Source organism: Carcharodon carcharias, chromosome 5, assembly GCF_017639515.1.
Source record: "Carcharodon carcharias isolate sCarCar2 chromosome 5, sCarCar2.pri, whole genome shotgun sequence".
In the NCBI taxonomy this organism is placed as follows: Eukaryota; Metazoa; Chordata; class Chondrichthyes; order Lamniformes; family Lamnidae; genus Carcharodon; species Carcharodon carcharias.
In genome coordinates this window covers 199,134,899-199,205,833 of record NC_054471.1, presented here as the reverse complement: position 1 = coordinate 199,205,833, position 70,935 = coordinate 199,134,899, and the positions used below count along the sequence as shown (strand labels likewise).

Here is a 70,935-nt window from a genome sequence, read left to right as displayed (position 1 = left end):
TTCTCTGTTATCGCTCTGTTGCTCTCTCTCTCTCTCTCTCTCTCTCTATAATCTCTGGGTTGCACTCTCCCTGTCACTGTAATCTCTGTGTTGCCCTCTCTCTCTGTAATCTCTATGTTACTCTCTCTCTCTCTCTCTCTGGGTTGCCCTCTCTCTCTCAGTAATCTCTGGGTTGCGCTCACTCTCTGTAATCTCTAAATTGCACGCTCCCTGCCTCTATAATCTATGGGTTGCCCTGTCTCTCTGTCTCTGTAATCTCTGGGTTACACACTGTCTCTGTAATCTCTGTGTTGCTCACTCTCTCTCTCTGTAATCTCTGGGTTGCCCTGTCTCTGTCTCTGTAATCTCTGTGTTGCTCGCTCTCTCTCTGTAATCTGTGTTACTCTCTCTCTCTGTAATCTCTGTGTTGCTTGCTCTCTCTCTCTCTGTGTAATCTCTGTGTTGCCCTCTCCCTAAAATCTCTGGGTTGCCCTCTCTCTCTGTCTCTGTAATCTCTGGGTTACACACTGTCTCTGTAATCTCTGTGTAGCCCTCTCTCTCTCTGTAATCTCTGTGTTGCTCTCTCTCCCTCTCTCTCTGTAATCTCCGGGTTGCCCTCTCTCTCTCTCTGGATTGCCCTCTCTCTCTCTGTAATCTCTGTGTTACCCTCTCTCTGGCTCTGTAATCCCTGTGTTGCTCTCTCTCTGTAATCTCTGGGTTACGCTCTCTCTGTCTCTGTAATCTCTCGGTTGCCCTCTCTCTCTCTCTCTGTAATCTCGGGGTTGCCCTCTCTCTCTCTCCCTCTCTCTCTGTTATCTCTGTGTTGCCCTCTCTCTGTCTCTGTAATCCCTGTTTTGCTCTCTCTCAGTAATCTCTGGGTTGCGCTCTCTCTCTGTAATCTCAATGTTGCGCTCTCTCTGCCTCTATAATCTATGGGTTGCCCTGTCTCTCTGTCTCTGTTATCTCTGGGTTACACACTGTCTCTGTAATCTCTGTGTTGCACGCTCTCGCTCTCTCTATAATCTCTGTGTTGCTTGCTCTCTCTCTATGTAATCTCTGGGTTGCCCTGTCTCTGTCTCTGTAATCTCTGTGTTACACACTGTCTCTGTAATCTCTGTGTTGCTCGCGCTCTCTCTCTCTGTACTCTCTGTGTTGCTCGCTCTCTCTCTCTGTAATCTCTGGGTTGCCCTGTCTCTGTCTCGGTAATCTCTGTGTTGCTCGCATTCTCTCTGTAATCTGTGTTGCTCTCTCTCTCTGTAATCTCTGTGCTGCTCACTCTCTCTCTCTGTATTCTCTGTGTTGCCCTCTCCCTATAATCTCTTGGTTGCCCTCTCTCCCTGTCTCTGTAATCTCTGGGTTACACACTGTCTCTGTAATCTCTGTGTTGCCCTCTCTCTCTGTAATCTCTGTGTTGCCCTCTCTCTCTGTAATCTCTGTGTTGCTCGCTCTCTCTCTCTGTAATCTCCGGGTTGCCCTCTCTCTCTCTCTGGATTGCCCTCTCTCTCTCTCTGGATTGCCCTCTCTCTCTCTCTGTAATCTCTGTGTTACCCTCTCTCTGTCTCTGTAATCCCTATGTTGCTCTCTCTCTGTAATTTCTGGGTTGTAATCTCTGTGTTGCTTTCTCTCTCTCTCTCTCTGTAATCTCTGCGTTCCCATCTCTCTCTGTAATATCTATGTTGCGCTCTCTCTGCCTCTGTAATCTCTAGGTTGCCTTCTCTCTGTCTCTGTAATCTAAGGGTTACACTCTGTTTCTATAATCTCTGGGTTACACTCTCTCTGTCTCTGTAATCTCTGGGTTGCCCTCTCTCTCTCTCTGTAATCTCTGGGTTGCCCTCTCTATCTCTCCCTCTCTCTCTGTAATCTCTGTGTTGCCCTCTCTCTGTCTCTGTAATCCCTGTGTTGCTCTCTCTCTGTGATCTCTGGGTTGCTCACTCTCTGTCACTGTAATCTTTGTGTTGCCCTCTCTCTCTGTAATCTCTATGTTGCTCTCTCTCTCTCTCGCTCTCTCTGGGTTGCGTTCTCTCTCTGTAATCTCTATGTTGCACTCTCTCTGTCTCTGTAATCTATGGGTTGCCCTGTCTCTGTAATCTCTGTGTTGCTCGCTCGCTCTCTCTCTGTAATCTGTGTTGCTCTCTCTCTCTGTAATCTCTGGGTGGCTCTCTCCATCTCTCCCTGTAATCTCTGTGTAGCCCTCTCTCTCTGCAATCTCTGTGTTGCCCTCTCTCTCTATAATTTCTGTGTTGCTTGCTCTCTCTCTCTCTGTAATCTCTGTGTTGCTCGCTCTCTCTCTCTGAAATCTCTGTGTTGCCCTTTCACTCTGTCTATGTAATCTCTGTGTTGCTCTCTCTCTCTGTCATTTCTGGGTTGCTCTCACTCTCTCTGTAATCTCTGGGTTGCCCTCTCTCTCTCACTGTCTGTAATCTCTATGTTGCTCACTCTCTCTCTGTAATCTCTGTGTTGCTCTCTCTCTCTCTCTCTGTCTGTAATCTCTGTGTTGCTCTCTCTCTCTCTGTAATCTCTGGGTTGCCCTGTCTCTGTCTCTGTAATCTCTGTGTTGCTCTCGCTCTCTCTCTCTCTCTGTAATCTCTGTGTTGCCCTCTCACACTGTCTCTGTAATCTCTGTGTTGCTCTCTCTCTCTCTATAATTTCTGGGTTGCTTGCTCTCTGTCTCTGTAATCTCTGTATTGCTCGCTCTCTCTCTGTAATCTCTGGGTGGCTCTCTCTCTCTCTGTAATCTCTGGGTGGCTCTTTCACTCTCTCCCTGTAATCTCTGTGTAGCCCTCTCTCTCTGCAATCTCTGTGTTGCCCTCTCTCTCTATAATTTCTGTGTTGCTTGCTCTCTCTCTCTCTGTAATCTCTGTGTTGCTCGCTCTCTCTCTCTGTAATCTCTGTGTTGCCCTTTCACTCTGTCTATGTAATCTCTGTGTTGCTCTCTCTCTCTCTCTGTCATTTCTGGGTTGCTCTCACTCTTTCTGTAATCTCTGGGTTGCCCTCTCTCTCTCTCTGTCTGTAATCTCTATGTTGCTCACTCTCTCTCTGTAATCTCTGTGTTGCTCTCTCTCTCTCTCTCTCTCTGTCTGTAATCTCTGTGTTGCTCTCTCTCTCTCTGTAATCTCTGGGTTGCCCTGTCTCTGTCTCTGTAATCTCTGTGTTGCTCTCGCTCTCTCTCTATCTCTCTCTCTCTCTGTAATCTCTGTGTTGCCCTCTCACACTGTCTCTGTAATCTCTGTGTTGCTCTCTCTCTCTCTATAATTTCTGGGTTGCTTGCTCTCTGTCTCTGTAATCTCTGGGTTGCTCGCTCTCTCTGTAATCTTTGGGTTGCCCTCTCACTCTGTCTCTGTAATCTCTGTGTTGCTCTCTCTCTCTCTGTAATTGCTGGGTTGCTCGCACTCTGTCTCTGTAATCTCGGGGTTACACACTGTCTCTGCAATCTCTGTGTTGCTCACTCTCTCTCTGCAATCTCTGGGTTGCCTTCTCTCTCTCTCTGTCTGTAATCTCTGTGTTGCTCACTCTCTCTCTGTAATCTCTGTGTTGCTCTCTCTCTCTCTGTAATATCTGTGTTTCTCTCTCTCTGTCTGTAATCTCTGTGTTGCTCTCACTCTCTCTGTCATCTCTGTGTTGCCTTCTCTTGCTGTAATCTCTGGGTTGCCCTCTCTCTCTGTCTCTGTAATCTCTGGGTTACACACTCTCTGTAATCTCTGTGTTGCTCGCTCTCTCTCTCTCTGTAATCTCTGTGTTGCTCGCTCTCTCTCTCTGTAATCTCTGGGTTGCCCTGTCTCTGTCTCTGTAATCTCTGTGTTACACTCTCCCTCTGTCTCTGTAATCTCTGGGTTACACACTCTCTGTAATCTCTGTGTTGCTCACTCTCCCTCTGTAATCTCTGGGTTGCCCTCTCTCTGTCTCTATAATCTCTGTGTTACACTCTCCCTCTGTCACTGTAATCTCTGGGTTGACCTCTCTGTCTCTGTAATCTCTGGGTTACGCACTGTCTCTGTAATTTCTGGGTTGCTCTCTCTCTCTGTAATCTCTAGGTTACGCTCTCTCTGTCTCTGTAATCTCTGGGTTGCCCTCTCTCTGTCTCTGTAATCTCTGGGTTACTTTCTCTCTCTATCTCTTATCTCTAGGTTGCCCTCTCTCTGCCTCTGTAATCTCTGGGTTACACTCTGTTTCTGTAATCTCTGGGTTATGCTCTCTCTGTCTCTGTAATCTCTGTGTTGCTCGCTCTCTCTCTCTGTAATCTGTGTTGCTCTCTCTCTCTGTAATCTCTGGGTTGCACTGTCTCTGTCTCTGTAATCTCTGTGTGCTCACTCTCTCTCTCTCTCCGTAATCTCTGTGTTGCTCTCACTCTCTCTGTCATCTCTGTGTTGCCCTCTCTTGCTGTAATCTCTGGGTTGCCCTCTCTCTCTGTCTCTCAAATCTCTGTGTTGCTCACTCTCTCTCTGTAATATCTGGGTTGCCCTCTCACACTGTCTCTGTAATCTCTGTGTTGCTCTCTCTCTCTCTATAATTTCTGGGTTGCTTGCTCTCTGTCTCTGTAATCTCTGGGTTACACACTTTCTCTGCAATCTCTGTGTTGCTCACTCTCTCTCTGTAATCTCTGGGTTGCCCTCTCTCTCTCTGTAATCTCTGTGTTGCTCACTCTCTCTCTGTAATCTCTGTGTTGCTCTCTCTCTCTCTCTGTAATCTCTGTGTTGCTCTCTCTCTCTCTGTCTGTAATCTCTGTGTTGCTCTCACTCTCTCTGTCATCTCTGTGTTGCCCTCTCTTGCTGTAATCTCTGGGTTGCCCTCTCTCTCTGTCTCTGTAATCTCTGGGTTACACACTGTCTCTGTAATCTCTGTGTTGCTCACTCTCTCTCTGTAATCTCTGGGTTGCCCTCTCTCTGTCTCTATAATCTCTGTGTTACACTCTCCCTCTGTCTCTGTAATCTCTAGGTTGACCTCTGTCTCTGTAATCTCTGGGTTACGCACTGTCTCTGTAATTTCTGGGATGCTCTCTCTCTCTCTCTGTAATCTCTAGGTTACGCTCTCTCTGTCTCTGTAATCTCTGGGTTGCCATCTCTCTGTCTCTGTAATCTCTGGGTTACTTTCTCTCTCTATCTCTTATCTCTAGGTTGCCCTCTCTCTGCCTCTGTAATCTCTGGGTTACACTCTGTTTCTGTAATCTCTGTGTTGCTCGCTCTCTCTCTCTCTCTGTAATCTGTGTTGATCTCCCTCTCTGTAATCTCTGGGTTGCACTGTCTCTGTCTCTGTAATCTCTGTGTGCTCACTCTCTCTCTCTCTGTAATCTCTGTGTTGCTCTCACTCTGTGTCTCGGTAATCTCTGGGTTACACACTGTCTTTGTAATCTCTGTGTTGCTCACTCTCTCTCTGTAATCTCTGGGTTGCCCCCTCTCTGTCTCTGTAATCTCTGTGTTACACACTGTCTCTGTAATCTCTGGGTTACTCTCTCTCTCTCTGTAATCGCTGGGTTGCCCTCTCTCTCCGTCTCTGTAATCTCTGGGTTGCCTTATCTCTATCTCTCTCTGTAATCTCTGGGTTACCCTCTCTCTGTCTCTGTAATCTCTGGGTTACGTTCTCTCGCTATCTCTTATCTCTAGGTTGCCCTCTCTCTGTCTCTGTAATCTCTGGGTTACTCTCTCTTTCTGTAATCTCTGGGTTATGATCTCTCTGTCTCTGTAATCTCTGGGTTACCCTCTCTCTCTCTGTGTAATCTCTGGGTTGCCCTCTCTCTCTCTCTCTCTCTCTGTAATCTCTGTGTTGCCCTCTCTTTCTGTAATCTCTGCGTTGCCCTCTCTCTCTGTCTCTGAAATCTCTGGGTTTCTCTCTCTCTCTCTCTCTCTCTCTGTAATCCGTGCATTGACCTCTCTCTCTGTAATCTCTATGTTGCTCTCTCTCTGTCTCTGTAATCTCTGTGTTGCTCGCTCTCTCTCTCTGTAATCTCTATGTTGCTCGCTCACTCTCTGTAATCTCTGTGTTGCCCTCTCTCTCTGTCTCTGTTATCTCTGTGTTGCTCTCTCTCTCTCTCTCGCTGTAATCTCTGGGTTGCCCCCTCTCTCTCTCTGTAATCTCTGTGTTGCTCACTCTCTCTCTCTCTGTAATCTCTGTGTTGCTCTCACTCTCTCTGTCATCTCTGTGTTGCCATCTCTCTCTGTAATCTTTGGGTTGCCCTCTCACTCTGTCTCTGTAATCTCTATGTTGCTCACTCTCTCTCTGTAATCTCTGGGTTACACTCTGTTTCTGTAATCTCCGGGTTATGCTCTCTCTGTCTCTGTAATCTCTGTGTTGATTGCTCTCTCTCTCTCTGTAATCTGTGTTGCTCTCTCTCTCTATAGTCTCTGGGTTGCCCTGTCTCTGTCTCTGTAATCTCTGTGTTGATCGCTCTCTCTCTCTCTGTAATCTGTGTTGCTCTCTCTCTCTATAGTCTCTGGGTTGCCCTGTCTCTGTCTCTGTAATCTCTGTGTTGCGCTCACTCTCTCTGTCATCTCTGTGTTGCCCTCTCTCTCTGTAATCTCTGGGTGGCCCTCTCTCTCTGTCTCTGTAATCTCTGTGTTGCTCACTCTCTCTCTCTCTCTGTAATCCCTGTGTTGCTTTCTCTCTCTCTTTCTGTAATCTCTGCGTTGCCCTCTATCTCTGTAATATCTATGTTGCGCTCTCTATGCCTCTGTAATCTCTAGGTTGCCTTCTCTCTGTCTCTGTAATCTAAGGGTTACACTCTGTTTCTATAATCTCTGGGTTGCTCGCTCTCTGTCTCTGTAATCTCGGGGTTACACACTGTCTCTGCAATCTCTGAGTTGCTCACTCTCTCTCTGTAATCTCTGGGTTGCCCTCTCTCTCTCTCTCTCTGTAATCTCTGTGTTGCTCTCTCTCTCTCTCTCTGTCTGTAATCTCTGTGTTGCTCACTCTCTCTCTGTAATCTCTGGGTCGCCCTGTCTCTGTCTCTGTAATCTCTGTGTTGCTCACTCTCTCTCTCTCTGTAATCTCTGTGTTGCTCTCACTCTCTCTGTCATCTCTGTGTTGCCCTCTCTCGCTGGAATCTCTGGGTTGCCCTCTCTCGCTGTCTCTGTAATCTCTGGGTTACACACTGTCTCTGTAATCTCTGTGTTGCTCACTCTCTCTCTGTAATCTCTGGGTTGCCCCCTCTCTGTCTCTGTAATCTCTGTGTTACACTCTCCCTCTGTATCTGTAATCTCTGGGTTGCCCTCTCTGTCTCTGTAATCTCTGGGTTACACACTGTCTCTGTAATTTCTGGGTTGCTCTCTCTCTCTCTCTGTAATCTCTAGGTTATGCTCTCTCTCTCTGTCTGTAATCTCTGTGTTGCTCACTCTCTCTCTGTAATCTCTGTGTTGCTCTCTCTCTCTCTGTAATCTCTGGGTCGCCCTGTCTCTGTCTCTGTAATCTCTGTGTTGCTCTCACTCTCTCTTTCTCTCTCTGTAATCTCTGTGTTGCTCTCACTTTCTCTGTAATCTCTGTGTTGCCCTCTCTCGCTGTAATCTCTGGGTTGCCCTCTCTCTCTGTCTCTGTAATCTCTGAGTTACACACTGTCTCTGTAATCTCTGTGTTGCTCACTCTCTCTCTGTAATCTCTGGGTTGCCCTCTCTCTGTCTCTGTAATCTCTGTGTTACGCTCTCCCTCTGTCTCTGTAATCTCTGGGTTGCCCTCTCTGTCTCTGTAATCTCTGGGTTACGCACTGTCTCTGTAATCTCTGGGTGGCTCTCTCTCTCTCTCTGTAATCTCTAGGTTACGCTCGCTCTGTCTCTGTAATCTCTGGGTTGCCCTCTCTCTGTCTCTGTAATCTCTGGGTTAGCCTCTCTCTCTCTGTAATCTCTGTGTTACATTCTCTCTCTATCTCTTATCTCTAGGTTGCCCAGTCTCTGTCTCTGTAATCTCTGGGTTGCCCTCTCTCTTTCTCTGTAATCTCTGGGTTAGCCTCTCTCTTTCTGTAATCTCTGGGTTACGTTCTCTCTCTATCTCTTATCTCTAGGTTGCCCTCTCTCTGCCTCAGTAATCTCTGGGTTACACTCTGTTTCTGTAATCTCTGGGTTATGCTCTCTCTGTCTCTGTAATCTCTGTGTTGCTCGCTCTCTCTCTCTCTCTGTAATCTGTGTTGCTCTCTCTCTCTCTATAGTCTCTGGGTTGCCCTGTCTCTGTCTCTGTAATCTCTGTGTTGCTCACTCTCTCTCTCTCTCTGTAATCTCTGTGTTGCTCTCACTCTCTCTGTCATCTCTGTGTTGCCCTCTCTCTCTGTAATCTCTGGGTTGCCCTCTCCCTCTGTTTCTGTAATCTCTGTGTTGCTCACTCTCTCTCTCTCTCTGTGTAATCTCTGGGTTGTCCTCTCTCTCTCTGGATTGCCCTCTCTCTCTCTGTAATCTCTGTGTTACCCTCTCTCTGTCTCTGTAATCCCTGTGTTGCTCACTCTCTGTAATCTCTGGTTTGCCCTCTCTCTGTCTCTGTAATCTCTGTGTTACACTCTCCCTATCTGTCTCTGTAATCTCTTGGTTGCTCTCTCTCTCTCTCTAATCTCTATGTTACGCTCTCTCTGTCTCTGTAATCTCTGGGTTGCCCTCTCTCTGTCTCTGTAATCTCTGGGTTACACACTGTCTCTGTAATCTCTGTGTTACACTCTCCCTCTCTGTCTCTGTAATCTCTGGGTTGCCCTCTCTTTCTCTCTCTCTTTAGTCTCTGTGTTGCCCTCTCTCTGTCTCTGTAATCCCTGTGTTGCTCTCTCTCTGTAATCTCTGTCTTGCTCTCTCTCTGTAATCTCTGGGCTGCCCTCTCTCTCTCTCTGTAATCTCTGTGTTGCTCTCTCTCTCTGTAATCTCTGGGCTGCCCTCTCTCTCTCTCTCTCTGTAATCCCTGTGTTGCTCGTTCTCTCTCTGTAATCTCTGTGTTGCCCTCTCTCTCTGTAATCTCTGGGTTGCCCTCTCTCTCTCTGTAATCTCTGGGTTGCGCTCTCTCTATCTCTCTCTGTAATCTCTGACTTACCCTCTCTCTGTCTCTGTAATCCCTGTGTTGCTCTCTCTCTGTAATCTCTGTCTTGCTCTCTCTCTGTAATCTCTGGGCTGCCCTCTCTCTCTCTCTGTAATCTCTGTGTTGCGCTCTCTCTATCTCTCTCTGTAATCTCTGACTTACCCTCTCTCTGTCTCTGTAATCTCTGGGTTACACTCTGTTTCTGTAATCTCTGTTTACGCTCTCTCTGTCTCTGTGATCTCTGGGTTGCCCTCTCCCTGTCGCTGTAATCTCTGGGTTACACTCTCTCTGTCTCTGTAATCTCTGGGTTGCCCTCTCTCTCTCTGTAATCTCTGCGTTGCCCTCCCTCTCTCTCTCTGTAGTCTCTGTTTTGCCCTCTCTCTGTCACTGTAATCCCTGTGTTGCTCTCTCTCTGTAATCTCTGTGTTGCTCTCTCTCTGTAATCTCTGTGTTGCTCTCTCTCTGTAATCTCTGTGTTGCTCTCTCTCTGTAATCTCTGTGTTGCTCTCTCTCTGTAATCTCTGTGTTGCTCTCTCTCTGTAATCTCTGTGTTGCTCTCTCTCTGTAATCTCTGTGTTGCTCTCTCTCTCTGTAATCTCTGTATTGCTCTCTCTCTGTAATCTCTGTGTTGCTCTCTCTCTGTAATCTCTGTGTTGCTCTCTCTCTGTAATCTCTGTTTTACTCTCTCTCTGTAATCTCTGTGTTACTCTCTCTCTCTGTAATTTCTGTGTTGCTCTCTCTCTCCGTAATCTCTGTGCTGCCTTCTCTCTCTCTCTGTAATCTCTGTGTTGCCCTCTCTCTGTGTAATCTCTGGGTTGCCCTCTCTCTCTGTCTCTGTAATCTCTGTGTTACACTCTCCCTCTGTCTCTGCAATCTCTGAGTTGCACACTGTCTCTGTAATCTCTGGGTTGATCTCTCTCTCTGTAATCACTGGGCTGACATCTCTCTCCGTCTCTGTAATCTCTGGGTTGCCCTCTCTCTATCTCTCTCTGTAATCTCTGGGTTACCCTCTCTCTCTCTCTGTAATCTCTGGGTTACGTTCTCTCTCTATCTCTTATCTCTAGGTTGCCCTCTCTCTGTCTCTGTAATCTCTGGGTTACACTATGTTTCTGTAATCTCTGGGTTATGCTCTCTCTGTCTCTGTAATCTCTGTGTTGATCGCTCTCTCTCTCTCTCTCTGTAATCTGTGTTGCTCTCTCTCTGTCTCTAATCTCTGGGTTGCCCTGTCTCTGTCTCTGTAATCTCTGTGTTGCTCACTCTCTCTCTCTCTCTCTGTAATCTCTGTGTTGCTCTCACTCTCTCTGTCATCTCTGTGTTGCCCTCTCTCTCTGTAATCTCTGGGTTGCCCCCTCTCTCTGTCTCTGTAATCTCTGGGTTACAAACTGTCTCTGTAATCTCTGGGTTGCTCTCTCTCTCTCTGTAATCTCTGGGTTGCCCTCTCTCTCCGTCTCTGTAATCTCTGCGTTAGCCTCTCTCTCTCTGTAATCTCTGTGTTACATTCTCTCTCTATCTCTTATCTCTAGGTTGCCCAGTCTCTGTCTCTGTAATCTCTGGGTTGCCCTCTCTCTTTCTCTGTAATCTCTGGGTTGCCCTCTCTCTGTCTCTGTAATCTCTGGGTTACACACTGTCTCTGTAATCTCTGTGTTACACTCTCCCTCTCTGTCTCTGTAATCTCTGGGTTGCCCTCTCTTTCTCTCTCTCTTTAGTCTCTGTGTTGCCCTCTCTCTGTCTCTGTAATCCCTGTGTTGCTCTCTCTCTGTAATCTCTGTCTTGCTCTCTCTCTGTAATCTCTGGGCTGCCCTGTCTCTCTCTCTGTAATCTCTGTGTTGCTCTCTCTCTCTGTAATCTCTGGGCTGCCCTCTCTCTCTCTCTCTCTGTAATCCCTGTGTTGCTCGTTCTCTCTCTGTAATCTCTGTGTTGCTCTCTCTCTGTAATCTCTGTGTTGCTCTCTCTCTGTAATCTCTGTTTTACTCTCTCTCTGTAATCTCTGTGTTACTCTCTCTCTGTAATTTCTGTGTTGCTCTCTCTCTCCGTAATCTCTGTGCTGCCCTCTCTCTCTCTCTGTAATCTCTGTGTTGCCCTCTCTCTGTGTAATCTCTGGGTTGCCCTCTCTCTCTGTCTCTGTAATCTCTGTGTTACACTCTCCCTCTGTCTCTGCAATCTCTGAGTTGCACACTGTCTCTGTAATCTCTGGGTTGATCTCTCTCTCTGTAATCACTGGGCTGACATCTCTCTCCGTCTCTGTAATCTCTGGGTTGCCCTCTCTCTATCTCTCTCTGTAATCTCTGGGTTACCCTCTCTCTCTCTCTCTGTAATCTCTGGGTTACGTTCTCTCTCTATCTCTTATCTCTAGGTTGCCCTCTCTCTGTCTCTGTAATCTCTGGGTTACACTATGTTTTGTGTAATCTCTGGGTTATGCTCTCTCTGTCTCTGTAATCTCTGTGTTGATCGCTCTCTCTCTCTCTGTAATCTGTGTTGCTCTCTCTCTGTCTCTAATCTCTGGGTTGCCCTGTCTCTGTCTCTGTAATCTCTGTGTTGCTCTCACTCTCTCTGTCATCTCTGTGTTGCCCTCTCTCTCTGTAATCTCTGGGTTGCCCCCTCTCTCTGTCTCTGTAATCTCTGGGTTACACACTGTCTCTGTAATCTCTGTGTTGCTCACTCTCTCTCTGTAATCTCTGGGTTGCCCTCTCTCTGTCTCTGTAATCTCTGTGTTACACTCTCCCTCTGTCTCTGTAATCTCTGGGTTGCCCTCTCTCTCTCTGTTATCTCTGGGTTACAAACTGTCTCTGTAATCTCTGGGTTGCTCTCTCTCTCTCTCTCTGTAATCTCTGGGTTGCCCTCTCTCTCCGTCTCTGTAATCTCTGCGTTGCCCTATCTCTATATCTCTCTGTAATCTTTGGGTTATCTTTTCTCTGTCTCTGTAATCTCTGGGTTACGTTCTCTCTCTATCTCTTATCTCTAGGTTGCCCTCTCTCTGTCTCTGTAATCTCTGGGTTACACTCTCTTTCTGTAATCTCTGGGTTACGCTCTCTCTGTCTCTGTAATCTCTGGGTTACCCTCTCTCTCACTCTCTGTAATCTCTGGGTTACACTCTCTCTGTTTCTGTGATCTCTGGGTTGCCCTCTCTCTCTCTCTCTCTCTGTAATCTCTGGGTTGCCCTCTCTCTCTGTAATATCTATGTTGCGCACTCTCTGCCTCTGTAATCTTTAGGTTGCCTTCTCTCTGTCTCTGTAATCTAAGGGTTGCCCTCTCTCTCTCTCTCTGTAATCTCTGGGTTGCCCTCTCTCTATCTCTCTCTGTAATCTCTGAGTTACCCTCTCTCTGTCTCTGTAATCTCTGGGTTACACTCTGTTTCTATAATCTCTGTTTATGCTCTCTCTGTCTCTGTGATCTCTGGGTTTACCTCTCCCTGTCGCTGTAATCTCTGGGTTACACTCTCTCTGTCTCTGTAATCTCTGGGTTGCCCTCCCTCTCTCTGTAATCTCTGCGTTGCCCTCTCTCTCTCTCTCTCTGTAGTCTCTGTTTTGCCCTCTCTATGTCTCTGTAATCCCTGTGTTGCTCTCTCTCTGTAATCTCTGTGTTGCTCTCTCTCTGTAATCTCTGTGCTGCACTCTCTCTCCGTAATCTCTGTGCTGCCCTCTCTCTCTCTTTGTAATCTCTGTGTTGCTCGCTCTCTCTCTGTAATCTCTGTGTTGCCCTCTCTCTGGGTAATCTCTCGGTTGCCCTCTCTCTCTGTCTCTGTAATCTCTGTGTTACACTCTCCCTCTGTCTCTGCAATCTCTGGGTTGCACACTGTCTCTGTAATCTCTGGGTTGATCTCTCTCTCTCTGTAATCACTGGGCTGACATCTCTCTCCGTCTCTGTAATCTCTGGGTTGCCCTCTCTCTATCTCTCTCTGTAATCTCTGGGTTACGTTCTCTCTCTATCTCTTATCTCTAGGTTGCCCTCTCTCTGTCTCTGTAATCTCTGGGTTATGCTCTCTCTGTCTCTGTAATCTCTGTGTTGATCGCTCTCTCTCTCTCTGTAATCTGTGTTGCTCTCTCTCTGTCTCTAATCTCTGGGTTGCCCTGTCTCTGTAATCTCTGTGTTGCTCACTCTCTCTCTCTCTCTCTGTAATCTCTGTGTTGCTCTCACTCTCTGTCATCTCTGTGTTGCCCTCTCTCTCTGTAATCTCTGGGTTGCCCCCTCTCTCTGTCTCTGTAATCTCTGGGTTACACACTGTCTCTGTAATCTCTGTGTTGCTCACTCTCTCTCTCTGTAATCTCTGGGTTTCCCTCTCTCTGTCTCTGTAATCTCTGTGTTACACTCTCCCTCTGTCTCTGTAATCTCTGGGTTGCCCTCTCTCTCTCTGTTATCTCTGGGTTACAAACTGTCTCTGTAATCTCTGGGTTGCTCTCTCTCTCTCTCTCTGTAATCTCTGGGTTGCCCTCTCTCTCAGTCTCTGTAATCTCTGGGTTGCCCTATCTCTCCTTCTCTCTGTAATCTCTGGGTTGCCCTATCTCTATCTCTCTCTGTAATCTCTGGGTTATCTTCTCTCTGTCTCTGTAATCTCTGGGTTACCCTCTCTCTCACTCTCTGTAATCTCTGGGTTACACTCTCTCTGTTTCTGTGATCTCTGGGTTGCCCTCTCTCTCTCCCTCTCTCTCTGTAATCTCTGGGTTGCCCTCTCTCTCTCTCTCTCTCTCTGTAATCTCTGTGTTGCTCGCTCTCTCTCTCTGTAATCTCTGGGTTGCCCTTTCACTCTGCCTCTGTAATCTCTGTGTTGCTCTCTCTCTCTCTGTCATTTCTGGGTTGCTCGCTCTCTCTCTCTCTGTAATTTCTGGGTTGCTCTCTCTCTCTCCCTGTAATCTCTGGGTTGCCCTCTCTCTCTCTCTGTCTGTAATCTCTATGTTGCTCCCTCTCTTTCTGTAATCTCTGGGTTGCCCTGTCTTGGTCTCTGTAATCTCTGTGTTGCTCACTCTCTCTCTCTTCTCTCTGTAATCTCTGTGTTGCTCTCTCTCTCTCTGTAATCTCTGTGTTGCCCTCTCACACTGTCTCTGTAATCTCTGTGTTGCTCGCTCTCTCTCTCTCTCTCTCTGTAATCTCTGTATTGCTCGCTCTCTCTCTCTGTAATCTCTGGGTTGCCCACTCTCTCTGTCTTTGTAATCTCTGGGTTACACACTGTCTCTGTAATCTCTGTGTAGCCATCTCTCTCTGTAATCTCTGTGTTGCCCTCTCTCTCTGTAATCTCTGGGTTGCCCCCTCTCTCTGTCTCTGTAATCTCTGGGTTACACACTGTCTCTGTAATCTCTGTGTTGCTCACTCTCTCTCTCTGTAATCTCTGGGTTTCCCTCTCTCTGTCTCTGTAATCTCTGTGTTACACTCTCCCTCTGTCTCTGTAATCTCTGGGTTGCCCTCTCTCTCTCTGTTATCTCTGGGTTACAAACTGTCTCTGTAATCTCTGGGTTGCTCTCTCTCTCTCTCTGTAATCTCTGGGTTGCCCTCTCTCTCAGTCTCTGTAATCTCTGGGTTGCCCTATCTCTCCTTCTCTCTGTAATCTCTGGGTTGCCCTATCTCTATCTCTCTCTGTAATCTCTGGGTTATCTTCTCTCTGTCTCTGTAATCTCTGGGTTACCCTCTCTCTCACTCTCTGTAATCTCTGGGTTACATTCTCTGTTTCTGTGATCTCTGGGTTGCCCTCTCTCTCTCCCTCTCTCTCTGTAATCTCTGGGTTGCCCTCTCTCTCTCTCTCTCTCTCTGTAATCTCTGTGTTGCTCGCTCTCTCTCTCTGTAATCTCTGGGTTGCCCTTTCACTCTGCCTCTGTAATCTCTGTGTTGCTCTCTCTCTCTCTGTCATTTCTGGGTTGCTCGCTCTCTCTCTCTCTGTAATTTCTGGGTTGCTCTCTCTCTCTCCCTGTAATCTCTGGGTTGCCCTCTCTCTCTCTCTGTCTGTAATCTCTATGTTGCTCCCTCTCTTTCTGTAATCTCTGGGTTGCCCTGTCTTGGTCTCTGTAATCTCTGTGTTGCTCACTCTCTCTCTCTTCTCTCTGTAATCTCTGTGTTGCTCTCTCTCTCTCTGTAATCTCTGTGTTGCCCTCTCACACTGTCTCTGTAATCTCTGTGTTGCTCGCTCTCTCTCTCTCTCTCTGTAATCTCTGTATTGCTCGCTCTCTCTCTCTGTAATCTCTGGGTTGCCCACTCTCTCTGTCTTTGTAATCTCTGGGTTACACACTGTCTCTGTAATCTCTGTGTAGCCATCTCTCTCTGTAATCTCTGTGTTGCCCTCTCTCTCTATAATCTCTGTGTTGCTCGCTCTCTCTCAGTAATCTCTGTGTTGCCCTCTCTCTCTCTCTGTAATCTCCAGGTTGCCCTCTCTCTCTCTCTGGATTGCCCTCTCTCTCTCTGTAATCCCTGTGTTGCTCTCTGTCTGTAATCTCTGGGTTGCACACTCTCTGACTCTGTAATCTAAGGGTTACACTCTGTTTCTATAATCTGTGGGTTACGCTCTCCCTGTCTCTGTAATCTCTGGGTTGCCCTCTCTCTCTCTCTCTGTAATCTCTGGGTTGCCCTCTCTCTCTCTCTCTCTCTGTAATCTCTGTGTTGCCCTCTCTCTGTCTCTGTAATCCCTGTGTTGCTCTCTCTCTGTAATCTCTGGGTTGCACACTCTCTGTCACTGTAATCTTTGTATTGCCCTCTATCTCTGTAATCTCTATGTTGCTCTCTCTCTCTCTCTGGGTTGCCTTCTCTCTCTCTTTCTCTGGGTCGCGCTCTCTCTCTATAATCTCTATGTTGCGCTCGCTCTGCCTCTGTAATCTATGGATTGCCCTGTCTCTCTGTCTCTGTAATCTCTGGGTTATACACTGTCTCTGTAATCTCTGTGTTGCTCGCTCGCTCTCTCTGTAATCTGTGTTGCTCTCTCTCTCTGTAATCTCTGTGTTGCTCGCTCTCTCTCTCTCTGTAATCTCTGTGTTGCCCTTTCACTCTGTCTCTGTAATCTCTGTGTTGCTCTCTCTCTCTCTGTCATTTCTGGGTTGCTCGCTCTCTCTCTCTCTGTAATTTCTGGGTTGCTCTCTCTCTCTCTGTAATCTCTGGGTTGCTCGCTCTCTCTCTCTCGGTAATTTCTGGGTTGCTCTCTCTCTCTCTGTAATCTCTGGGTTGCCCTCTCTCTCTCTCTCTCTCTCTGTCTGTAATCTCTGTGTTGCTCTCTCTCTCTCTGTAATCTCTGGGTTGCCCTGTCTCTGTCTCTGTAATCTCTGTGTTGCTCACTCTCTCTCTCTTCTCTCTGTAATCTCTGTGTTGCCCTCTCTCTGTCTCTGTAATCCCTGTGTTGCTCTCTCTCTGTAATCTCTGGGTTGCACACTCTCTGTCACTGTAATCTTTGTATTGCCCTCTCTCTCTGTAATCTCTATGTTGCTCTCTCTCTCTCTCTGGGTTGCCTTCTCTCTCTCTCTCTCTGGGTCGCGCTCTCTCTCTGTAATCTCTATGTTGCACTCACTCTGCCTCTGTAATCTATGGATTGCCCTGTCTCTCTTTCTCTGTAATCTCTGGGTTACACACTGTCTCTGTAAGCTCTGTGTTGCTGGCTCGCTCTCTCTGTAATCTGTGTTGCTCTCTCTCTCTGTAATCTCTGTGTTGCTCGCTCTCTCTCTCTCTGTAATCTCTGTGTTGCCCTCTCTCCCTGTAATCTCTGTATAGCCCTCTCTCTCTGTAATCTCTGTGTTGCCCTTCACTCTCTATAATCTCTGTGTTGCTCGCTCTCTCTCTCTCTGTAATCTCTGTGTTGCTCGCTTTCTCTCTCTCTGTAATCTCTGTGTTGCCCTTTCACTCTGTCTCTGTAATCTCTGTGTTGCTCTCTCTCTCTCTGTCATTTCTGGGTTGCTCGCTCTCTCTCTCTCTGTAATTTCTGGGTTGCTCTCTCTCTCTCTGTAATCTCTGGGTTGCCCTCTCTCTCTCTGTCTGTAATCTCTATGTTGCTCACTCTCTCTCTGTAATCTCTGTGTTGCTCTCTCTCTCTCTCTGTCTGTAATCTCTGTGTTGCTCTCTCTCTCTCTGTAATCTCTGGGTTGCCCTGTCTCTGTAATCTCTGTGTTGCTCACTCTCTCTCTCTTCTCTCTGTAATCTCTGTGTTGCTCTCTCTCTCTGTAATCTCTGTGTTGCCCTCTCACACTGTCTCTGTAATCTCTGTGTTGATCTCTCTCTCTCTGTAATTTCTCGGTTGCTTGCTCTCTGTCTCTGTAATCTCTGGGTTGCTCGCTCTCTCTCTGTAATCTCGGGTTGCCCTCTCTCTCTGTCTCTGTAATCTCTGGGTTACACACTGTATCTGTAATCTCTGTGTTGCTCACTCTCTCTCTGTAATCTCTGGGTTGCCCTCTCTCTGTCTCTGTAATCTCTGGGTTACGTTCTCTCTCTATCTCTTATGTCTATGTTGCCCTCTCTCTGTCTCTGTAATCTCTGGGTTACGCTCTCTCTGTCTCTGTAATCTCTGGGTTGCCCTCTCTCTCTCTCTCTCTCTCTCTCTGTAGTCTATGTGTTGCCCTCTCTCTGTCTCTGTAATCCCTGTGTTGCTCTCTCTCTGTAATCTCTGTGTTGCTCTCTCTCTGTAACCTCTGTGTTGCTCTCTCTCTCTCTGTAATCTCTGGGCTGCCCTCTATCTCTCTCTCTCTGTAATCTCTGTTTGCTCGCTCTCTCTCTGTAATCTCTGTGTTGCTTGCTCTCTCTCTCTCTCTCTGTGTTGCCCTCTCACTCTGTCTCTGTAATCTCTGTGTTGCTCTCTCTCTCTCTCTCTGTAATTTCTGGGTTCCTCGCTCTCTGTCTCTGTAATCTCTGGGTTACACACTGTCTCTGTAATCTCTGTGTTGCTCACTCTCTCTCGGTAATCTCTGTGTTGCTCTCTCTCTCTCTCTCTGTAATCTCTGGGTTGCACACTCTCTGTCTCTGTAATCTCTGTGTTGCTCTCTCTCTCTCTGTAATCTCTGTGTTGCTCTCTCTCTCTCTCTCTGTAATCTCTGTGTTGCTCTCACTCTCTCTGTAATCTCTGTGTTGCGCTCTCTCTCTCTCTCTCTAATCTCTGTGTTGCTCTCACTCTCTGTCATCTCTGGGTTGCTCTCTCTCTGTAATCTCTGTGTTGCCCTCTCTCTCTCTGTAATCTCTGTGTTGCTCACTCTCGCTCTGTAATCTCTGTGTTGCTCTCTCTCTCTCTCTCTCTCTGTAATCTCTGGGTTGCACACTGTCTCTGTAATCTCTGTGTTGCTCTCTCTCTCTCTGTAATCTCTGTGTTGCTCTCTCTCTCTCTCTGTAATCTCTGTGTTGCTCTCACTCTCTCTGTAATCTCTGTGTTGCGCTCTCTCTCTCTCTCTAATCTCTGTGTTGCTCTCACTCTATGTCATCTCTGGGTTGCTCTCTCTCTGTAATCTCTGTGTTGCCCTCTCTCTCTCTGTAATCTCTGGGTTGCCCTCTCTCTGTCTCTGTAATCTCTGTGTTACACTCTCCCTCTGTCTCTTTAATCTCTGGTTTACACACTGTCTCTGTAATCTCTGGGTTGCTCTCTCTCTCTGTGTCTGTAATCTCTGGGTTGCCCTCTCTCTGTCTCTGTAATCTCTGGGTTACGTTCTCTCTCTATCTCTTATGTCTATGTTGCCCTCTCTCTGTCTCTGTAATCTCTGGGTTACACTCTGTTTCTGTACTCTCTGGGTTACGCTCTCTCTGTCTCTGTAATCTCTGGGTTGCCCTCTCCCTGTAATCTCTGGGTTACACTCTCTCTGTCTCTGTAATCTCTGGGTTGCCCTCTCTCTCTGTCTCTGTAATCTCTGGGTTACACACTGTCTCTGTAATCTCTGTGTTGCTCAGTCTCGCTCTGTAATCTCTGTGTTGCTCTCTCTCTCTCTCTCTCTAATCTCTGGGTTGCACACTCTCTGTCTCTGTAATCTCTGTGTTGCTCTCTCTCTCTCTCTCTGTAATCTCTGTGTTGCTCTCTCTCTCTCTGTAATCTCTGTGTTGCTCTCACTCTCTGTCATCTCTGGGTTGCTCTCTCTCTGTAATCTCTGTGTTGCCCTCTCTCTCTCCGTAATCTCTGGGTTACACACTGTCTCTGTAATCTCTGTGTTGCTCACTCTCGCTCTGTAATCTCTGTGTTGCTCTTTCTCTCTCTCTCTCTCTGTAATCTCTGGGTTGCACACTCTCTGTCTCTGTAATCTCTGTGTTGCTCTCTCTCTCTCTCTGTAATCTCTGTGTTGCTCTCTCTCTCTCTCTGTAATCTCTGGGTTTCCCTCTCTCTCTGTAATCTCTGTGTTGCGCTCTCTCTCTCTCTCTAATCTCTGTGTTGCTCTCACTCTCTGTCATCTCTGGGTTGCTCTCTCTCTGTAATCTCTGTGTTGCCCTCTCTCTCTCTGTAATCTCTGGGTTTCCCTCTCTCTCTGTAATCTCTGTGTTGCGCTCTCTCTCTCTCTAATCTCTGTGTTGCTCTCACTCTCTGTCATCTCTGTGTTGCCCTCTCTCTGTAATCTCTGGGTTTCCCTCTCTCTCTGTAATCTCTGTGTTGCCCTCTCTCTCTGTAATCTCTATGTTGCGCTCTGTCTGCCTCTGCAATCTCTGGGTTGCTCTCTCTCTCTCTCTGTGATCTCTGTGTTGCCCTCTCTCTCTGTAATCTCTATGTTGCGCTCTCTCTCTGTAATCTCTATGTTGCGCTCTCTCTGTCTCTGTAATCTCTGCGTTACACGCTGTCTCTGTAATCTCTGAGTTGCCATCTCTCTATCTTTCTGTGTAATCTCTGTGTTACACTCTCCCTGTCTCTGTAATCTCTGTGTTACACTCTCCCTGTCTCTGTAATCTCTGGGTTACACACTGTCTCTGTAATCTCTGGGTTGCCATCTCTCTATCTCTCTCTGTAATCTCTGGGTTACACTCTCCCTGTCTCTGTAATCTCTGGGTTGCCATCTCTCTATCTCTCTCTGTAATCTCTGGGTTACACTCTCCCTGTCTCTGTAATCTCTGGGTTGCCATCTCTCTATCTCTCTCTGTAATCTCTGTGTTACACTCTCCCTGTCTCTGTAATCTCTGTGTTACACTCTCCCTGTCTCTGTAATCTCTGTGTTACACTCTCCCTGTCTCTGTAATCTCTGGGTTACACACTGTCTCTGTAATCTCTGGGTTGCTCTCTCTCTCTCTGTAATCTCTGGTTTACACTCTCTCTGTCTCTGTAATCTCTGGGTTGCCATCTCTCTATCTCTCTCTGTAATCTCTGTGTTACACTCTCCCTGTCTCTGTAATCTCTGTGTTACACTCTCCCTGTCTCTGTAATCTCTGTGTTACACTCTCCCTGTCTCTGTAATCTCTGGGTTACACACTGTCTCTGTAATCTCTGGGTTGCTCTCTCTCTCTCTCTGTAATCTCTGGTTTACACTCTCTCTCTCTCTGTAATCTCTGTGTTACACTCTCCCTGTCTCTGTAATCTCTGGGTTACACTCTCCCTGTCTCTGTAATCTCTGGGTTACACTCTCCCTGTCTCTGTAATCTCTGTGTTACACACTGTCTCTCTCTCTCTCTCTCTCTCTGGGTTATCCTCTCTCTAACTCTCCGTCCAGTCTCCGGGTTGCCGCCGCTACATTTCAGGGCAGAGAGACACACATTAAACCCCCCGCCCCAAAAACCGTGTGCGCAGCTCCAGGCGGAAGTGTCGTCCGGAGCCACTCCTTACCCCGGTGCAGCGGCGTCAGTCTGTAGCGAGCGCCTGGGATTTTAAAGGTAGTGTAACTGCGGCATTCACCCATCATTTAAGATGAAATAACGCCTGTGAATGTTGCAATGGAAGCTGCAGCCACCCCCCCCCCCCCCCACCTCCCCACTCTCTCTCTCTCTCTCTCTCTGTCTGTCTGTCTCTCTCTGGCTCTGCACCCAGCGGAGACGGGCAAGGCTCACGGGAGCTGCCAGCGCTGCTGCTCCCTGTCCTCTGCTTAGTTTCTGGATATTGTTGAGGAGGCGGTTTTTGTTGTTAACGCCATTTTTCGAAGAGATTGGGGTTTTTTTTTTCTCTCTCTCTCCTCTTCTTAAAATGTCCTGAAAAGAAAAAAATATCACAGTGTTTGCCCTGCGTGTGATCATTGTAAGGTGAGAGAGGGAGGTGGAGAAGTCAGATGCATCTCTTTCCATTTAGTGTTTTGGTTTTTGAAAACGATTTATGTTTTTTTTTAACTCTGGGCTGCTTTGCCCAGTGGTTTCTTGTGGGTGGAAGTGAAAGTTCAAAGAGACAAGCATCCGCCTGTCTCTCTCTCTCTCTCTCTCTCCAGTTTCTTGTCTCTTCCCCCTCCTCCCCACCTGAATTGTTCCTGTGTTAACAGGTATGTTCTGCTGGAGCTAGGGAGGCTTTTACCCTTCTTGCTTGTGCATTCTTAGAAAAAGAAACACCATCGCCTGGGCCAGGAGAAGCAGCATTTTCAGGGGGACTGTACCAAGCTGCTGCTGGTTTGAATTTATGGGCGACTGCTCTGGAAATAGAGAACAAATAAAAGTTTTATACCTTTTATTACATTAAACATTTGGTGTGAATATCCTTTGTTGGTATCCATTCTGGAGGCCAGTTCTGGGCATCAGCGATTGCAATACTGATTTTTAACCTAGCTATACACTGTCATCAATGTATCCTGGGAAGAGTTGCACTGTTCTTGTGCTTGCTGGGTAGGAGAAGAATGGGTTCATTCCTCTGCAGTGAAGTTACTGTTTACATCGAAGTGTTTTATTTTGGGAAATGTGGCTGGATTTTCTCATTTTCTAACCTAGTTTCGCTGATTACTTACCATTCTCCTGGAATCAGCAGTGAAATATATTTAATAAGTTTACCAACTTCCTTTCCCAAAATGTTGACTTGTTGGCTGATATATGTATAATTTAGTGTATATATGTTGTCTATTTTTAGTGTATATATTGTATATTTTTCTTTTGTGCATGCAGGCATTTGTTTGAATTCACGAAGCACCTTAAAAGAGCATCTTACTTCATCTTACTTCTGTCCTGAAAGCATTGACTTGTTGCCAAAGTCTGTTGGCTTGATAAGTAATATTTCCTCCCCAGTATTTGCCTTCTGTCCACACATTATTGAGCACATCACAGCTGAGCCTAGTCCAACAGCAACTTGCATTTATGAAGCACCCAGATTGGAGTTGCTTCTATAAGACCATAAGACATAGGAGCAGAAATTAGGCCATTCGGCCCATCGAATCTGCTCCGCCATTCAATCATGGCTGATAAGTTTCTCAACCCCATTCTCCCGCCTTCTCCCCGTAACCTTTGATCCCCTTACCGATCAAGAACCTATCTATCTCGGTCTTAACTACACTCAATGACCTGGCCTCCACAGTCTTCTGTGGAAATGAATTCCATCTCTCAAGGAAACTAAGTTGGTTTCTAATTATATATCAGTTTTTATCACAAACTAGCTGTCGAAAAACATGGCCATGCCACCTGCTTCAGTTCAAAGCTGTGCAGGAATGATTGAACTCTTGACAGTGAGATCATATAATACGTTGTAGGTCCTTGTTGGTATTAAAATGATTGGGGCAAAGAGAGTCAGCTTTCTGTATCCCAGGAAGCACTTGGGAATTATGCACTATAATCTGGGACCTTAATTTTTACAGGAAAGGAAATGTCTGATCTGTGGAAAGTACATGTGTGAGGGTAGTCTGGGAATGAAGGATTTAACTCTGGGAATGAAGGATTTAACGCTGGGAATGATGCTGTGGACAATTGGTGAAGGAACATCCTTGACAGGAGGGCATGGCTGAAAATGAGGAGTAGAAAGCAAAAGTGAATTCCAGGAAGGAATAGCTCATGAATCAAACTTAAAGTACAATGATAGTGGGGGGTAAATGGAGGAAAACATTATCGAACAAAATGAAGTATGAGGGAAAATAATTCAGTAAAGTAAAATTGGACAGTGAGTGGGCACTGGAATCAGAAGAATGCTAGAAAGAAATAAAATAGAATTTAAATAGAAAAAGTAGAAGCTGAATCTGAAGCCTAAATAGTAAAGGGAAATTAACAGGAAATAAAATGGTAAATGTAGGACGACTGAAAAGAGCTGATGGTAATGTAGTTTGTGTGATGCAAAAATATTGTTTACCAAAGGATAAGAACCACTAAGTCACAGATTAAAAGAACTAAGGATATTAGCCTGAATTTTTTTAACATGCTTTTACTATTAGTTATTCTTGTAGATAACTATTAAAAGATGGTTTGGTTTTAATAAAAGTTCTATTACAAGTTCTGGGAAGCCTTGATCATATTAATGATGCTCTAACTCATCACTCTATAACAGCCTGATTTAAATGTGTTGTATTTCTTTATATATTGAGGAAATGTTCATGATCTTCTACAGAAACAAATTATTGCTAATGACAATTGACCAGAAGCACAAAATTGAAAATCAAAATCAGGGATTAATGTTAAAACAGAAAATACTGGAAAAACTCAGCCGGTCTGGCAGCATCTGAGGAGAGAGAAAGAGTTAATGTTTCGACTCCAATATGACTTCTTCAGAACAAATACCTGATCTGGCTCCCTCCTGTGCTCTCTTTTTCTAACTTTGTTCCACCTGTAATATTAGAAGCGAAAAGTTGCTTTGTCACAGAGGTGAAAAAATAAGCTAAAATCTTTGCTGTGTAATAATACAATTCGTCAGGTCAATTGTTTATGTTCCTAGGTGTTCTTGTGTTAACCGTAATGATGAATACATTATTGAAATTATTTTGTGTAAGATTTGAACGGTCTCCAGATTTGTGTTTTATCTGAAAATAGGCTGCTTCTTTTCTCTCTCTGGGAGGTGCAGACCTCTTGGCTGGGGTACAGTTCCATGACTGCTGAGATGTCCACTCATCCAAGTAGATGATTTTCGAATGAATCCAAATGGTGAATGATGGCAGGCTATTCAGATGGGGGAGGGGAAACTGGGACTTAGGGACCAGCATGTTGGAAGGTGGATGGGTGCAATCCTGCACTTACCTGACATTGGCATTTGTGTGTTTCATTTTGACTTACTGATGCGCTGTAGCATGCACCTGTAGGTCACTGGATAGCAATCGGGTGTGTGGTTTTTTTCCCTTCTCTCTGTTCCTGCTTCTTTAGTAACATGGTGGATGCACCACATGGTGTATCACTAAACCATACACAACAGAAAAAAGCACACTTGTGGATGGGGTTAGAGAATGCAGGAGAACAAGGCTGGTGACCCTGTGCGTTTGTAACTGAGGAGAGTTTTTATATCCCAAATCAGCTGAAACTGCTTTGCAACGTCAGATCTATAAAATATGACTTAATTCCGTTGGTTTCCTGTATGATGTGCTGAGCAATAATCGGTCAAATATCTCTTGATAGATGCCCTAAATATCAATATATAGTAGTTACGGGCATAAATCTAAAAACTACATCAAATAAGCAGGAAAAGTTATTTAGTAATGCCACTCCCCCAGCTGGGAACTCCCCCATACAAATCAGGAAGAGTTCGGGTATAGTTTTGAGCTTTGTGACATGAAGGGTATTATTGTACAACTGAGGACCTAAGATCAATCTTAGCATGCTTCGATCTGGATGGTTTCTCCGTGTGTGGGGCCAGGGTTTCACACAGGCACTGGCTATTCGACCAAGGGACAGATATAGCCAGTGTAAGTCAACAACAGGCCACAGGCACGGAGTCTGAATATAGAGAGAACGCACTGTCTGTGGCATCAATGTGATCTCTGCCTTCAGAGATAAAACCCTTCAAACCTCCCCCCTGTGCTTCGGGTACTAATCCTGAGTTTATAATCTTGTTACGGACTCTCCTTGTTAATGCACCTTGAGCCTGACAATACATGTTACAAGTCCCATCATAATTGGTGTTTTTTGTTTGTTTGTTGTTGTATTTTGCAGTTTCTTGTGATGGCACAAAAAAACAAGATCGACTCTGAGGTGGAGGTTTCAAGCAAGAAGTTGTTCAAACCAAAATCAAAGCAAAAGACAAAGATGAAGATACGAGGTAAAAATGAATTTTGATAAATGTCATCCAGTACACTGATTACCAGAAACTGGATATTTGACCTTCCCTTTTGTTCTTTATCCCACCTCCCTCCCCTTTCACGCACAACCTGTCACATTTCTAATTTCTCCCACTTCTGATAAAAGGTCACCGACCTGAAATGTTAACTCCGGTTCTCTCTCAACAGATGCCACCTGACCTGCTAAGTATTTAGAATATTTTCTCTTATGTTATTTCAGATTTGTAGCATCCGTAGTATTTTGCCCCTGAAAATTAAATGTCCAACATCTTACAGTTTTTTTCTTTAAATGGTCACCGCTGGAAATGTATTTTGAAAAAAATCTCCCATTATGTTTTTAATGATGGCATAACAGTTTGCAGTATGTATTGCCTACCTACAATCATCAGGCTACTTAGCGAAGCAAGAAGGGTTGCTCGTTTGCCCTATTAAATGCTTTCAGATGAATGTATTTACCTTACCTGGATGTATGGTTATTTCAGAATAAACAGAACAAATCCCAATTCAGTCTTCATGATGGTGAACAGAATAAATTGCGGAATTACCACAAATCTCCAAAATTCAGCGGGGCCTGAGTTTGAGTTTGAGTTGGAAGGAAAGGAGAAGAATTTGGTGAATTTCAATTTAGTAAAAAAGATGGCAGAAAAACTGAGGGCCAACAAATCTTCTGGGTTCATGCCCACTGCAGGCCTCACCAAAGTCTGTTAACTAGGGAAGGTTGCAAATTTAGAAGTTCCGAGTGGGGTGCCAAAGCCGGTATGGATGCACCTTGGCCACCCACCGTCTCCCAAACATCCAGTGCTGGGATGGGAGTTACCTAGTCTTGTGTGCCACACTATTGACAGGGCTGCATTTAACATACGTTGTAAAGAAACTTATCTTTCTCTCTTCAGAGGCCCAGTCTGCGTTCCGTACCTATTCCTGTTGGACGTACCTACCACCCAATTTGGGAGCCTCTACTTGTGGCCCCGCCCCTGCTGTGTCAGGGCAGTGACCTTATTTAAATTGGGCAGAAGCTCCACCCCAAATAAAGACCATGGGTCAATTCTGGGCAAAGTTGGAACGAAGTATGCACTTGGTAGCAAGAACCAGGGATTTTTTGGGCCCGTAGTTTGAGAGAGACTGCAATACAAATATATTCACTGTGAATAAGTTTTAATGTTTTAATTTGAGTTTTGCCATTGGTGTTCATATTTACTTGTTTACTATTTCCATTTCAGTGACTAAATCTGGTTTTATGACTCTGTTATGTGGTAGGAAGAATTATTTTTGTTGATGTATAGCTGGACCAGGGTGGGGATCATTGAAAATTAAATGCGTGCTTGTATGAATATTTTATTTTGTTTTTATCTTTAAATTGCTTCTATGGTTGCACGAGATATAAAGGGATAACAGCTTCCCTCAGTTTTGCTTACTTCAATGCCCCAGGAAACTGAGAATTTAGATCTAGATGTTTTGTTTAATGCTTCTTTGATCCTGTCCACTTTGCAAAATGACTGCAGATCTTGATAGGCTACCTATTAAGGAGTAACATTCAGAATGAACTTACAGTAGCTTGAATTAATAGTGAGTGAAACCTGAAGTGTTTGTACACACGGGTGCGCGGAACGTGTGGAGTAATTGACCGAGAGAGTGCGTATATCATTTAAAAAAAGAATTGGATAGATAGTAGAAGCAGATGGACAATTGAAAGAGACTTTTGTTTTTGGACCCCCCAAATGGATTGCTGCCTGTCCGCCAGGAACACCTTTTATTATTTTGTTATAATTCAGCATTCCCAGGGCAGGTGTGGTATTGGATAGGCACAAAGTGACGTTTCCTTTCGAATGTATTTTAGCCAGAGCTTTGGGTCTGCAACAACTGCATAAAGGCCCATCAGAAATATGCCTTTTTACGGAGTGAAATTACTGAGTGATATTTGTGCTGTGTCTGACCACAGTTAGTAAGAGATTAAATTAATCGTACAAAGCCTTTTTACTAAGGGGTACTTGCTATTATTTAATTTTTGAACGAGTTCTATTTTAGTTCAATAAATGTACCATACGCCAGCCATTTCAAATATGCAGTGTTTTAACAAGTCTTAACCCATTATAACTTGCTAATAAGGTCAGATTTTGAATACCTCGTTAAGTCTTGAGTGCCTCAAGAATTTTTTGTTTAAGATAAATATAACGTGAACAGAAAGAGGAAAGAAATGTCACAAAGCTATAATATTTTTCATCATGTTATTGTAGGCTAACGGGTGTGAGTGTGGATTGTTCTGTCCGTGTGACTGATTTAATTGAATTAGAGTCAGATAGACTGCAAGGTTGAAATTATCAAAAGTTAGGTATAAAGCAGACTTTTGAAATGAAGATGGATAAACTAGGATGAGGTTTTCACAGATAAGGTGTGAATGAAATTTGCAATTTTTTAAATAAGTGAAGGGGTGGTTTGGTTTTCAAAGGGATGGTAGGATGTTTACAACTAACAAGATAAATAGAACAAGGGTTATTATGTGTATTTTTCCCAAAAGGAAAGAGACTGTATTGACAACAAAAGTTCTTTTATATTATGGGGAAAGTAAGTACCCGATGACACGTAGAACAATGGGATTTTGCACATTAAAGAGAGCAAAACAGATATAAAGAAGGATTGAAGGTCATGTAGGGGTGTGGCCATGTAAAATCTGGAAGGACACTGGGTGAAGCAACCTTGGGAAAAGCCTCTGTCCATTTTTGTAAAAGAAGTCTGCTGTGTCCAGTAACCAATGTTGGAAATGTCTTTGGAATTCCATTGTTGAGTGGGTGCTGTGGTAACCTTGCTGGTTTGCTTATTTAAATTTAAAATCTAATTTGGACTGTTGCCTTAAAGGGGGTGTGTAGTTGGGACTTGGGTTAATTAGAAATTTTGGGATTTATAATATCCAGTAACTGATCTCATGTCTGTGTTTAAATCTTTTCTACTGAATTCAGAGCACAAATCTTCTCATAATACATACAAATTGTGACAGCGTAGCCAAGTTTCCCTTGTGGATTTGGTCTGCTTGGCACATATCACCTGCCACATCATAGCAGAAATAAAGACATTAGGTTTTCTGTACAAGTAGAGGATCAGTCATAATTTTGTGTTGGCGTTAAGCAACTCTGATTTTTGTTTTGTGCCAATGTTGGTTTTTGGTTTTACATTTGTGTGATATTGAATCATGCGATGTCTCTTTTGCAGGTTTCTCCATCACTTTTGTTCTTGAATTCTTTATTGCAGTTTCATAGTATCACCACGATGTGACTTTTCTAGGCAGCACCACCTTAAAACATTAATTCCTTCTGCCATTGGCCCACAGTGGCAGCAATGTGTACCATCTACAAATGCATTGCGTTAATTTGCCAAGGCTCCTTCGAATAGAAGCTTCTAAACCTGCGATCTGTACTGCCTAGAAAGATAAGGGCAACAAATGCAGATGGTGTTGGTGGGAACACTGGCCCCACCACCTGCATGTTTCCCTCCAAGCTGTTCCCTCACTCTCGTTGGGTCTAAATCCTGGAACTTCATCACTAGCCACACTGTGGATGTACCTACACCACATGGAATGCATGTGTTCAAGAAGGCAGCTCACCACCACTGCCTCTAGGGCAACTGGGGGTAAGCAATAAATACTGGCCTTGCTGGTAATGCCCACATCCCAAGGATGACTTAAAAAATAACTAGTTTGTTAAGTCACTGCTGTCACCTCTAAGTAGGTTTTGGGATGCCACTGCATCAAATTTAACACCCACACGAAGAATAAACCTGGCATAAATTGTAAAACTCTCTGTATGAGGTACAGCTCTTTATGTCTCAAGAAGTATATACACTTTCCAAAGTTATTTCTCATTTGTTTATTTTTTCCCGGGTCATTTGCAATTCTTCTTCCTTTCTTCTTTGGGTAAGTGTCAATTTCAGGTATTCAAAATGTATACAATTGTAAGGAGTGGAAATTTCAGTGAATAGATTGGTTAAGTAAGGTTTTCAGATGAGGTTTTAAAACATATTTTACTTATTATAAAGGATCTAAAAAGGAAAGTAGAGGTGGAGATAAATCATCAAAAGGAAAAGATGCTGAACATCTGGAATTTCAGGTATGAGTCTTTATTATTCTTTTGATGATCAGGCTTGTAAATCCATAATTCCTAGCCCATGCTACCAAAATTAAACTAATGCTCATGTCTGTCACTGTCTTGGTCCCCATTGCACCATATTTTCTCTTATAGCTTCCTGTGTAAGAGGAAACCAACAATTATGCTCTCGCAAAAATTGTGCTACACACAAGGAACTTTCTGTAGCTGTATTTTTTTTAAATTCATTCACAGGATGTGGGCTTCGCTGGCTGGGCCAGCATTTATTGCTCATCTCTGGTTGCCCTTGAGAAGGTGGTGGTGAGCTGCCTTCATGAACCGCTGCAGTCCATGTGGTGTAGGTACACCCACAGTGCTGTTAGGAAGGGAGTTCCAGGATTTTGACCCAGCGACAGTGAAGGGATGGCGATATATTTCCAAGTCAGGGTGGTGAGTGACTTGGAGGTGAACTTCCAGGTGGTGGTGTTCCCATCTATCTGCTGCCCTTGTCCTTCTGGATGGTAGCGGTCGTGGGTTTGGAAGGTGCTGTCGAAGGAGTTTTGGTGAATTCCTGCAGTGCATCTTGTAGGTGGTACAAACTGCTGATACTGTGCGTCGGTGGTGGAGGGAGTGAATGTTTGTGGATGCAGATGGATTGCAGTTGGATATAATAGATCTGCAAAACTTTTAATCATTTTCAATTACTGTTATTGTTTTCTTATGCTCTTTCGGTAATGAGATGACTTGCTGTGGTACTGTTTTCTTAGCTATTTGTGCCTCTGCCTCAGCCAAGTCTGGTTGTTCTTCATGTGTGAGGAGCTTGGACAGTATTTGTCAGCAGGATATTGCAACTTACTCACTGAGTTGCTCCATTGATATTATTGGCTGTCTGTGTGTGTGTGTGCGCGCGCGCGCGTGCGCATGGGAGTGAGTATGACTTGTTTTTTCCAACCCCCACCCCACCTATATAGCAAGCAAATCAAAGATTAACTGTTGTTCCCTTCAATTGTGGCTCCTTTTATAACATTGTACCTTCCAATCTGGCTTTGGCCCCACTGAGAATCAATTAGGTTATTAACTCTCTGAGATGAATTGCAATATACTTCAGTAAAGTTTGGATCCAATTACATATGCAGTACAGCAACAAACCATTTGGCCCAATTACTTCATACTAGCTTTTAGATTTCATGAGCTTCCTCCTATTTAACTCTATCAGCATTAACAATCTGTTCCCTTCTCCCTCATATGCTTATTTAGCTCCTCCTTTAAATGCCTCTATAGTACTCGCCTCTAATATTAAGTTCCTCCAAATTATAGTACACTTATCTAGCTGGTTATCTGGGAAAACACTTGCCTGCAAGGATGAGGCCAAGAAAGGCGATTCCTGACACATCAAGGGTGTCAAATTGATAAACTTCATCTTTGGGTGGGAGGCATTGATGCGGTGTACTTGATCCTTGGTGTTGCCACTCAAGAGGTGGAACATAGTCATTTCTGGCATTTTAGATGATCCCTGGATCACCATCCGATAACAGTTTTTGGTCAGACTATTCATCACTGACTCAGCTCTTTTCAGCAGGGGTGTGTGGATGGATTAAAAAATTCCAACCCCCACCTCCGCCACTGACCCAAATTGTTTTAATGTTTATTCTCAACGAGCCAATTGCATCTCGTGCAATGCTGTACGCACACATCCCCCCAACACTGCTGAAAGCCAATAATATCAATGGAGCAACTCAGTGAGTAAGTTGCAATATCCTGCTGACAAATACTGTCCAAGCTCCTCACACATGAAGAACAACCAGACTTGGCTGAGGCAGAGGCACAAATAGCTAAGAAAACAGTACCACAGCAAGTCATCTCATTACCGAAAGAGCATAAGAAAACAATAACAGTAATTGAAAATGATTAAAAGTTTTGCAGATCTATTATATCCAACTGCAATCCATCTGCATCCACAATCATTCACTCCCTCCACCACCGACGCACAGCAGCAACAGTGTGTACCATAGGTGTGTCTTAATTATCATTAAGCTAGTCCAGAAGAGAGAGGGTTGAAATATAGGGTATATATTACACAATGGGCATCTTTTTTTCTTTTTCCCCAAAATTGGCAATATTAATCCTGTGGAGTGACAAATCTGCACTGACACAGTGAACAGTGATCGTGACTTTTATAGTGACTGTATTTTGTTTTCGCACAGCATTGCAGGAGATGCAATTGGCTCGTTGAGAATAAACATTAAAACAATTTGGGTCAGGGGTGGGGGGGGTGGAGTTTGGGGAAGGGGGATGGAATTTTTTAATCCACCCACACACCCCTGCTGAAGAGAGCTGAGAGATTGGTTAAATTCTTAAAAATCTGAAATCCTCTGCAAACGTGCCTACTTCTTGTTTAACCAGGACAGGCTGAGCAGGTGGAGCCAGACGTTGAACCTGTTCTCAGGAAGAGGGTCAGTAATTATAGTGCGTTAATGATGCTCCTGCTCCTCCAGTGTCTGTCTGCAGCCTTCACGTGCAGGTTCTACCACCCAACAGACAGACCGAGCCTCTCCATCTTGCTGCTGCCGGTCAGGGAGCAGCGGAAAATTTCAGACGAGGTCCTGCTGTTGAATTCAGCAGAATCTCTGATTCCTGGTTTTCCCGGCTGCAACCAGTCCTCCCGCTCCACCCCCTTCCTCGAAAAACGTCCGTGCCCTTTTGCCTGAAGTCGGCTTTGCCTCGCCACCAAACCTTAACCATACCCTGGTTGTAATTTGTCCTTTTTTTTTGTTTGATAGGAACTGAGAAAAGATTACTAGCAATCTTTAAAAAAATATATATATCAGCTTGAAGTATAAATGCACTTCACTTTGGAGAGTAAGGTAGCCTATTTGATCTCAGATTTGTGGAATAAATTCTTTTCCCAGTGTCTGTGTTCCACTATAATTTTAAAATTATTTACAAAAATGCTTTTCTTTTTCCAGACAAGTGAACCTCCCGAAAAAGATTTGGAACCAAGAATACAAAAGATAAAGATCACTTTGGGAGATGAGAAGTATGTGCTGTTTGCTGGACTGTATCCATTGTTTACATTGATGTTCTGAATACGACATTTTACATTTGTCCCTTTAATATAATATTTCCGCTTTTAATTTACCAGTTTCCCCTCCTTACAGATTTCCCTCCTGGTCACCAGTGAAAATGGTTTGCCATGTGCTTTTGCTTGTACAGTCGAATATCCTTTATCTGTACGTCTGACAACCGAACGTGTTTTTGAACCGACCCTAACATGAGCCAACAGAGACCTCGCTGACCTTTTGCGCAGGAAAGCCTGTGACCTGCAGCACGGACCTGACGTTTAGTGCGGGAAGCCTAGTTGTTTTTCAGTCACACGCTTTTCGCCTTGCCTTGTGATTATTTAGTGCTTTTGAGTTTTTATTGTGCTGCGAACGTGTCAAAAAGACCATCCGATACCATCATTGGTAACAATGAGCAACAGAAAAGGAGGCATAATTCATTATCAATTGCTAAGAGAGTGGAGTTGTTGGAGCAACTTGACTGTGGTGTGTCTGTGACGCAAATGAGTGAGGATTATGGGATGGGTATCACATCCGAAATTCCAGAATATCGGAATACCAAAACACAATCGGCCCCAAGGGTTCTGGATAAAGGATACGCGACCTGTAGAATTATTTGACAAAAGAACAAGAGGCAACATGAAATGCTTTGTAACACAGTGAATTGTTGGAATGCGAAATGCACTGCTTGATAAGGTGGTGGGTGCAGATTCATTAGTAATATTCAAAAGAGAATTGAATAAATACTTAATAGGAAAAGCATTGCAGAGCAATGGGGAAAGAGCAGTGGAATGGGATTACTTGCATAGCTGTACTGAGGAGCTGGCACAGGCATGATGAATCAAATGGTGTCAACTTGTGCTGTATCATTCTATAATAGCAAAATGAATCGCATTTATATTACCTTCATCCATGCCAATCTTGTTTGTGCCCAAAGCCAGGGTTGTTCTAACATATATTACTAAGTTTTGCAGCAAGGAAACAGGCCATTCCACTCCACTGGTCCTTGCAGGTGTTTGTGCAGCACGTGAGCTTCCTCTCACCCCTCTTCATCTAACATATTCTTCTACTCCTTTCTTCCTTGTGCTTATCTAGTTTCCATTTAAATGCATTCTGTGCTGTTTGCCTCACTACTCCTTGTGTTAGTAAGTTCTACATTCTAGCCGCTCTGTGGGTAACAAAGTCTCTGCTCAATTCACTACTGGATTTGTTGATGGCTATCTTAAATTTATAATCTTTACTTGATGTAGTACAGAAAGTGGAAATAATTTTAAATAAATAGTGGGATCCCAGCAATGCTCTCAGATAAAGTAGTCCTGCTTCTCCTCTCCATAGCTATTGGAATCATTCCTTGTGAACCAAGTACACTTCTTCAGTGGGTTGTTCTAGACTGCTATTGAAACAATCATGATGTTTACTTGAACTTTTTTTTTAAAACTAGGGCTAAACAATACAAAAGCAATTTTGTTACCAAAGACAGCCAAGAAGAGTCTTTCAGTGATGCTTCATCCTCAACGTCAGACGATAAGGTTAATGGCGAGGATGATGGACAACTGGCAATCAGAAAGCCGAGATACTGGTTAGAGATGAAGGGGATGGAGGCGTATGTGGAAAAATGCAAGCAAAAAGAGAAAGGTAAATTACAAATCTTATCTTTATAATTGTGTAGTTTGCACACAATCTCCGATTTTCATAAGCTTGGAGGTGGGTGGATCATTTTGAAGGATCAGCAGGCATCGGGTTAAAGATTACGTTGCCAGTACACTAATAGCAAAGGAAGTGGCCTTTTTTAGAGGTATATTATCTGTAATTCCATCGTCTGCATTCTTGATTATCCAAGAAAGATTTTGTGGAAGTTGGGGATTAGTTTCGCATAAATCACCTAAAATGCAATTGGACATTTTGAAATGGCTTTTCACAGATTCTGTGTGCACTGAATTCAGAAAGTAAGTAGTAGTTATCTGGATGCGCAGTACCTGGTAGAGTTTACTCTCCAGGAAGTTAACAGTCTGGATACCAGCAAGAATCATGGCTCAGTTCTTTCAAGTGCACCTTTTTTATTTAAATAGAAGAAGCATGGAATCTATCTGCACGTGCTCAAAATAAGATCGAATGATCCAAGTAGACAAAACACTTACCCAAAGTATATGGGCACTCTGATTATAGGAGCATGTGTGTGGAGGGGTGGGTAAGAGACCCTTCATAATGGCATTTAACTTATGTTTCACTAATTACTTTTCACTTGAGGTTTCAGGAATCCCAATTATTCCACAATAAAAAACGCTACGTGCTGGAATACTCCAGGCCAGGTAGCCGCTATGGAGGGAACAACTCAGTTGGTTTCATAGGCATGTAAGATCATGTCTAACTTTTTACTGTTCTGTTGAAGCAGGTTTTAAGGCAGTGCAGGGGCACTGAAAGGCAAGAGGGATAAAAAGAACTAAAGGGGCGATCTATCATAGGATAGGAAAGAAAAGAGGATGGTGTCATGCAGAAGGAGATGGCAATGGGACAACTAAAGAAACAAAAGGTAGTATTAGTGGAGGTGTAAATGGCAATAGCAGAATCATCAACTGCCTGGAGAAAAGAAAGGGTGGTTATGATCTGAAATTGTTGTTCTCAATATTGAGTCCAAAAAAAAAAGGCTTAAAGTACCTAATCAAAATTTGAGGTGCTGGTCTTCAAGGTTCTGTTGAGCTTCATTAGAAACAGGGTAAGAAGCCAACTCCTGGATTGGGGCAGAGAATTAAATTGACAGGCATCTGAAAGCTCAGGCTGTCTTTCTGTGGAGACATGTGATCATAAATAGTTGTGCTATGATCAGTTCCTAAGAAAAAGAATCTGCTTTATAGAAAAATTGCTATTTCAATGTCCAATAAGGTGATCTGCTTCCTTCCATGTCATGGTGGTGCAAGGGGTTTGGGGAACAAATGGGACATGACCATTTGAATTCTTATTGTTGCAGACAGCCCCTTTACAGAACTCTGGACTGCACTAATAGAAGTTAACTGATAAATCTAGATAAATGGTGGCAATTTAGGGGAGACAGTGGCGTAATGGTAATGTCACTGGACGAGTAATCCAGAGACCCAGGCTAGTGCTGTGGGGACATGGGTTCAAATCCCACCACAGGAGCTAGTGCAAGTTGAATTTAGTTAATAAATCTGAAACATAAAGCTAGTCTCAGTGACCATGAAGGTATCTTCAACTGTCGCCAAAACCCATCTGGTTTGCTGTCCTTCAGGGAAGGAAATTTGCCATCCTTACCTGGTGGTTGACTCTTAACTGCCCTCTGAAATGACATAGCAAGGTCAGTTCAAGGGCAATTAGGGATGGGCTGGTCTTGGATTTTTTTGGCGTGGGTCTCTGGTCTGGTACTTCTAAAATCCGGCCTGCAACAGGATATCCAGTTTAACGGCGAGTATATTTGTTACCTGCTTTCAACTTTGCTTCGATTCAAATAAAAATCAATGGATTCTGAGCAGAGAACAAAAGTCAATTTCTTAGGAATTGGGCAATGTGATAGGTCAGCACACAATTCTTTCATTCCTGTAACCCCGAGTTCAAATGCAGTCAAAAGAGGTCAGATATATCAATCCTAAGCGAAATTACTTTTGAGAGTTCCAACTCTGTCCCTATTTAGGAGGGGTACAAATCTTCCCAAAGTTTGGTAGCAGTTGCTGATTTGGGAAAAGCAGCGACAATGGTGATATGATAAGTGGAAAGATTCAGTGATTATAGAAGGGCTAATCTTGTGTTTCCTACTTTACAACAGTACTTCATTGGCTGCAAAGCGCTTTAAGAAACCCTGAGATTGTGAAAGGAGTTTTTAAAATTCCAGTTCATGCACTCTTTAGGGTAGCACTAAAACATATTGATGCTGAGTAGGGGAAGCTTTACTTTGCATCTGGTTTTGGGTTTTTTTTGACTAAAGGTTGCTTTGTTCGGACGGTGTGAACATGGAAGTACGGAGACCCCTCAGCTGGTGAACACAAAAATAAAAGTGTACAAAATCTGTTTATCTGTTGGTTCTACACATAAGTTGCCCCTTTTGTTCTCTGACTTGTTCATTCTTTATTTTATAATGTTTCTCTTTGTCCTTAATGATTTTCCTGATTTTTTTTCTTAAACTGTCTTGCCTCCCCATAATCATAATGAATGCTTCTTATTTCTTCTGGTGAGATGTGGATGCCATTGGCAAGGCCAGCATTTGTTGCCCCATCCCCAATTGCCCTTGAATGGTGTGGCTTACCCGGCCATTTCAGAGGGCAGTTAATAGTCACACTGTTGTGGATGTGCACTCACATTTAGTCCAGACCAGGTAAAGACAGCATATTCCCATCAGTGAACCAGATAGGTTTTTAACGACCATCGATGATAGCTTCATGCTCACCGTTACTGATACTAGCTTTCAATTCCAGGTTTTCTTTGTGGAATTTAAATTCCACCAGCTGCCGTGGTGGGATTTGAACTCGTGTACCCAGAGTCTTGGGATTACTAATCCCTAGACATTACCAGCATCTAGCCCCACATAACTACATTGTCAAAATTTAAAACCTTCAAAAAATGCTTTATATTGTACCTAAAGTGACAAATTAGTTATAAAGCAACAGCTGTGTTGCAATGTTACTTGTTTTTCAGTGGGTAGAGCACAAAAATAGATCTATAATGAGAATTTCTTGCCTGACTGATTTCTTTGTTTTATCTGCTGCTTCTCAGTCTTTAAGCACAAGTGATACCAAGCAGAGCAGATTGCTTCACTACAGCACCTGCTCGGTCCTCTTCATATTCCCTCTGTGACGTTTGGTCTTGTACCACATCTGCTAAATTTTGAATTCGTAAATTTTCTGGTCCTCAGTATCTCACGTAAATGTTGAGATTAAGCCCCAAACTGTCCTTAAGTATTTGCATTCTGGAATCTTAGCAGATTTATAGATTTGAAACATTTCTGTTTCAAAAAATTCAAAATTGTTTTGCGAGTTAACCTGATGTTCTATTACAGTGGAGAGGAAAGCTATGCAGAAGAAAAGGAAGATAGTTAGTGTTGATACTGATGATGAATCTGCCAGGAAAGAGAGAAAACTTGCAGGTACAAAATGTTTCTATACAAGAAATTTGAAATAACTGAGCCACATGATGTGCATAGTCCTTAACGTTAGTTTTGGACAAGTTTTGCTAAGGTGACTAAAAGTTTTCTTCCTTGTAAATTAAACTAGCTTTGCCCTAGGTTGTTTTTTTTTAATGCATTGTTCTCCCCTTCCAGATATAAATTTCTTAAGCTAAGGCTCATGATCTTTGCTGCATAATACAGTCATGAGTCCTTCAAATGTACATTGGCCCCCATTTCACATTTAGCACTAGGAACTGGCATAAATCATTACATTGTGTGCTACAGCTCCTGTATTCCAAGAATGATGATGGTTTTGGGGGTTTGTGCTGGTGCTAAAGCCCATCATGGTGCATGCAACAGATTGAGAGTTTCTATTTGTTTTCATAGTTGCCATATAAGGAGCATAACTAGTTTTAAGAGTAGCATATTCCATGGAAGCAAACCACAAACTAAAAGTAAAATGTTTCTAAAGGTGCATTTTTGGAAATAAATAAACTGCATCTCTGAGCAGACAAGAGTGATGTAATCTTTCAATTTGTAGATACACTGAGAGGAAATCTCCATGACATAGTGGCAACCTCAGCATTAGCGGCGGAACCTGTGGGGTAGAGTTGGATTCCTTGTCAAGCCAAAAATTGTTTTCAATTGAATAGAATTGGATTTGTGTCCAAAGCATTGTGTTCTGTGCACCCAAACTGTGTAGAATACCAATCTAACTCAATATTGTTCCAGCAGCTATACACAGGTCATTTGTTCATTTTTTTGCCAAGTACTGTGGCTTATTTCAGCGATTGGTATTTTCTGTTGATGAGTAACTATTGCTTAAATTATTGTATGAAGTGTGCTGCTTCAAATTGCAACATATGTATAGCCAACTGTTACTAAAATTGTGAATTTTGATATAGTGGAATAGCATGGAGTTCTCTGGATGTTTGGGTTCAAGCTCAACACAGTCTGAAGGGACATGGTCATAACTGCCTAATGTTTAGTGAAATTGGAGGGACTGGATCCGGACCGAAATAGCATAAAATTTGTGCTGATTGCACTGGGCCAAGGGTGACTGGCGTAATAAGCTGAAGATGTCTCACTGCTGCAGTGGGAGATATGCAGTTCTGATATTGGAGCTACAACATATTTAAAACATCAGATTGGAGAGAGCATTCTTCTGCAATTAGCCCATACTGTGACCTAGGAACTTATATCAAAAGGGTAGACTTAGAATTACACCAATGTCCTCCTTTAATCTAAAATTTTGGGCATGGAAAAAGGAGAAAAGTCCTTTTATCAAAAAGAAATTGAGCCGGGATGCGTTTTTGATCATCCCATCAATGCTTAGAAATGTTTATTGGTGGCACTGGCAGTTTCCAATGTGGACATAAAAATTTATAATACAAAAATTGGCACAAGTGTGAGAGAAAAATGTGGCAATAAAATAAGGTTTCGGAAAGAGGAAATAGGAGCAGGAATAAAATTAGTATATGTGAGTTCAAAAGGGAGACTGAATCATGGGCTGAATTTTAGGCCCGTACCCCACACATACAAAGAAATGATGGTTCCGAATCAACCAATGTTAAACAAGGCCACCCTGTTTGGAGTTATAACGTGCTCCAATTGGCCTTCAGGAGGTGAGGGTGGGACTTCTGCCCCTCAGTGGGAGGAAGTCCTGCCCTCGACACTTGCTAGCTAATCTGATCGGTCAGCAACTCCCAACAGTTCCAGCCACGCTAGAAATGGTAGGCAGGCTCCAGGTCCAATTAGCTCAGGTGCTCTAACCACCCTCAACTTGAAATTTAAGCTTGGGTCTGGAAATCATGGCCAGCAGTGAAGGAACGGTGCTCGCAGTTTGCTACTCTAACAACTGCAAACAGTTTTTGAGGGCTTTCCAATGTAGAGTTGCTCCATCGGACTTCTAACCCAGCGTGACGCCCTCTACAGGGTGTGCAAGCAACAGCAAGGCTCATCAATCAGTCAGATTGAAGAATCTCAGAGCCACGCAGAGTTTAAGCCAGGAATTATAGATTTAGATTCAAATCGTGGACAGGAATTCAAATAATTAGGAAAGGAAGATGGGATTGAGATAGAAGGAGAAACTAAAAAATTTCTTTGAAACCTGGGACACTGATTCTGCGGGAATGATGCGCCACACCTGTAAAATTACATTTTCTGCACCAAAGTGGTTGTTTGGCAGCAATTATGATTGATTGTGCCATTGGAAGTTAATTTACCCCTGAATGCACAAGCCCCAATTTTTTTCTGATGTGTTAATTGGGTAATTAGTAGGCAAGTACAGCAACTTCACAGCCTTGCATTGATTTCAGTGCCCAGCAAGGGACTGTGGAGGACCAGGATAACTCTGACTGACTGTAACTATTGGATTTCCCTGTTTAACTGCACACATCTGTACTCTAAAAGTTGCTGTCCGATTTACTTCATTACAACAACGAGCATTGTTAACCTCACTGTTATTCTTGATGCATAATCCAGGTCCTTGTGTTAATTCTGTATTTACTGCCAAATGAGATAGATTGTCACATGAATAAAAGAATTGTCTGACATCTTGTGGTGCTTCAGTGATTACTCCAATACAGTTTTCGGACTGCCTGTTTATCTAGTAATCTCATGTGACTTGTGTGTAATAAGGCATACTTTTTTTTGTGGTGTTAGTTTAAAATACTGAGCATGGATATTTATTACTATTTAAAATTAATGTTATTTTTTTATTTACAGTAACAAATAAACATGCTAAAAAGAGAAAATCCTTTAAACTCAAAGCAAAAGCACAGGGTTCAAAATCTAGAAATCGCTCTCGGTATGTGAGAAAGGACCCCCCTTCGTATCCAGCAGGTATGAGGTAAATGCTGCTATGTTGAAAGTAACTTGTTGTGGCAAAGCTGCACTATTGTTTTAAGCATTTCTGCTGAGGTTTATATTTCCAGTAGGGATGCTTATGGACATATACATCATTTAAGAGATCGCTTTACTAGTCTGCAAACTATGTTATGCGGTATGGTAGCGAGCATCAACCTGTCAAAGGGAGCTGTCAAGGCATTTAAAAGCCTTGCCCTTTAAAACTTTGGGGGAAAAAATGTGTGGAATTTTTTTTAAAGAAAAGATTGTTTGCTATTTCACGCTGTCTGTTGACATAAGCCTGAGGGTTTTCATAACTGGATTAGGGCTGCATGGCTGATATCACAACCGCCCATCATCACAGCAGGGTGCCAGTTTGATTGACAGCTACAAGTGGTTATAGAATATTCAATGTGGGACTGTGAATTCCAAAGTTTGTTGTTATAAGGCTTTGTTTAATTGAAGGAATGTAAATATAGTAACTGGGTTTTTAATAAATGAGTTTTTTTCGATATAATGAAGTCTGCAATAGCCACTTTATAAAACTTTATCTCATCTCTGCATGGGTTCCATGGTGCACACTAGGTGAGTTGTCATGGGAGGTGTAAGGGCAAAGGGTGTGGGAAGGGCATGGAGGTTATAAAGGGCCATGGGGGATTGGCTGAGGGCATAGGTTGGCATGGATGGGGCATGGTGAGTGTGCAGAGAGGTGAGAGCTGGAGGGACGTTTCGTGTTTTAACCTTTACTGTTTTAAACTTTGGACACAGTGGTGGAGCCCCGAGGCAGGCCTTGTGCCCAGCTAGTCTCTGTACCCGGCATCCTACATGGCTCTCCCCAGGCATGCTCACCCCAACCCCTAATGCAGCCCACCTCCACCGAAAATCCAATATCTGGGCACCCGTTTTTAAAAGTCGGACTCACGGAGCCAGGAATTCTCCTGTCTCTGTGCACCTGACCCAGAAGCGAAAACCTGGACCCTAGAATCACTGACAGCAGCTCCTGGATTTTTGTGTTTAACTGCTCACATGTGGACTCCAGAAGGTGATGCCAGTTTCAGAGGAGTAATGATGACAATTGCTGACAGTTTAGCCGTCGATTACTGCCCCAAAACCTGGGAAACTGTGTCTCTCCTCCTCACTTTATTATTACTACTGCTACCAACAATCTTCACCTCTCTGGGATTCGTCACATCTCTGAGGTTCCCTTCTAAAACCTTTTCCATTACCAATAGCTCTCCCCAGTTTCCAGAGCTTTCTCAAATCCTGCTTCCTCAATCACACATTTGGTTACTTCCAGCGACCTATTCTCCAAGTGCCTTGTCACCTTTCACTAAATTAAAGGTGCTATATAAATGTAATTTGTTAGATTACTGTAAGTTGATTAGTAATGATTATTGGGGGGGTGGGGGGGGTGGTTTGTACTCTGCATACTATTTAGAGGAATGCTGTCTCAAACATTGCCAAAACTGAGGAAGGCAGCTTCTGCAACGTGATTTTAAAATCTACACAAACTCTGAAAGATGAAATATATAAGGAGTTCCGAATGCTGCAGTTTCAAATATGTACATTCTGATTGTTGCAGTAACGACTTTGCCACTGATAATTATAAGGTACTTGTCACTAGGGGGCACTGTTGTCTAACTTTTATTGCTTTCGGTGATTAAAGTGACACAATTTTCAGAACGTTTGAGAGACCAGTGGAGGCCGGGGTCATTGAATTTATACAAGGCTGAGTTAGACTCTTGATTGACAAGGGAGTCCAGGGTTATGAGGGATAGACAGAAAAGTCGAGCTGAGGCCACAATCCGATCGGTCATGATCCTATTGATTGGCAGAGCAGACTGGAAGTGCCAAGTGACCTACTCCTAAGTCCTGTGCTTGGCCTGTAGCTATTGCTGGAAGTACATTTTCTAGTGGTGGACTGCCCCACATTGATTTCGAAGGCTTATTCAATTCCACTTCATCTTTTGTAAACTCAACTGTAGGTAATGCGTTTGTCAACTTTTGTCTGATTCTGATTGATCCAGTAGATTGATCCATAGCAATCTGGAATGTTACGGGATTTGATCCATGGTGTTTGCACAGCTCTCTACACCAGCTCAATCCAAAATTCATTCAACTGCTGCACTGTCTCCCTTTAGCGTGCATCTCCAAATATTTATCCATTTATCTATTAATAGACAAAATGGTCTGTACCTCAACTGTTCCCTATGCCAAAGCATCCTGTGCTGTCTAAGTCTGTATAAAGCTGTCTTAAACACCCTCTCTAAACATTTTTATTTGATCACCCCTCTTTACTAACTCCCCAACCATTTGATCAAAATCCTTCATTAAAAAATGCTATTTACTCTCCAGCTTCTTTGCTCCAGTGGAAATAGTCCTTGTATTTCGAACCTCTCCTCATGATTATAGTTCACCATCTCTAGTCTCACCCTGGCAGATTTAGTCTGTGAATGCCATTTAGATTTGATGCAGAGGGAGCTTGTTGGCTTCACCTAGAGTTATGTACGTGTGGAGTGTGCGGGTGGGATTGAGTGTCGCTGTTTGCAGCAGCTTGAGCTTTGGGTAAGCAGGGCTGAGCTCCATATCAATGTTGGTGGTATCCCACGTGAAGAGTTACCAACGTGTGTGAGAGAGATGAAAGTTTACGATGTGCATATCAGGAATGAGCTAAGTGGAAGGGATTATTGGCTTCCTCTCCTTCCATCTGTTTACTGGTTCCCCTCTTTGATCTGGCTTTCTTCTCGTAATAAGAGGTGGCTGGGGAAGCAAATAAAACGCACTGAGTATGTGTAAAGGGTCTGTTACCTTGGCAATACGCTGGCTCGGTAGGGCATGTGTAGCTGTGCCTTGCCTGTTTGAAAAGGTCACCAGCCATTACTACTTTAATATCCTTTCTGTAACTGGGTGCCCAAAACTGCTTAGAATACTCTAAATGTGATCTAACCAGTGGCTTGCACAATCTGATCAGTTCATTTCATTTTATTCTTCTACTAAAAGTGCTCAAAGCTGGGTACTGCATTCTGTGGACTAACCAATAGTTTTTATAGGTTTGACATTGCTTTTCTTTTTTTTTGCCAAGCTTTTGGTATAGAGTAAAAGAGATGAGTTTTAGGGAGCATCTTAAAGTTGGAAAGAGAGCCAGAGGAGTTTGGGGAGGGAATTCCAGAGCTTATAACCTTGGTAACTATAGACATGACTCCCATTAGTGAAGCAATTAAAATCTGGATGCACAAGAGGCCAAAAATGAAGGAACATAAATACCTCAGAAGGTTGTCATGCTGGAGGAGATGACGGAGATAGGGAGGGGCTACGCCATGAAGGGTTTTGAAAACAAGTATGAGAATCTTAAAATCAAGGGATTCCATCGCCATGTGCCAGTGTAGGTCAGCAGAAACAGGAGTGGTAGGTGGAGCGGGACTTGGTGCAAGTTAGGGTATGGGCAGCAGTTCTGGATGACTTCAAGTGTTTAGAGGCTAGGAAATGGGAGGTAGGCCAAGAGGGTGTTGAGTTACTCAAGTCTTGAGGTAATGAAGGCGTGGTTGAGGGTTTCAGCAGCAGATGAGGTGAGGTAGGGGCAGTGTCCAGTAATGTTACGGAGGTGTAAATAGGTGGTCTTGATGATGACACAGATATGTTGTCATAAGTCCATATTGGGATCAAATATGACACCAAGGTTACGATCAGTTTGGCTGGGTCTCGCACAATGACCAGAGATAAGAATGGAGTCAGGGACTAGGATACAAAGTTTGTGGTGGGAACCAAAGATGATGGCTTCAGTCTTCCCAATATTTCGTGGGATAGGTGAAGGAGGAGAGATGTGGCAGAAGCAGCTGAACAGATGATCTGAACCTTAGTGACGAAGACAAACGTGAGCTCCTTGCACTTGTTGGAGGTGAAGGTGGATGAGACGAGTTTAAGAAGATGGTTTGCAGTAGAAAAGAAACCTGGTGGTATTGTTCCAGGATGATCCTGGAATAGTGAGAAGCTTCAGCAGACAAGAGCGGGACCCAATCGTGCTTTGTGATCTGGTAGTGAATGGCTACATAAGTTAGCTGTCATATCCATTCGAGTCTGCATTCCTTCAACATAAGGGAGCAGAGGCTGGCCAAACCAGGGAAACAGCGAGGTTGAGAGGGTGTAATGTGGACGAGGCCATCAAATGTGGAAGTAAGAGCACGATCGAGGAGATCAGTAGCTGCAGATGTGGTGAATGGAGAGCCCAAGGTTAGACAAGTGGGAATTTTGAAGTGTTGTAAGTGAATTGGAAAATAACATTTTCTGGGGCAGACAAAGGAGGGGATAGGGTTGAAAGGAAGAAATTGGGATGTGGGTGGAGAGTGGTATGGAACAAATAATAATCTTTTTCAGTGATTGGCACCATGGAAGTAACGAGGACACTTAAGATGGCCAGGTCAAGGGGAGCTGTGAATATAGGCTGGCGAGTTTAAATATTGGGGAGTGATTAGGGGAGGATATGAGGGCAGTGACCTCGGGGGGAGAGACAGCCTGATGAATTGAGATGGAGGTTCAAATCGCCGAGGATGAGAAGTGACTCGGTCCAGAGGCTGAGGGAGGATAGCGGTAAAAATCTCTGAGTAAATGTTTTAGTGTATTTGAGCGGGCAGTAAAGAACAAGGATTTTAAATGAGATGAGGGAGTGGAACAAGCTGAAACGTTGAAAGGTGGCAAAAATGCCAGAAGAGTAGAGGGACTGACCAAGGTGTGACTTGGTGATAAGAACCGTGACAGTCTGGACAGGCCAATGGTCCAGAGTAGGAGTTGATAGTAGAATAAAGGTCAATGCTGTCTAAAAGCAAAATAGCAGAATGCGTAAACAGCAGAATAAAGGTCAATGCTGTCTGGAAACAAAATAACATGAGAACAAGATACAATCTGGCACTTGGGACTGGGGGGGTTGGAATCTGGAATGGAGGACAGCATTCATGGTCTGAAATTGTTGAACTCCATGTTGAGGCCAGAATGCTATAAAGTGCCTAATTGGAATTTGAGGTGCTATTCCTCCAGTTGCATTGGGCTTCACTGGAACATTATAGCAGGTTAAGGACAGAAACATGGGCATGAGAGCAAGATGGTGAATTGAAATAGCGAGAGACAGGAAGGTCGGTCATGCTTGTGGACTGAGTGAGGGTGACTGTTATGCATAACACCCAGTCTATGTTTGGTCTCCCCAGTGTAGAGGAGACCACATTGTGAGCAGTGAATACAGTACACTAAATTGAAAGTACAAATAAATCACTGCTTCACCTGGAATAAGTGTTTGAGGCCTTAGACAGTGAGAAGGGAGGAGGTAAAGGAGCAGGTGATACACCTCCTGTGATTGCTTGAGAAGGGGAGGAGGTATTGGGGGTGATAGAGGAGTGGTCCTTTCGGAATGCTGATAAGGGAGGGGAAGATTCGTTTGGTTGTGGCATCATGCTGGAGTTTACAGAAATGGCAGAGGATAACCCTTTGAATCTGAACTTCCCTGGTAGATCAGTCATTTAAGCCTGTTCCTGCCCCACTGAACTGATTTTTCCCGATATCAATTTTTTTTCCCCTTGTCCAGTCTCTCCCCACCTACAACTGTGATTCTTCTGATGCCCTTTTTCACTTTAACAAGTTCCAGTTTCCTTGCCCTAACCATCTCCTCTTCAGCGTGAATGCCCAGTCTCTCTACAGCCCCAGCCCCACCCAGGACAGCCTGAAGACTCTCTGCTTCTTCCTCAAACAAAGACCCAACCTGTCTCCATCCAACACCCTGCTGGACTTGTTCTCACAGTGAACAATTTCTCCTTTTATTTCGGGGGAGTGAGAGGAATTCAGGATGTTGCTATGGGCACCTACATGGTTCTGAGCTATGCCTGCCTTTTTATGGAATATGTGGAACATTCCTTATTTCAGTCCTACTCGGTGGTGGGGGAGGTGGACTTTGTCAACTCTTTCTGGTACACTGCCTGTATCAGTGCCATGTCCTGCTCTCATCCTGAACTGGAAAATGTATTTAATTTTGCCTGCAATTTCCACCCATTTCTCGCCATCGCATGGTCTAACCTTTGACTCTTCCTGGATTTCCAGAAGGCCTTTGACAAGGTGCCGCACAGGAGGCTGCTCAGTAAGATAAGAGCCCATGGTGTTAGAGGCAAGGTACTAGCATGGATAGAAGATTGGCTGTCTGGCAGGAGGCAGAGAGTGGGGATAAGGGGGTCCTTCTCAGGATGGCAGCCGGTGACTAGTGGAGTTCCGCAGGGGTCAGTGTTGGGACCACAACTTTTCACTTTATACATTAATGATCTAGATGAAGGAACTGAGGGCATCGTGGCTAAGTTTGCAGATGATACAAAGAGAGGTGGAGGGACAGGTAGTATTGAGGAGGCGGGGAGGCTGCAGAAGGATTTGGACAGGTTAGGAGAATGGGCAAAGAAGTGGCAGATGGAATACAACGTGGGGAAGTGTGAGGTCATGCACTTTGGTAGGAAGAATAGAGGCATAGACTATTTTCCAAATGGGGAGAGAATTCAGAAATCTGGAGTGCAAAGGGACTTGGGAGTCCTAGTCCAGGATTGGCTTAAGGTTAACTTGCAGGTTGAGTCAGTAGTTAGGAAGGCAAATGTAATGTTGGCATTTATTTCGAGAGGACTAGAATATAAAAGCAGGGGTGTGCTGCTGAGGCTTTATAAGGCTATGGTCAGACCACATTTAGAATATTGTGAGCAATTTTGGGCCCCGTATCTCAGGAAGGATGTTCTGGCCCTGGAGGGGTCCAGAGGAGGTTCACGAGAACGATCCCAGGAATGAAAGGCTTAACATATGAGGAACGTTTGAGGACTCTGGGTCTATACTCGATGGAGTTTAGAAGGATGAGGGGGGATCTGATTGAAACTTACAGAATACTGAAAGGCCTGGATAGAGTGTACGTGGGGAAGATGTTTCCATTAGTAGGAGAGACTAGGACCCGAGGGCACAGCCTCAGAGTAAAGGGAAGACCTTTTAGAACAGAGATGAGGAGAAACTTCTTTAGCCAGAGAGTGGTGAATCTATGGAATTCATTGCCACAGCAGGGTGTGGAGGCCAGGTCATTGAGTGTATTTAAGACGGAGATAGATAGGTTCTTGATTGGTAAGGGGATCAAAGGTTAAAGGTTACGGGGAGAAGGCGGGAGAATGGGGTTGAGAAACCATGATTGAATGGCGGAGCAGACTTGATGGGCCGAATGGCCTAATTTCTGTTCCTATGTCTTATGGTCTTCCCTTACCTGACTTCTGTCTCCTCCAACATTCCCCAAGCCTGAATTCAACTGAACAGCCTTTCCCACCACCTCCAGCATGATGACCCCGCCAAACACATCCTCCCCTCCCCTTTTAGCATTCCAAATGGACCATTACCTTCACAACACGCTGAACGTTTCTGAACAGGGGTGTTACGTTGGCAATCCAACAGTCCTCTGCTGCAACTCTCGTGTGCAGTGATGTTTGAAAGGTTGTGATCAAGGCACTCATGTCCTCACTGGCTTCCTTCAGCATTCTGGGATGCAGACCGTCAAAACCTGGCGCCTTTCCCACTTAGGTTTCCACCAGTTTGTTCCAAAGAAATTACTTGTCTATTACCATTCTATCAAATTATTCCAGCTGCTCCTCTTGTGGTTTAATTCCTACTGACACTCTTCTGTGAAATCAATACTTATTTAGTATATCTACCATTTCTACCACCCTCCATAAAATTATCCTTTTCAACTCTAATAGGTTCAGCCCTTATCTATTTTACTTTCTACACGAGTTTATAAAATCCTCTACTATTTTCCTTTATTGCCGGTCAGTCTTTCTACATATGCTCTGTCAGTCTTTGTCATCTTTTGATCCTTCCTCTCTCTCTCTCTCTCTTCTGGGTTTCACTTGGTTTTATTTTGTATTATTAGCCTTAGATTTGTAATACACCTTTTTTTATCCCCCCCTGAAATCTCACTTATTGCTGTGCTCATTTGAGCAACTTGAGCTTTTACTGCACTCGTTTGGGAAAGGGAAGGAGAGACTTGAAAGATGATAGTTCCTGAAATTGGTTAATGCCTGAAATCCATTTCAACTTTAAAAATATAGATTTATTTTCATTAGATGGCGTAAGTTTTAACTGTGATTGGATTTAATTTATAGGCAGTCAGGAGGAACACTGGTACCTGGAAATTCTGGAAAAAGGAAAGATTACATGCCCTACTTGTAAGGCGGTCATGAGGAAGACAGTAGAAGGATTGAAAAAACACATGGCAAACTGCAAAGAGGTGCTTATTTCATGGTGTAACGTCTCTTTTTTTATTTATGGGATGCAAATGTCGCTGGCTAGGCCAGCATTTATTGCCCATCCCTAATTGCCCTTGTTCAGAGGGCATTGAAGAGTCAACTACGTTGCTGTGGGTCTGGAGTCACGTGTAGGCCAGACCAGGTAAGGACGTTAGTGAACCAGATGGGTTTTTGCAACAACCAACAATGGTTTCATGGTGATAAAAACAGTTCTGTCGAAGGGTCATGAGGACTCGAAACGTCAACTCTTTTCTTCTCCGCCGATGCTGCCAGACCTGCTGAGTTTTTCCAGGTAATTCTGTTTTTGTAATGGTTTCATGGTCATCATTAGACTTTTTAATTCCAGATCCATAGTCCAATTCGAACCCAGGTCCCCAGAGAATTACCCAGGGTCTCTGGATTACTAGTCCAGTGACAATACCACTACTCTCCCTGCGAGAATGGAATTAAGTTTTGTCACAACCTGCTACAAACTGGATCAAGTAACTGCAAACATTAATTGATGTGTGGTAGTGTTGTTACTCACTGCACTACAACTGTTGCATGCAGTTTATTTGCAAAGTAGGGATTTGACGGTAACAAATGCAGTAGCCGTTATTTTGAGCTGTACCTTCAACCCACTTCATGTGACTCCTCACTTCAGTGGTATAGATATACATTGGAAGCTGACTGATGTCAGGAACTTTATATCAGCTTCTTTCCACTGAGCATGGTGCATGTATGCGCCAATGCTTCTGTTTGCTTTAAAGTTGGTTGCTGAAGTGTATATCACTGTTGTACCATAGGAACTGTCGTAGCCAGTTTGCAAATATCAAGGTATCATGAACGCAATAATAGCCAGATAACCTGATTTTTAATTAAGTTGGTTGAGGGATAAATGTTGGCTAGCTTACTAGGGAAAAACTTCCTTACTCTTCGTGAAATAGCGCCATGGCATCTTTTACAGCCTCTCTTAAGAGAGCAGGCAGATCTCACTGTCTCGTTGTCATTTGTTACCTTTAGAATTGACTATTCCAAAGCAGTCCTGGCTGGTCTCCCACATTCTACACTCTGTGAGCATAAGGTCAAGCAAAGCTCTGCTGCCCATGTCTTAATTCACACCAAGTCCCATTCCCCTGCCTCCCCTCTGTTCGCTGACCTACATTGACACCCGGTCAAGCAATGTCTTGATTTTAGAATCTTTATCTTTGTTCTCAAATCCATCCATGGCTTTGCCCCTCCCTATCTCTGTAACCCCCCCTCCAGTCCCACAACCCACCAAGAAACCTGTGCTTGTCTAACTCTGGCCTTTTGAGAATCCCTGATTTTAATCACCCCGCCATTGGTGACCATGCCTTCAGTTGCTTAGGCCTCAAACTCTGCAATTCCCTCCCTCCATCTCTCTACCTTGCTTTCTTTAAGGCACTCCTTTAAAACCTACCCCTAAGATCAAGCCTTCGGTGAACTAATATCTCCTTGTGTGTGGCTCTGTATCATATTTTGTTTCAGAAGGCTTCTGTGAAGCGCCTTGGAACGTTTGATTATGTTAAGAGCACAATATAGATACGTGTGACGGTGCCTTCATCAGTACTGCACTGAAGTGTCAGCTTAGATTATGGGCTCAAGTCGTTGGAGTGAGATTGAACCCAACACCTTTAGGATTCAGGGGTGAGAATGCTGCCATTAAGCCATGGTTGACAGACATATTTTCTACAGTCTCTTAGAAATTTAGTATTATCAACATCCACTCTTTTCCTTCATCGCACAGTACATGTGAACCGGAGAAACTCTCAAACAACTGACACTAATTTCAAGTGTACAACCAAATTGGCAGCATTAAATATGCCACGGATGATAATTGACTGGCGTTCCACAGCAGAGGCAAAAAAATCTTGAATACCGGTTATTTTATAATTACGTGCCAATTCTGTTTGAAGTGTTTCCAAATTAGTTTGAAGGTTATTGCATTATTTACTTAACATTTGAAAGATGTTATTATCTAAAAGAGTGTTGTAGAATTTTCTCCTCTTTTTTAAAAAAAAAACTCTGAAATGCTGGCCATGTTTTATGTTTAAAGTTAACTAATGATATTTGCATTCTCGGCAATGGGATGAGGTAACAGGAAGCATTTTGACATTCCGCTTTAAGAGTTGCTCTCTTTCTTCTAGGAGCCCTTTGTATGTCAACACTGTGGGAAACAGTTGAAGTCTCTGGCTGGACTCAAGTACCACTTAATGGCAGACCATAACAACATGGTAACTTAAGCAAAACCTTGGATCTTCTTGGCTATTGTAACACATGACCGAGCTAAAATGTTTTTTTTTAACTCCCCTTACCATATGAAATGAACCTGTATTCTTGGGTCACGTTTATGAGATACCATGGTGCACTTTTTGAGCAGGAAACCCAGGCCAATCTCATCAGCTCTGCCATCAAATGAACATAGCTATTCAGAGTCTTGATCCAAGTGGCAGGTGTTGGACCTGAACTTCATTTAACATCCTTTCAATGGTTTAACATAATCTACATGAATGGCGTTCTATCTAATAGTCCAAAATTTGACCAATGAGTGAAGCAAGTTGACATGTCTGTTCTAGCTGGTAGCTAAACACCATCTGTGCAACCAAACCCCTCCTGTTTACCTATCTCACACCATTTAAATTTGGCGTACACCATTCATACAGAGAGAATGTGTAAATAGGGTGAGCGTCTTAGTGGTGGTATGATGGGATCTTTGTTTCATTATGTTCCTCTGGTTATTTTGGCAATGTTGTATACAGTTCTTGGCTAAATTATAGAAATATGTAAGTTATACATATAAGCTGTGAATGGGGGGGGATGTGGGGGGGAGTTCACAAGTGGTTTTTATGACTTTTATAAAGGAACTGTTAATGTATATGCTGTCAGCTGTGAGGATAATAAATCATTTTTCTAGTTTTTGGACACACTGAAATGAGTTCAAAACTCGTACGTACAGAAGGTGGGTCGGGTTCAGTGAAATGCTTCTTTTACTCTGCCCCAATACTATATCCCTTGACCCTTAACCTCATGAGCAGTGTGACATTTCTGTTTTCTATTCCTGTCATCCCAGTAAGGTGGCCAAATTTTGGATAGCTTTGTGGTCTCAGAACTTGGTTGAGATTATCCAAACTTATTTCTACTGCTAACAGGAGGTAGAGAACTTCATTTTATATTTGAACTTGGTTGAATTCAGGCTGCTAACTTAGTGAGTCAGGTCTGATGGTTTGTTTTAACCTGTTTTAGGACCGAACCCATGACCTTGAGGCCTCAAGAGTATTATTCACATAGCACTGACTGACCGTACATGTATGCTCACACTGCCAGAATAGTGCTTTCATTTTCTCCTTTTCAGCCAATTTTGAAAGATGGGGATGTGGTTGATGAACAAACTGATAGGGAGAGACTTCGAAAGGTGTTGAGGAGAATGGGGAGACTGAAATGTCTCCGTGAGGTAAGAGCAGAAAATGTTGAATACAGTTTCCGCCACTTCCTGGCATATTTTGCATAAAAATAAATGCGAACTCGCGAGTCGCATTGAAACGTTTAGACTGATTTACTTCTTTTTGAAATACATGAAAGATAAAGTAAAGCGTTTCAGGCTTGCAGTGGCCTTATCCTGTACGTGAGTATTTGTGCAATAAAAAAAATTCCTCCTCTTTCCCATGATATACTTAATTTATTCTTTTGAAGAAAAAAACATGAATCTAAGTGGTTGGCTCGCTTTGACTAACCTCTAGTTTGAGGCTGCCATCTTTGCAGTGTTTGTAACAAAACAGTGTACCACATTATTTAACCTTGAGCCTCAGTTCCCAGTATCATTTTCTGTTGCAGTGAAAGCGGCAAGTAGAGGGTTTCTGGGATGAGAGTACACGTGCATGTTCCTTGCTCAATGTGCACTGGGTGTCAGCAACTTCAGCCCTGTAACTGGTCAGTAGGTGTCATTAGGCAGGATGACCCATCCTCTGATTTATTTATTTTTCCTTCCCTCACATATTTCCTTTTTTTAAAAAAAAAGAAAAATCAGTTTGTTGTGTATGCATGCATGCTTTTGAAATTTGGATTGGAATTGATATGTTCTATGCCCTGGAGCCTTAACTAAAATATGTGATTATTATGACGTGATTTATTTCAAAGTCAAATGGCATCAATCATACTGGGCATATCAGGAATGACTGAAAGATTTTTGGCTGAGCTGTTTTCAAGTCTTCTCGATAATATTTCTTCAGATAATGCTGGTGCTTTTGCTTGCGTTATGTTTATATTAAGTTGCTGACTGTACCTTTCCGATCTTCGTTCAGGACTGCGGTGCCAGTTTCACTAGTATAATGGGTTACCTCTATCATCGGAAGAAGTGTGGCAAGGAGGAATCTGAGCTAATAAAACAATTATTTAAATGCCAACACTGTGGGAAGCTGTACAAGTCAAAGGCAGGCCTGGATTATCACCTGAAATCAGAGCATGCCCCGGTACGTGTGTGTACAATTACGTTTTCCATTACGTTTCTTTTCGTCCTTCCCAGTTGCCAGTCTTGGCCAGTACAGTAGGTAGATGTGGATAAGAATGTTATGTCCCCATTGTTGAAGACTTTCTTGTGAAGACCCTTTTGATTTGAAAATGTTTTGTGCGTGCCTGTGTTCCACGGTGAGTTCCTACTTTCATCTGGACTATCTGAAGGGGGAAAAGTGCTGAATGTTAAAGCAGGGCTGTCACTTCAAAACGCCCTCTCAAAGGAACAGGAATTACTGGTTCAATGAGCCCAACTCCCATTAGTGTTGCCTACCTAGCAGAGAGGGATCAGCATAGATACCAGAGGCTAGTGCACTCTGTGCCATTGGTTGATGATGCAATTACTGTAAGTTTTGACTTGTGTGCTGAAATGCATGAAGGCAACATTTCGAATCCAAGATTTTTGCTGGTCAACCAATTCTATGCATTGATATCTCATTGACCAGTCACCAGAAACTACAGATGATGAGGCTGCTGAAAAAGAAAGTGAACCGGAAGTGGAGAGAACATCCAGTGGAAGAGTGCGGAGGAGCTCTGCCAAGCTGGCTGCTTACCACCTGCATGAGATAGTAGCCGATGAACTTGCTCGAGAGTGGCCTCGAAGGAAAATCCAACGGGACCTGGTGCCTGATGATGATAAGGTGAGAAATGTGCTGCACAGCGCAGAACTTCCTATTTATCCAGATAGGCTTGATTGACAGTTTCGGGATCGTCAATTTCCTCAACTTCAGCTGTCACTTTTAATTTTTATAATATTTATAAAGTACATGAGGATTTTAAACCTGCAGGTCCACTGTTTGAAATTTCAAAAGCTATTATGGCATTGTTTGGAAGTGGTTTCATGTTCAATGTAATCAAGTAAAGAGAAAGTAAAAGTCCTTTTTTTTTTCTCTCTTCTGAAAGTGGTGTCTCTCTAAGGGAAATGGATCCACACTCGCCAGGATCAGATGATACTTGGCCCAATGGTATTTGTGTACTTACTATGTGTGAACCTAGACAGTGAGTGGTAGCAGGAAACTGGTGAAGGATCAGGGAAAGGAACCTCTGCCCAATCAGGGCTGCTGGGGTCAGGTATATCAGCAAAGACTCGTATCAAAGTTTTACAGTAAAACACAGGGGCAAGCTGTAAGAATATCATCTAAACTGGGTATTTGGGTAACATATACTTTGATGTGAGCTTTCTTGCCCTATCCAAATAGTTTGCCGTTTGAGTTTTTTCTTCTGTTACATACTGTTACTTCTCCTTCAATAATCACAGGACTGGAGACTGGGAGGTGCTTCTGACATTGCTGTGGGTTCAAGATGTGCATCAGGGTGACAAGTTGTTAATGAATAGTGTTAATGGTTTTGGGTAGATGGATGTAGTTTGTGTGTTGGACGCTCATGAGCTGAAGTGGCCATAATTCTAAAAATGTACATGCTTGGGCGGTTAGTGGGATGGCAGTGAAAGCACTCGTGCAGAGAGGTGATTGGTTGTACGGGCAGGGGGTGTGGTGGGGGTGGGGGGTGAACTTTCTTCCTGGCACTAGTTTGTGCTGTTATGAGTGGCTGTGAAGAAGAATAGGAACTCCAAAAGAGCTGAAGTCCATTGAGCAAGCGGAGGCCTGAAGGGAAGTGTTAGTGGATAACTGTGTTGGTAATTTATTTCTAGAATTCTTCCGCATCTTACATAAATTCTAAATGTTATTTTAAAGATACAAAGGAAGGTGGGTGAAGAAGAAATACAGCTGCTATAATTGAGTGAATTAGGAGGCTGTTTCATTGAATAAGATTTGTGATTCGTACTACAAATGTGTAAAGTTTATTCAGGTTATTTGCAAGATGATCAAATATATACATCAACAGAGAGACAATTGATATTGAAGTATATTCCTTTGTGTGAGGTAGGAAAGTAATGTTTTTGCAACTTTTGCTTTAAATGTAAAGATTACCTGATAAGGTAAAGAGAGCTGCATATTTGATTGTGGAATTTGAGTTGATCAAAATCGTAGCTGCCTTTTTTATTGTGTTTTGATGCACTTTACAAAAATCCAAGTAGGTGACATCAGACTGAGGGAATGGATTCTACTTTCTGTGTTCTACTTTTGCACCCGGGGAAGCCCTTAAGGCTGGTCACAAGTCCAATCAAAATTAAAGGTTAGTTGGTGCAGGCACCGAATCAAACTCCCCTCTGCTTCAGCACGTATTAATCTTGGAAAAATACTACCTATTGCAGTAATGTATGTATAGTTTATGTCTCTGTTTCCAACTTCTCACATGTGGGTCTGACTTTTCTAATATTTACAGTTATTGGCAGCTTTATGTATGCCCACTGACTTTAGACTACTCGGTACACTTTGGTTAAGGGGTCCTAGTCAGCAGAGAAAGGAGGCATGAATTGAATCAAGTTGGGCTGAATTCAACCTGTGTTTGAGAGGTGGAAATGCTGCGAGCTAACGCACTGCATTCAGTCTCCTAGAATTTGTCTTTTCAACAAAGGTTTTTCTAAGAACAATTTTTGGTCTTTTTTTTTGTCAGACCAAAATTCTATATTTGAGAACGTGTGTAATAGCGATTTTTGTCATTTTATTTATTTCCTTCAGTTAAAGTACACGAGACCTGGCTTGCCTACATTCAGCCATGAAGTGCTTCACAAGTGGAAGGATGAGATGAAAACCTATAAGAGAGTGCAGTGTCCAAACAAGGTAAATACAGTAGCCGCTTGTGTATTTTGGTATGGGTGGTTATGAAGAAATACCATTTTAGTTACCTCACTCTGGAGGACCATTCTACCTTGAATCGGTATATAATGTTGTCTTGGTCACAGGTCGTTGTGCAAGAAACTTTTTGTGCAAGTTTCCTTCCACAGTAGAAAACAAGACATTGTGCCTCAAAATAAATTAACTGTATGCAGCACCTTGAAGTGTTTTGAAGAAGTATTAATATGTCATTCATTTTTTTTTGATTATGGTTATCTCCCCCCCTCTCCACCAAATTTTTAAAAACCTGAGGGAAATGGGAGCAATTTATATGCAGATCATTGATGATTAAAGCTCATATTTATCCCAAGTATTGGTTAGATGGAGCTACTATTTGAAATAAACATGTTGTACTGTATCTCGGATGCATTTTGAATGATTGTGAGATGTCCCCAAGCTATAACCATTTACTGTCACAACTCCTTACAATAACTTTTATCCTTTCCTTAGTAATGTACGTTTATTCTATGTTGAGCACTAAACATTACTTGCAAGTGACAAACTTTTTTTTAAAAAAAAGACTTGATTTCTATCAGAAAATCAGTTTGGCAGAGCGTTAATTTGTAAAAAAAAAATATATTTTTATGTACTGACTGAAATCCTTTTTTAAATTCATTTATGGGATATGAGCATCGCTGCTAAGGCCAGCATTTATTGCGCGTTCTGAATTGCCCTTGGGAAGGTGGTGGTGAGCTGCCACCTTGAATCGCTGCAGTTTGTGTGGTGTAGGTGCAGTAACCGTGCTGTTAAGAGAGGGAGTTCCAGGATTTTGACCCGGTGATGTAGTTCTAGGCAGGATGGTGTGTGGCTTGGAGGAGAACATGCAATTGGCGGTGTTCCCATGTGTCTGCTGCCCTTGTCCTCCTAGGTGGTGAAGTTCACGGTTTTGAAGATGCTATCAAAGGGGGCTTGGTGAGTTGCTGCAGTGCACTTTGTAGATGGCAGCCACTGTGTCACTACATCAAATGAATACCTCATTGGTTAATAACTTTAACATTAATTCTGATCTAAGGGAAAGGAATTTTATACTCATTTCCCATCCCCACTTTCCTGGGTTTTTTTTTAAAGTTACTATTGAAGGGAATTTTGAAATAACCCAAGTTCCTATTTGTTATATTCTTGAAATCATCATCTAGTTGTATAGCAACTCATTAATGTAAGTAGCTAACTGTCCTGGAGAGGAGGGAGCATACAGGAGACAGACTGCTGCTTCAGTGTAGGTTATGTAAATGTTAGTTGAATGCAAGTTAAGGATGGTGATTTGTGCAAGTTCAGAATTTATGTTAAGGGATCCAATAGCACATGAATGGCACCTAGGATCAAAAAGATGCCCATTTGCTTAGTTATTTAGTGAAGGAATGGGCAGATGGAGGAAAAAAGTAAAAATGAGCCAACTCAGAATTGATTCTGGGCACTTCCTAACAGCTTGCTTTCATGGTATGGAAAGATATTTTGGAGTAGACAATCTCTTTACATCCTCAATCCATATATGGGTAATTGTGCACCAGAAGAGGGAGTTGAAATCAAAACTGGTAGTGAGGAGACTTGAAAATGCTGGGTTATACTTTATGGCCCAGATTTTGACTCATGGGCTGGGCGCACAGAGATGGGAGAATTCCCGGCTCTGTCAACCTGACCTTTCAAAACGGGTGCCTGGATGTCAGGTTTCCGATCCAGGGAGGTGGGCTGGATTGGAAGTTAGGGCAGGCTACCCAGGAGGAACTGAGAAGGATGCCGGGTGCAGAGGCCAACTGGGCAGCTGGCCTGCCTCGGGGCTCTGACCCTGTGTCCAAAGTTTAAAAGTAAAGAGTAAAACGTCTCCCCACCCCTCACCCCTCCACACACACACACACACACACACACACACACCCCATGCCAACCTATGGCCCTTTATAACCCCCATGTCCCTCCCTCCCCAACACCCTTTGCCCTTACACTTACCATGTCAACTCACCTAATGCACCCTAGGCTGACCTCAGGACCCATGCAGATATGAAATTAAATAAAGTTCACAATATTGAAAAAAATCACTCATTCATTCATTAAAAACCCATTTACTCCATTTACATTCCTACAATTAAATAAAACCTAATAGCAACAACATTTTCATTCAAGTACACAATACCCTATAACAACAAGTGTTAGAAGTCATAGTCCCATGTCAAAGAGTCTATAACCAATTGTATCTCTCATTCAAACTGTGAAATGGCAGGCACCCTACAGTGATAATGGATGGCTGAGAAATCAGTCATGCAGCGCTAATCCAGTAATGGTAACCCTAATGCTTATGCCAACAGACAGAGTGAAATAGCAAGTAGTTTTTTTTTAAAGATTCCAGACATTTTTTTCAAATGTTTAAAGGGCAGGACTTTTAAATTCCCAGAAAGCCCCCATTGAAGGCCCCTTTGACAGGTGCTTCTGACAATTGTGACAGTTAATTTTGACAGGTTTGTCGACCATTCCAATGAACTTGGTAATAAGTTTATGCATTTTTATGCACTTTCAGGTCTAATTTTAACATTACCAAAGGGCTCCTGATGTCCACCAGAGGGCACCTTACCTCCCACAAAGGTGTGCTGGGACCAGATCCAAAGGGGCACCTCACCTCTCCAAAGCAGTACCCTGGTTGCCCAAACCAACCCACAAAGTTCAGACCTGCTCTTACCTGGTATAATGTGCACACTTTGGGTTTCACACCCCTGGCCTACCAAAATCCCACTTCAGTGGAGGCGACTGATGATTCAAATGGTCAGCTCTCCATAAGCCCTGCATGCACGAAACGCCTTCTGCCCCCATTCCCACTCCCGCAAAAATGGGAAGCGCTGTGTTCGGGGGGTGGAACTTACAATTTTTGGCCACTTCTATTTTTGCCACAACGAAGGAGGCTCTCCATCATGGCACAAATCTGGGCCAGTGTATTGATCTGAAATTTCATATAGTCTGACATGTTACACTTGACCTTTATTTCAGGTATGTATTTTTGAGCACAATTTGCGTTACCTGTGCATTTCAAGTTCAACAGCAGAGTGCTTAGATTCTGTGACATACATGGAACTGAAATTTTCAAACTGACATTTGTAATTGCATTTAACAGCTAATTTTTCTTTAGGATTGTGGTTCTAATTATACCAGCGTATCAGGGTTGAAGGCTCATCTTGGTTCTTGCACAAGGGTAAGTATAACTTTTCTTCAAGGTTTAAGGAAAAGGAGCTTTATAATGTATTCTTATTGTAAGCCCTGTTACTGGAGTTTTAGCCTCCATGAAGTCTCTTTAGTAGCATGCAGCAGTTTGTACTTGAGCTAAATCTAATCCTGTTGTGACCAACCTGACAGGTTAACTTTAAAGCCATTGCACTATTCATGTCTATTTCCACCTCTATTTATTTTTCTTCCTTTTAACTTTGCCTGAGATTATAGCGAACAAAGCTTCATGGCCATCTCCATCACCACTTCCCAAAGGATATTGTGTTATTTTCTTTCCTTTTGGTTAAATGTTGCCTTTATGTTACTACATTTCATTCTATTTCTAGACTGTTGTGGGGGGGGAAAAAGGGTTAACGTTCATCTGTAAAATGTGGAGAAACTTGGTGCCAGAGTCTCTAACTTGGATATTTTCTTAAAACTGAGAAAACAAACACATTTGTTCTCCCTACATAAAATTTCCAGTTGCATATATCAGAGTAGGAATTGTTATATAATTATACGGTCAGGCCTTGTGTCTTTGCATGAATGATCATTCCAGTGGGAGTAAGGATTAAGACATAAGGTTCAAACTTCATGGGTTAAAATTTGCTCCTATCAAAGGCAATTCCAAGGGGAGAAATGCTTCAGTATATGGCTTAAAAATTGCCAGCAAGTGTGTATTTTACATAACATTTCCTCTGCTCTCCTCCTTTCTGTTGGAAGTGAACATTTACGATGAGTTTTTAAATAACCCAATCCTATTTGGCTTACATCCTGTACTTCATAGCTTAATTGTTTAGGAATTCCATCTTGGACCTGGGCAATAATTCAATGTTAGTTTTGTTTTGAGTTCTTGCATTTGAGCCAAAAGATGCTTTTTTTGTGGGTGTCTATCCTAGTTGGCATAATAAATTTTATGAAATTATATGTATTTTTTTATTGGGCATCCTAGATGAACGATACCATCTAGGTTAAAATGCCAGACAGCTCAGAAAAAAATAATGGTTACATGCCATCAGTCCTTGGTTTCAAAATCCCTAGCACAATGGGAGGAAGGGAAGACTGAGGGAGGTAAGAATTCCTGATTTATATGTAGGATGCAATGTGACATATTTGTTGCTTGAGGGCAAAAGAAAGGAAAATTCAATAGGACAATTATCCTGATGTATTAATGAAGTCTTGGAGGGAGAAAGGGATGAGAAAAGGTGAGAGAGGTGTCGATTTGAACAATAAGCTTTAGCTGTGACCTTGCCAAGATTATGAAAGAGGTGTTATAGTCACTTTTGCTGGTCACGCTTGGACGGACATGATTTATAGAGAATTAAGACTTGTTGAGCTTTGTTTGGTGTAAAATGAAAACCAGACTCTTTCTTTGATTTAGGTGTTGGGGTTAAAGGGGGGATTGCACGTGGCATTTTAATAAGGAAGTGGTGTGGGCATTACATTTGAGGTCCGAGGAGATTGAGAGATGAATGATATGGGCGAGGTGATCGATTAGGTGTTAAGCCATTAAAGATTGTACATGAGATGTGGCGAATTTGACTTTTTTTTTAAGTCTTTCATGCGAAGTGGATGTTGCTGGCTAGGCCAGCATTTATTGTCCATCCCTAATTTCTTTTGAGAAGCTGGTGGTGAGCTGCTGCCTTGAACCGTTGCGGTTTATATGGTATAGGTACACCCACAGTGCTGTTAGGAAGGAAGTTCCCAGATTTTGACCCAGCAACAGTGGAGGGACGGCGATATAGTTCCAAATCAGAATGGTGTGTGACTTGGAGGCAAATGGAGAATATACCATGATACTCCTGCCTCATGCTTTGTAGATGATAGGGACAGATTTTGGGGAGACAGGAGGTGAGTTACTCGCTGTAGAATTCCCAGCCTCTGACCTGCTGTTGTAGCTGCGGTATTTATATGGCCGGTCTAGTTCAGTTTCTGGTCAATGGTAACCCCCAGGACGTTAATGGCGGGGATTTCAGTGATGGTAATGCCATTGAATGTCGAGGGGAGAAGGTAGAAGATCGTTCTAGAGAAGCTTTGAAGAACTGAAAGTTTGTTGTTTCATTTGACTGGTGTGGAGAAGATCATGATGTAGTGATTCACCATCGCACTCTGGAAATCAGTGTATGCGTTGATGTCCTTGCCTCTTTTGCTTGCCATTAAACATACCCCATATTATGGGTGGTGTGATGAGTTGGACCTGGGTTTAATTACCATCCAGGCTAAGCCTTCTAAGTTATCAGTATCAACCTCAATTCATTCTCTGTGTTAGTGTAGGAATAGGAGAAAATCTTCTGAGGCTGGGACTGAAGCAGATTGCTGGGAGAGTAGAGGATGCTTTGCGCTACATCTAGTTGATCTGGAGTACTTGATGCTGCAGTAGCTGATTGAAGCAGCAAGATTCCATCCCTCAGCACTAACATCCCTCATCATGAGGCATAAAGAAAAGCCGTACAATATCTCAACTAAAGTTGGTCTTTGATTTTAAATGCTGATATTTGTGTTTTTGCTTAAACCACTAGGGGGAATATGTGGCTGGAAAGTACAAGTGTCTGCTGTGTGAAAAGGAATTCAGCTCCGAGAGCGGAGTGAAGTACCATATAAATAACGTACATTTTGAGGTAAAAACATTAATAACCTTAGTAACCTACATCTTACTAACCAGAATTTCTACCTTACTAACCAGAATTTTCTTTAATATCAATCCTAATTAGCTAATTGCTTTGCATTTTTAATTTTGTTTACTTCCAAGGAATTCGGAGACTTGCACTTTGAATAATATAATTATGTTCAAATTGTGGATTTCTACATTGTCATGCTTTAGGCATTAATGGGAACATTGTGAATCTCCATTTTCATTTGCTAACATTGTGCCATGCCGAATCAAATGTGTCTTATTGCAGATAACATTAAGGGCTTTGAGACTTTGTTATAGAACAGGGTTTATAAGTTAAAGATATGAGTGCTATCCATTTGTCTGGCTAACTGAGATGTTGTCAGTAGCTGCTTCATACTTATCCGGATACAAGCTTGAACTGGTCGCTGAGCTCAACAGTGTGACGCAGGTGAAATAACATCAGTGTTTCATGCTGACCCATCGCTGAGTTTAATGTCTTGGCTAATGCAAATTTACATTCCTAGGTTCAGGAAGTAATTCCTTTGAGTTTATCCCCGACTGTAAATTTGTGTAAACAAAGAATGATTTAAATATCAGCAGAAGTAAGACAAAGAGAGAATGCCATTTGTAATTTTACATAATTTTTTTTAAAAATTGGATTCTATTGGTGGAACTCTCACATGGAAAACGTTGATCATTTTTGATTGTGTCCCAAAGACTGATGCATTAATTCATGAATTATACAGAATTGATGGCCAATAAAGTCATGCTTATTAACATATCTGTACTTTACCCCTTTTTACTGATTTATTTCTCTTGTTTAATATGACATTTGCTTTTACGGACAGGACTGGTTTCTTCCCACTTCTAAAGCAGCTAAAGAATTCAAGCCCTTGGTGAAAATGAGCAAAAAACCACGTAAGAGGTCAGCCAAGAAAAAATCATCGACAAAGGTTGGCAAGAAACAGAATGCTCAAATATTGTCGATGAATGAGATATCCTTCCTTAAAAAGGTCTGTGAGCCTTCAACAGATCATGATCAGTACAGGTTTACTGATAGTGAGGAAGACCAGGACGAACAGGAAAAGATGGAAACCTGGCACCTCAAAAGACCAAGTGCAAAAGCTGAGTTAAAGACTGATCAAGCCAACAAGTGAGCAACTCTGGACAATGAAGAATAGTGAATGGATTATGTACCTTGGCAGCAAAAAAAAAAACAAGCTATATGGGCATTGATTCAAACACAGTGACAGTTCTGCAGATAAATATAATTTGCTTTTTATCCACAACCTTTTTTTAATTTTAAGTTGTGCTCTCATCCCCATTTGTTGTTGTGAATAAGGAATTGGACCAGATCAATTTTTGGGGACAGGTTTGAGAAGGGGGGGTTGGGATGGGGGGGGGGAGGGGGAGAAAAGAAGAGTCCAGGTTGTGTGCTTAGATTTAGTAAAGATGTGTTTTTGCGTAATGTAAAACTTCCACCTCAAACTTCCTGAATAGTTGGGGTTTGATGTCCACATGATGGAAACATGTTGTACTAACTTTTAGAAGGGGACTTCACCTTTATATCAATAGGAACCTGGAGTCTGTCAGTATAAATAAGTTCACTGGGTAAATGTGTTCTGCTCTTGTGCACCACTGGCTTAGACAAGGCTAGAAGCTTTTGGGGCTGTGTACTGGCAGTGATTCGGTTGCTTTCTATATCCTACACTCTGTCTCTGAGCAAGGGGAAGAACTCAGGTTAGAAGTCTGTTTGACTGAACACTGCCTATTTAGGGGGAGGTGAGGGGCTGGGGTTGTAATGTGGGGTGGTATAGGAAGAACACCTCTATTTATTAAAACATCTTTTTGTGGTACATTTGAAACTTTAGAAATGTCTTATTGCAGTGGCTAGTTACTAAGTTGTGCTGATTTGTAATGCCTTAAATCTTCAGGGCCAGGGATGTGAGACTGCTTGTAGAATCGATCTGACCTTTTGACATTTTCTTATGAAAATCAATTCTAATTGTCGGTAGTTTTGGTGAGTCACTGCACTGGTAGATTTCTGAAAATAATTCTGCATCTTGGTTTAGAAGCAGTGTACACATGCATTATATTGAAAACACTAATTTAACCTGCTTTATCCAGTTATTACTTAAGAGGATACGCAATTATCAATGGTGCAGTATATAGTATATTCCATTTTCCAGGAATACCTCAAACCTCCTGAGTAATGCTTCACTGTTTATAGAATAAGTAAAATTTTAGACCAATCCATTAAAAAAAACCTGTAAAGATCTTTTTTAATGGGCTGAATGCTAAACACTGACAGTAGTGTGAGCTGTGTCACGAGGAACCTACTGTGACATCCAGTTAATTGAACATCATGAAGAATGTGCCCTTTGACATGTGATGGATTTCATTATTTACAATATGGAATTTATCACAATATGGTAAAAGCATTCATTTTTAATAATTTGGTTTATCACGTTCTCAGTTCTTTTAGTCTATCTTCATGTCAGTGAAGGCAAGTAAATTAAAACAAAACAATGTTGTTAAAATCAAGTTTTAACAGCTAATCGTTATGCGCATACTTTGTGCCAAAATTAGTGTCATTTATAGTCTTGATATTTGGGTATTAACCTCCATGGCTGTATATTTCTTCCTCAGGAAGCAATCTCAATAAAACTTGTCAGCCTATATTCTTTTTTTCTGTTGCCCTCTACAACTGCTGCTTTTGAAACTGTCCTTTCAAAGCTGTCCTTTCGAAGCTGTCTTGGTTTTAGTGTGGTGTTGACAGTGGTTCTGAGAAAAGGTCATTGATCTGAAACGTTGACTCTGTTTTTCTCTCTCCACAGATGCTGCCAGGCATGCTGAGTATTTCCAGTGTTTTCTGTCTTTATTTCAGGTTTCCGGCATCTGCGGTATTTTGCTTTTGAGAGATGTTAGGACAGGTGGCCAAAAGCTTTGTCAAAGAGGTAGGTTTTGATACCTTAAAGGAGAAGAGAGAGATGTAGAGAGGTGGAAGGATTTGGGGAGGAAATTCCAGAACTTGGGGCCTAAGCGGTTATTGGCTGAACTGCTAATAGCGAGATGAAGGAAATCGGGTACAATTTCTTGAATTGTGGGTACCCTCAAGCACTTCATTCGGTTGGCCCGGTCTTTGTGAGCTTAGGTTTTTGGGCTGCCAAGGGGAACGTGGAAGCTGGATCCAATTCTGTCCTTGCCAGATTTTCATTTTCCAGTCAGTGTCACCAGAGAGTGATGAGAAGTGAGCGTCTGAGCTGTTTTTCTTTCCCTTCCTGATCTGGAAGCAGTGAGGCCTATTGTTGTATCTGCAAGCTGTCACAGCAGATATCAATTAACTCAGAAACCAGCTAAAAAGCTAGTGGTGTTGTGGGTTTGGTGCTATTAGTACTGCAAAGTGTTTAAAAATAAATAAATCTTAAACTTACATAGCTGACACCACAAAAAAAAGTTACAGAAAACAGATCATTTTGGCCACTCAGTGTTTTGAACCTTTGGTACCCCAGAGATCTATGCTCAGTTGTCGAGCATATTCAAGATTGAAACCGATAAAATTTGTGGTCACCAAGGGAATATGGGGAAAGTGGAGTTGAGGTATTTAATGGCGGAGCAGGCTTGAGAATCAGTATGATCTACTCCTGTTCCTGTTTCTTATTGATGTAATTTCAATCATTGATGGTTTGAGACCAAAAAGTTGATGTTTCCGAATTATTCAACAGAACTGCATGATGTGACTTTTAAATGTAAGATACCTTAACAAGTACATTGTTTGAGTACAATACTTCTCAAAATCTACCTTTATCTTTGAGGAAGCAGTGATAGTAACAATTAAATCAGTAATGAATTGGTGTTTTTTACATCATAAAGGCATATTAAATGCTCAACCAACTTTAGTTTTTTTTGAACACCAGGTTTTTTATCTATAATATGTTTTATTTGAATCTATTATTGTCTTTTGTATTTGAATAATTAAGAATGCAGTAAAGCATTTTAAATGTCATTTAAGGTACTATCGGTATCTTCCAACCCAAGACCTTGCTTGTAGAAAGGTTGTTACATATAACCTTCCCTTTATATAAATTTAATGCTAATACAATTTTAATAGCCACTTTAATTTGTCATTTTTTGTTGGACACAAAAGAAATTTTACATTCTCACGTTACGTTTTAGTAATATTGTTTCTGACCATCTCTTGTATAAGACACAGGGAAATGCAATAGTGATTGTGAAAATGTACTTTTCAGTGCGCACAGCTTTCCAGGAGCTTAAGATTCAATTGGCAGAAAACCTGGTTATAATATGAGTATATGTGCGCACTTGCCCATATGTTCTTTGTATGAAAATGTTAACCTCCTGGCCCAGGATTCATTCCAGTGTAATCCAGTTACACTACTTTGGCCACTCAATATTTTCTGCCTTTTCACAAAGATCATCTCATGCTCGGTGGAACTGGGTTCACTTCTGCGTATACGCTCAACAATTAAAATCTTGGTCGTAGCAACGAAATGTGAATGAGTTTGCTTCAAAATGAAGTTCAAAGACCTTTGATACGGCTTTTGATAGTTTGGCGAGTAGAGGAGGGAGGAAGCAGGAAGGCAGTTAAAGGCAGTACTGAATGTGAGACAATGAAAGTTTGACCAGCAGGCAGGACTAATCTAAGAAAACTGAATTTTTTTCTCTGTCCTTAAATTCTATTTTTCCATTATGTTTATACACTTGTCTCAAGTATTTGCTTATTTTCCCTTCTCAAACTTTCTCTCTGGTGAATAGCCTACATAGTTACAGATGGCAATTCGTGCCCATTCTCAGATGCAATATTTTTAGTGTTGAATTTCTTAAATTGCAGTCAACTAACTCCACAAGTCAGTTTAGGCAATGAGCAATATGTTTTATCAAGCCTCATTGCAACTCATTAACAGTGATGAATACAACAAGTAAATAAATTGATTTGAGCTAAATTTGTAGTTTAATCACAAACAATGTCAAGTGTTTACTCTTGAGTTGAGAACTCTTCCCATACAATAAACCATCTGAGAAATTAAATGGCAGAAAATTCTAAGGTACTGGAATTACTCAGTGGAAATTCAGCACTTAATGCACTCATTGAAAATTCATATCTTCACTGTTTCAACAGTGACATTAACTCATTCATTTGTAAATAGGTCAAAATAGCAGAGGAAGCAATTACAGGTTAACATGTTAAGTGTTCATTCATTATGTGTTTACTATGTTTCCTGTAGTGAATTTTAGGGTTTTATTGTTTTACTATGAAATAAGCAGATAAAGAAGAAACGTTGTAAATATTGGGAATGTGACATAAAGTGCTGGAAGTTTGGAACAAGTCGATCAGTGTGTGAAAATTAATGTTACTGTTTTGAATAAGGACTCTTTACCACAAGGGTCTATATGTGAAATCTATTTTTTTTAACATGCTACCTGACCTGTGCATTTTCCAGCATTTTTTAAATCTTCATTTATTTCACATGTATAAAATTCTTCACCTCCAATCCCTGAACTTCAGATGTCTCCCATAATTGAGAAATATGTTTTTTTAGGGCTTGTTCTGGGAGAATGGGCCAAGATACCAAGTTAAAGAAATGTATTATACCGCAGTGATGGGTATGTACAAATATCTTGTTAGGTATACTCTCTATTTGTGTTCAACTCTCTTCAGGGGACAGTAGAGAAAGGTGTAGTTGCCCAGATCTGTGTTTATGCAGCTCATTAAGAGATTACTCCATTTTGATATACTTAGTGATTCTGTTTTTTTATAACAGAAACTTGTATTTTATGTATGCAAAGAAGTATTTAAATTGGTGCAGAAAAGGCAAATACAAAGATCAACTATTGTATGTCAATGCACACATTTGTACACACATTTGTTTAAATGTTTATTTACATCTGATAAATGATACTGTTTATATCCTCTGAATTACAGTAGTGAATGAAATAAACATGTAGGACTAACATGAAGCTTTGAGAACTTTGTTCACCTAGATTTTACCCTACAAAACTATTGTGACATTGTTTCTTTCTTGTTTCTGGTTCGATGCAAAAAAAATAATGTCCTCCTCCCCAAACAGCCATGCACCATTGTATTTGCTTGGCTGGGGATTATCACATTTTGAACTTCTTTAAATATTTGTTCCAGATTTTTTTGCTCAACTTGCTAAGCCTAGTTCAGTTACTTATTTGTTAAACAGCAGTACCATACCATATGGCACCCATATAAAGTCGATGAGATAAATTAAACTTTTGTAACAGACCTTATTTGGTATGATTTGTTACTTTTGCAATTGGTGCACAGTCTAAGAATACAATATTTGTTCATAGCATCTAGGAAGTAATGATTATGTTACTGTTCTTGTCAATCTTTTGAATTCTAAAATTCGGTAAGAAATGCAACATTTATGGACCAGTGTTTTGAATGTCTAATATCATGGAAACGTTACCTTGCTTTCTCTCCTTTATTGAGATCATTCAAAATAGGTTCAGCCTAATCTGTTCCTGAAATGTTTGTCTCTACATTTGTTCAGGGAGGTGTGGTGTGTCCCAACCCCACAGGTTTCATTGTGCAACCTGTCCTACTTGCCACCTTTTGACTTAAACAATTACTTGTTTTTAAGCATCCAGTTTTTATCTGTTATAAATTATTTGATCTGGGATGTAGTATTGCCTGTTGATATCCTCAAGGGCAGTTGCACAAACAGATTTGCAAAGGAGTAGTTGTACCTTGATTAGAGTAACACTCCTTATGGTCACTATTCTTAACCACACTCAGGGCATCAAATTTAGCATTTAAAGTTTGACATCAACAGATATACCTGAAGCAGCCCTTGGCTTGAATAATTGGTTTGGTTCAGTTCTACTGTGATCTCTTGATACAGGATTCATTGTAAACGCACCTGTGTGTTGGATGCAGTGAACTTACCACTTTAAATGTGGCCATCATCCAAAGTATTGTTGGGTATTAATGTGCTTGAAACGTAGCTGTTGGATTGACTGTTAATAAAAAAAAGTATTGTTATGACTATGTATCTCTTTTTATTTTGTGCATACATTTACTGCAAGTCTACAGTTCTCGAGAAAAATAATTCTCCTTTGTCTGATTATACCAGTTAACCTTTATGTTGTTTTGCAAGTTTTACTTAGCCACTAAGTAATTAATGGTGAGAAGTATAATGCAGTACCTTGTCAGACTTTACACAATTGTTAATGTTCGTACAGATGCAATTGACATTTTCATTAGCACATAAATGATCATCAAATATCTGAACCAGAACCAATGAGAAAAGTTCTTCCATATCAGTTATCATTTTTAAGGGGAAAAAACTGGTTCTCTAATACCCTTGGCTACTGGTGCTTTAGAATTCATTCTCTATGTTGTGCTGGCTGGATTTCACAATACTGACAATAAGGAGGTAAATGATTTGCCTGGTGTAGAAGGACCTTTTTCCTACAGCAAACCTGCATGCAGACAGAATCCTGGTGTCTCCAATAGACCACAAATGCCTTTGAAACCTCGCTCTGGTTTTCCGTATTTAAAAACTCCTCCACAAATTTGGCAATTCAGGCCTGTTTAAACTGATACCTCTGGAACACTAACAAAGGAAAAAGATGGGCAGATAAAGAGCAGCACCTAACACCCCTGTCACCAAGCATAAAACGGCTAAGAAGCTGGGTATATATTGGGGAAACTGTGGTTGGCAGCAGCTAGAAGATCTGATTTTTTTTTTGTATTCATTTGTGAGATGTAGGTGTCGCTGACGAGGTTAGCATTTATTATCCACACTAGTTGCCCTTGAGAAGGTGGTGGTGAGCTGTCTTTTTTAATTGCTGCATTTCAGGGTGTAGATACATCCATGGCGTTGTTGGGGATGGATTTCCAATATTTTGACCCAGCCATAATGTAGGAACAGTGATAAAGTTCCCAATCAGAATGGTGGGTGCTTTGGAGTGGTGCGGTTCCCATGCATCTGGTGTCCTTGTTCTTCTGTGGTAGAGGTTGTGGGTTTGAAAGGTACTGTCAAAGGAGCCATGATGAGTTGCAGTGAACATTGTAAGTGATACACACTGCTGCCACTAGGTGCCGATGGTGAGGGGTTGAATGTTTAAGGTGATGGATGGGGTGCAAATCAAGGGGGCTGCTTTGTTTTGGATGGTGTCCAGCTTCTTGAGTGTTGTGAGAGCTGCACACATCCAGGCAAGTGGGGAGTATTCCATCACACTCCTGATATTTTATTCTCTGATGTCTGGCTCTTTTGCGTTTGTCAGCTGGTGGCTTTCACGCACAACCTGGGCACCCAGTTCCCGGACTTTGTCTCCCACAAATTCTTGAACTTTCTTTTTCTGTCCACTGCAGCGCTGTCACTGTAGGGACCCGACAAGTTTTCGGGAGTCGGAGAGCTATTGTCTGCAGAATCCCGAGCCTCTGCTCTGCTCTTGTAGCCACAATATTTGTGTGGCTGGTTCTGATCAATGGTGATCCCCAGGATTTTGGTGGGGACTCAGCAATGTTAATTGCCACTGAATGTTATGGGGAGATGGATAGGTGTTCTCTTGTTGGAGAAGGTCATTGCTTGGCTGTTGTGTGGTGTGAATGTTACTTGCCACATATCAACCCAAGCCTGAATGTTGTCCAGCTCTTGCTGTATTTTGCAGTTATTGGTCTTGAATTTGCCGGAGTGGGGCACCTGAGTACTATGATTGGATCTTTATTTTTTCCTCTCTTTCCCTTGTGCTCTAGTTATTTTTGCACCGCAGCTGCTGGAAATGTGAGCTGATTTACGTTGCTGCAAGAGCAACAGGACCTCTGGGACCTTGGTGAATGACATGACCGACAGTGTTTCCTTAACCAACTAAACTTAAGGATAGAGAACAAAATAGCGAGTAGTGAAGAAGGAAATTAGGTGAATTCATGTCAAATTAGACACACATGGGAAGAAAAATTGGATTAAGAGAGAAAGAAAAACCTTTCATTTTCTTTTCAAACGTCTCTAGGAATTATTTACACCTGCTGAGGTGAGGTTTCACAGTTGCACTTGCTCTTTCTGGGTTTCAAAGCAATGACATCGCAGGAACATAAATTTCATCACTAAAAGGGTCCTTGTAATGCAAAAAAAAAGCCCTAACCTTTTCCAGTAGTTTAATTTATATTCATAATGCAAATCCAACAGTTTCTTAACCCATGGGGATTTTGATGATGAGCTTTTTTGTGAGGCTAATGGTGCAATAGTGAAAAACTGACAGCATTATCACTTCCTCACCATAAATTGCTGGCGTTTTATAATGACAGACAACAGTTTCCTCCGGTGTCATAAAACTCCAGCGAAAAAGCTAACCATTGGTATGAACTCTATTATTTTTTCAGTAAGTACTGGGCCAATATAATTTCAGGGAACTATCATTGCAAATTTAGTGAAGGTTGGTCACTGGACAAAACTGCACACAACTGCAGCTTTTCTCCCAAACAGAAGTCACAGCTGTTGGTTATAAGTAAGTTAAAGGGAATGTGGAATATTTGATTTGGGTCCATTCAATCCTTCTTAGAGGGCTAGAACAGAG

At 42.6% G+C, this 70,935-nt stretch overlaps 1 protein-coding gene across 2 annotated transcripts; it reads left to right on the top strand.

The window, feature by feature from the left end:
* Positions 1-20,620: 20,620 nt before the first annotated feature.
* On the top strand, positions 20,621-62,607 carry znf512 (zinc finger protein 512). 2 transcript variants are annotated; one of them, XM_041188335.1, is made up of 16 exons: positions 20,621-20,664; positions 24,820-24,925; positions 28,971-29,041; positions 31,984-32,054; positions 33,518-33,711; positions 37,079-37,165; positions 39,914-40,030; positions 48,181-48,305; positions 50,472-50,558; positions 51,677-51,775; positions 52,623-52,790; positions 53,277-53,471; positions 55,413-55,514; positions 58,678-58,740; positions 61,271-61,369; positions 62,214-62,607. In XM_041188335.1, exons 2-16 carry the CDS (start codon positions 24,829-24,831, stop codon positions 62,520-62,522), a joined length of 1,884 nt encoding a protein of 627 aa, XP_041044269.1. In that variant the 5' UTR covers positions 20,621-20,664; positions 24,820-24,828; the 3' UTR covers positions 62,523-62,607. The 2 variants fall into 2 exon arrangements, with proteins under 2 accessions (XP_041044269.1, XP_041044270.1); XM_041188336.1 differs by lacking the exon at positions 50,472-50,558.
* Positions 62,608-70,935: the final 8,328 nt, after the last annotated feature.

Excerpts from the sequence above, each read along its gene's own strand:
- znf512 (XM_041188335.1), top strand. The coding sequence starts at position 24,829 with ATGGCACAAAAAAACAAGATCGACTCTGAGGTGGAGGTTTCAAGCAAG. Across the intron at positions 40,031-48,180 it reads CCCCCCTTCGTATCCAGCAG|GCAGTCAGGAGGAACACTGG; the intron begins GTATGAGGTAAA and ends TTTAATTTATAG. Across the intron at positions 48,306-50,471 it reads ACATGGCAAACTGCAAAGAG|GAGCCCTTTGTATGTCAACA; the intron begins GTGCTTATTTCA and ends TCTTTCTTCTAG.